At 58.4% G+C, this 55,363-nt stretch overlaps 3 protein-coding genes and 1 non-coding gene across 7 annotated transcripts; 2 read left to right on the forward strand and 2 right to left on the reverse strand.

Annotated features, from left to right (window-relative positions):
* The first annotated feature begins 1,669 nt into the window (after positions 1 to 1,669).
* RAB40C (RAB40C, member RAS oncogene family) lies at positions 1,670 to 45,216 on the forward strand. Of its 2 annotated transcripts, none has more exons than XM_007980258.3 (6): positions 1,670 to 2,038; positions 31,403 to 31,463; positions 32,838 to 32,898; positions 41,292 to 41,369; positions 41,744 to 41,966; positions 43,293 to 45,216. In XM_007980258.3, the coding sequence occupies exons 1-6, from the start codon at positions 1,897 to 1,899 to the stop codon at positions 43,571 to 43,573; spliced, it is 846 nt and encodes a 281-aa protein (XP_007978449.1). In that variant the 5' UTR covers positions 1,670 to 1,896; the 3' UTR covers positions 43,574 to 45,216. The 2 variants fall into 2 exon arrangements, with proteins under 2 accessions (XP_007978449.1, XP_072871068.1); XM_073014967.1 differs by lacking the exon at positions 1,670 to 2,038 and adding an exon at positions 26,002 to 28,923.
* Positions 45,217 to 47,132: 1,916 nt separating this feature from the next.
* WFIKKN1 (WAP, follistatin/kazal, immunoglobulin, kunitz and netrin domain containing 1) lies at positions 47,133 to 50,028 on the forward strand. The gene is made up of 2 exons (XM_007980370.3): positions 47,133 to 47,313; positions 48,492 to 50,028. The coding sequence occupies exons 1-2, from the start codon at positions 47,143 to 47,145 to the stop codon at positions 49,965 to 49,967; spliced, it is 1,647 nt and encodes a 548-aa protein (XP_007978561.1). The 5' UTR covers positions 47,133 to 47,142; the 3' UTR covers positions 49,968 to 50,028.
* Positions 50,029 to 50,339: 311 nt separating this feature from the next.
* Positions 50,340 to 52,168, reverse strand: METTL26 (methyltransferase like 26). Of its 3 annotated transcripts, none has more exons than XR_005237662.2 (6): positions 51,877 to 52,168; positions 51,396 to 51,558; positions 51,191 to 51,250; positions 50,799 to 50,973; positions 50,628 to 50,706; positions 50,340 to 50,553 (listed from the first exon to the last, which is right to left on the reverse strand). XR_005237662.2 is itself a non-coding variant. In XM_007980322.3 (6 exons), the coding sequence occupies exons 1-6, from the start codon at positions 52,071 to 52,073 to the stop codon at positions 50,506 to 50,508; spliced, it is 615 nt and encodes a 204-aa protein (XP_007978513.2). In that variant the 5' UTR covers positions 52,074 to 52,168; the 3' UTR covers positions 50,340 to 50,505. The 3 variants fall into 3 exon arrangements, 2 of the variants coding, with proteins under 2 accessions (XP_007978513.2, XP_007978550.2); XM_007980322.3 differs by having other exon boundaries at positions 50,799 to 50,866; XM_007980359.3 differs by lacking the exons at positions 50,799 to 50,973; positions 51,396 to 51,558 and having other exon boundaries at positions 51,877 to 52,156.
* Positions 52,169 to 52,510: 342 nt separating this feature from the next.
* TRNAG-CCC (transfer RNA glycine (anticodon CCC)) lies at positions 52,511 to 52,581 on the reverse strand. The gene has a single exon. It is a non-coding gene; the product is annotated as a tRNA-Gly (tRNA).
* Between the last annotated feature and the right edge of the window lie 2,782 nt (positions 52,582 to 55,363).

Consider the following 55,363-nt stretch of genomic DNA (forward strand, 5'->3'; position numbering starts at 1 on the left):
GCGGGCGCCTGTAGTCCCAGCTACTCGGGAGGCTGAGGCAGGAGAATGGCGTGAACCCGGGAGGCGGACCTTGCAGTGAGCTGAGATCCAGCCACTGCACTCCAGCCTGGGCGACAGAGCGAGACTCCGTCTCAAAAAAAAAAAAAAAAAAAAAAAAAAAGGAAAAAACTGGTGTGTCCATGTGGTCGCCGCTTAGTCAAGGCCGTGTCTCCAGCTCTAGGGGCGCGGGAGGTCACTGGAAGTGTGGGGCCGCCCGTCCTGGCGTCCCTCTGTGTGAACAGCACCTGCTCCCGGAGGCACAACCCGGGTCGGGGTCCTTCGGGAGAGTTCTTGCCGGGCTCTGCTCCTCGCCGGCCGGGCAGACGAGACGGGCTCCGCACCTGGTCTGGAGAGGGCTGCGCTGGGTCGACGCAGACGTTACTGCTTTTACTTACTACTGTAACAGCGTTACTGAGCGCTGAGCACGTATCACAAAGCTCATCCGTTGAGAGAGTCACTGACGTTTAGCAACTTCACCGAGAACGGCAGGACCATCCCCACGACTGTAGGACCTTTTCGTCATCCCAGAAAGAACCACGTGCCCACTCAACCCCTGACCCCACGCCGGGGCCCGCGAACGCGGCAGCTTCGCTCGCCCACGCACCTGCGGCTGCCGGGCCCTGCTGGGACCAGCGCTCGGCGGCGCCCCCGGGAAGAGTGCGGTCCGGGCCCTGGGTCCCCGTCCAGGAGGCGCCGCTGCAGCGGTGAGTACGTCAGGCCGGGTCTTGAGCTCGCGCCGGCCGCGCTCCCCGCATCCCGAGCTGCGGCGGCTGCGTCCCCGGGCGGAAGGCTCAAGCTCGGTGACGCCGTGGGGTCCCAGAACCTCAGCGCCTTCGCAGACTCAGTGGTGACCCAAGGGTCCGCCCCGCCGCCGCCGGACGGAAGTTCCGCCCCGCCGAGCGTCGATTGGCCGCACCGCCTTGGGGAGGACGCGCCCAAGACCACCCCACCGCCTCCGCCGAGGTTTCTGCGGTAGCAGGCGGCGCAGCCTGCGAGGGGCTTTCATTTCCCAGACTCAGCCGCCTCGCCTCGGCCCGAGCGCGCCTGCATCCTGCCGCCCGTCGGCGCGTTGAAGGGGCGGCTACAACCTGGACTTCCGAGCCTCTGATTGGCGAACGTGCAGGAAAGGGGCGGGGTTAGCAGAGCCGTGATGGACGTGCAAGCGGCCCAATGACGCCGGCCGGGGCGGGCGAGGACAACAGCGTTGGGGACCGGGGGCGGGGCGGCCGGTGGCTCTGGGATTTCTCTGGGAGGCAGCCACAGGGAAGGGAATGATCCTGGTGAACTTGTGATCGAATCAATGGCTCCGGGAAAGCAGGAAGCGAGTGGCCAATGGCGACGGCGATGAGGCAGGCGTCCGCTGTCTCCGCAACGCCGTGTGGGAAAGGGAGGGGCGGTCATGACAGACGGGCGGACAGGCCAATGGCTGAGGGAAAGAGAGCGGCGGGCGACCTATGGTGACGACGGGAAGGCAGGGCGGGGCGTCGAAGAGGCGGTGCGACAGGGGGCCTGGCGGCGCCGTGTAGGACGCGGTAGGGGCGGGGAAACCGTGACAGACGGGCGGATGGGCCAATGGGTTTGGGAGGGCGGGCGAAGGGTGGCCAATGGCGGCGGCGCGGCCGGGGGCGAGGCAGCGCGGCGGCGCTGGCGTTGCGGGAAGCGGCGGGGTGGCGGCGAGGCTGAGGTGCGCCCGGGCGACGGGCGGGGCGGGGCCGGCGCGGGGCTTCGGGCGCGGCCGCTCGGCCGCCCTGGGGCGGACGCAACGGGCGCAGGTGCGGGGCGCGGGCTCTGTCACGCCGCGGCATCACCCGGCGGTGCCCCGGCAGGCGGCCGGCGCGGGGGGCGGGCGGCGCGGCCATGGGCTCGCAGGGCAGCCCGGTGAAGAGCTACGACTACCTGCTCAAGTTCCTGCTGGTGGGCGACAGCGACGTGGGCAAGGGCGAGATCCTGGAGAGCCTGCAGGACGGCGCGGCCGAGTCCCCGTACGCCTACAGTAACGGTAAGGCCCAACCCGCGGCGCGCGCTGCTACGCGGGGCCCGAGCCCGGCGAGCTGGGCGCGGAGCTCGCCCTCGGCCCGACCCTTCCCAGCGCCGCCGAACGTGCCCAGGAACGCCTTTGCCTGGCTTCCAGACCCGGTGGCTCGGCGGCTGCGGGGTGCCCAGGCTCCAGTCCCGAGGTGACGCCGGGGAGCAGGAGGACGGACCAGAGGGGCGCGCCCAGCGGGGACGGTGCCGTGGAGCCGGGGTCTGGGGGTCGGTGTCACAGGTCCAGGATCTCAGGGGAAGGTGTCATGGATCCTGGAGAAGGTGTCATGGGCCTGGGATCATCTGGGGTCCGAAGGAAGGTGTCGTGGGCCTGAGGGAAGGTGTCATGGGTGCAGGATCTGGGGTCTGGGGAAAGGTGTCACGGGCCCAGTAGAAGGCGTCATGGGCCAAAGGGAAGGTGTCATGGGTCTAGGATCATCTGGGGTCCGAGGGAAGGTGTAATAGATCTGGGGGAAGGCATCATGGGTCTAAGGGAAGGTGTCATGGGTCTAGGATTATCTGGAGTCCGAGGGAAGGTGTCAGGGACCCAGGTCTGGTCGCAGGTGCTGCTGGACTGCTCTTGGGACCCTGTCTGGAGTATGCACAGATGACAGGTCCTTATAGGCAGACTGTTCCCCTGAGGTATTTACTTACAGCTGAGGGAGTCAACACTTTGTGCTGGAAGAAAATACCTCTGTAATGAGTTACTGAGCATTTTTCTTTTTTTTTTTTTTTTTGAGATGGAGTCTCACTCTGTCGCCTGGCTGGAGTGCAATGGCACAATCTCGGCTCACTGCAATCTCCACCTCCTGGGTTCAAGCGATTCCCCTGCCTCAGCCTCCCGAGTAGCTGGGACCGCCACCACGCCCGGCTAATTTTTTGTGTGTATTTTGGTAGAGACAGGGTTTCAGCATGTTGGCCAGGATGGTCTTGATCTCCTGATCTCATGATCTGCCCGTCTCGGCCTCCCAAAGTGCCGGGATTACAGACGTGAGTCACCGTGCCCGGCCTGAACGTTTGTTTTTAACTTCTGGTTGCATGGCTAAAATACACAAGATAGAGCGTATCGCTGGGGCTTGCCTGCCTGAGCGTGCCTCTTAATTTAGGTATTCAACATAGCAAAGTGGTTAACAGGGTCAGTGAGACGGCGTGGTCCTCATCACCCCTCATGGGGGCCTGGACCGAATGGGATGTTTCCCCAGAAGACCTGGGTGGCCCCAGATGAACTGGGAGCAGTCAGCATCCAGCCTCCCCAGAGTCCATCTGCTCTTCAGGGAATGCCGTCTACACTGGCGAACTTACCTCTCCTGGTCCCTGACCTCTCCCCTTGCTTTGTTTCTTGGGCTCTTGTCTGTCCTGTCTGACTGCCCTGAGCGTCTGCTGTTTGCTGAGTTGCCTGCCCTTGGCTGCTGAGAGTGTGGGCACAGCATCCCCCACTTTCTAACTCAGGGGTTGGCAGAGTGTGGGGTTACCTGGACTGACGCTGAGCGCGCTTCCTTCTGGCACGGCTTCAGCAGTGGGCAGCAGCACCAGGGGCTCTGGAAGCTTGTGCTCTTGGCCTCAGCCTGGAGGAGGGGTTGAAAAGGGCCAGGGAGGAAGAGCTCTGGGTCCATTTTTAGGTGGGGAGAAGTGTAAGGCCCACCAGGGGCACTGGGGGCTCACACATGAGGCCCCTACACCAGCCGCAGCCTCCCTGGCCTGCGACAGTGACTGTCCCAGAGTTGGGAACTCCTGACTCAGGTGGTGGGCGGCCAAGCTGATGGTGCAGGTGGCGTTGCCTTCTAAAGCCTGGCTCCAGGGGTGCTGTGCACTCCCAGGAGGCTGGTGGCGTGCGTGTTTGTGCATGTTCAGACGAGCACGGGAAGGGCTGGGCTTCATCAGGGTCAGTGTTTTCCCGGGACATGAATGCTTGCTTTTGAGGGCCAGCTCAGCCACACTGGCCAACTCCTCTACTCCAACCGCACCACACAGCCAGGAGCTGGAGAGACAGGACCCTCTTTCCTCCCTGTCCCCTTTGTCGGGCTGCGGGGCATTGCCACACTTCCTCTGACATGCTTGCTAAAGTGGGGCCAGTATTGTGTAAGACGTGGAGACCTGCCTGCTTGCAGAGACTTTGGAGGCTCACAGTGGCTTGGACCAGAAGCAGAGGGAGAGTCCACTCTTAGAAAGACACCACGTGCTCTCAGGGCCCGGGGCATACTTCCAGGTCCCCGCGGGAGTCCTGTGGCCTCGAGCAGAAAAGGGAGCACCTCTGGGCTGTGGAACACGCTTTCCCGTGTCTAAGTCCTCAAGGTTAAGACGTGCACAGCACAAGGAGCAGGTCTTTGTGGTCAGGTGGCAGCTTGCCAACCCCAGGGGCCAGCCCTCTTCATCAGGGTGAAGTTGGTGGATCTGAGGGTTTCCCGAGCGGGCTGCGGGGGTCTCGGAAACTCAGGAGCAGCTGGTTCTCAGGACTCAGCATCTTGAGAATTTATTCTCCTTTGAAAGAGTTGTAGCAGGAGCTTTAGGTCTCTGGCCCTCGTGGGAAGCACGTACGTGTTAACCTTCGTTGTTTTCTCTCCTTTATTGTGAGGTGCCTTCTGTGTTTCCAGCTTCCATGTTTCTGCAGGGCTCCCCGCTGGGTGGTGGGTGCCTATGGCAGGGAGGCCCCTTCTGTGCAGGGCTTGCTGCTCCAGCATGGCCCAGAGCTCCTTCAGCTCACACCAGATCACTTACCTGCCTGTCTAGCGCGTTCCTCAGACAGGTGTGTGAGCGTACATTGCCCTCTCCAGCTTCACAAACAAATGAGTCATCAAAGTGACCTTTTTCTTAGTGCTGGCACCTGAGGCAGTGGCATGTGACTGCACGCCCAGCACCTGTGGAGCCCCTGTGAGCTCTTCCGTGTCCCCTAATGCGGGTGTGCGCTGGGTTTCTGGATCTGTAGGTCTGGAAAGGTTTTCGTTTCTTTGACACCCAGCAGTGATCTTAGGGAGTGCTTCATGCTCTCCTCAGGACAAAACAGAGCCCTTTGCATAGAGTGCCTCTGAGCGGTCCAGGAGTGTGGGTGGTGCACACGGTGGGGAGGAGGAAGCTTCGGTTTGGGAGCGACCCTGCAGTCAGGCTCCAGGGTGTGGGCCAGGGTGGTGGGCCCATTTGGCCCTGAGGAACCACCCTCATGGGGTGCACACCCTCCCCCAAGCCCAGGAAGCATCCTGCTGTGGCCGGGCCGCTGGTGCTCTGTGAAGGACATAGAAAGTCCTGGATTAAGGCAGTTCCTCCCTCTGTACCTTGTCCCCTACACACCTTCCTGGGAGCCAGTTTGCCTCCAGCCACGTTTGTCAGGGTTTGTGTGCCCAGATCCTGGAAGACTTCAGAAGGGGTTAATCCTCTTGACTTTATTTCTCTCTCTGCTCCTTTGGGAGTCAGTGTTGGTGGAAGCTGCTGAGTGACACTCCAGTCCTTTGAGCCTGGCAAGTTGTGAGGAGAAACGGAGGGAGGCAGTTGTGGACACAGCAAGGCTGACATCGCGGTTTGCTGTGGATGTTGGGGTCTGATGGCCACTGAGATGTCTGTGGGGCCGCACTCTGCCTGCTGTGCCCATGGGAGCGAGGGCACCCTGTGCGGGAGTCCCAGCTTCTTCAGCTTCACAACTCCCTGAGCTTTCTCCAAACAGTTACAAACGTTTCTTCTCATCTGACTTGAAGTTCACGGCTCCAAAGTGGCCAGTTCCAGGGGAAACTATCTTCAGAGGCTCCTCTGTGTTTCATTGTCCTGAGTGAAAACCAAGTGTGTGTTGTCGGCTGCTTATCCCCAGGGCTAGCTGAGGCTTTTGCGGGAGGTTCTAGCTGTGTGTCCTTAGGTGACTGGACAGCCGTGCATGGCTTCCCTGTGCTTGCTGTTGGTGTTGGGCACCCATGCAGCCTGGAGTCCCTTCTCTTCCCCTGCACTTGATTGGGTTTTGCTCGTTTTCTTTTTTTTTCTTTTTTGAAACGGGGTCTTACTTGTCCTCCAGGCCAGAGTGCAATGGCACGATCTCGACTCACTGCAGCCTCTGCCTTCTGGGTTCAAGCGATTCTCCTGCCTCAGCCTCCCGAGTAGCTGGGATTACAGGTTCCCGCCACCACACCTGGCTAATTTTTGTATTTTTAGTAGAGTCGGGTTTCACCGTGTCAGCCAGGCTGGTCTCAAACTCCTGACCTCCAGTGATCCACCTGCCTCGAGGTTTCTGCTCGTTTTCTGGGGCAGTGTTTTGGGGTCTGCTTTCCTCTGGGAGGTGCCAGGTTCTCCAGCAGGGTGGTGTTCTCGGAGGAACAGGGTGATCACCATGGTAACAGCTAATGCTGCCAGCGTGTGACGAGTGCCCGCCAGCACTGGTGGGTGCTTCCCACTGCCCCCATGCAGCCCCCACCGCCACCTGTGAGAAGGCAGCGCCACCCCCATTGTGCAGGCGAGGGATTGCGGCTCAGGAGGTAGCAGCTGTTGACGGCGGGCTCAGGGTCTGGAGGAGCTGCCCTGCAGACCTCCTGTGAAGCAGTGGGCTTCATGGCTCTTCCCCCGTCCTCCTCCTCCCCTCCACCTGGGCCTGGGTAACTGCCACACACCTGCTTCTACGGCACCATGTACACTAAGTTCTTCCGAGACCCGAGCCTCAGAGGACCGCCCCAGCCCCAGGGTGACCCTGGGCGGCATCTGGGAACCCACATGTTCAGGAGGTAGGACTGTGTGGGTCATTATACCTTTTTTCTTTTTTTTTTTTTTTTTGAGACGGAGTCTAACTCTGTTGCCCAGGCTGGAGTGTACTGGCATGATCTCAGCTCATTGCAACCTCCGCCTCCCGGGTTCAAGTGATTCTCCTGCCTCAGCCTCCCAAGTAGCTGGGATTACAGGTGCCCGCCACCACACCTAGCTAATTTTTGTATTTATAGTAGAGACGAGGTTTCACTGTGTTGGCCAGGCTGGTCTCGAACTCCTGACCTTGTGATCCACCCACCTCAGCCTCCCAAAGTGCTGGGATTACAGGCATGAGCCACTGCGCCCGGCTCGTTATAACTTTTTTCAAGACAGCCAGGACCCTGCGACTTGCCAGCTCTGCCTGTACCGGGCCTCCCGCCGGGGGCACGCTGTCCCATACCCCAGAGTCCCGCAGGCCTGAGGGCAACCTAGTCCCTCCCAAGTGACTTCATGTCCCGAACTCCGACCGGCCGCCCGCTGGGCATTGGTTCACACCTGCCCTGGTCTCGCGTGGGACGCTGCCCCGGAGACGCCGCCTTCTGTTGACTGGCTGGGACCAGGTCCTCGCTCCCTCTCTCTTCCTGGCCTTGCTCATGCTCTGCCCTCAGTCTTTTCCCGGCTCTGGCTGTGGACTTCTCATGAAGGCCCAGTCCTGAGCCCTCGAGTTTTTCTCCCTCATTTCAGACATTTGTTCTGTCATTTATTGGGCATTTTACCAGGTGCTGGGCCAGGAGCTGAGGGTGCAAAGGAGAACAAAATAGAGAGTCTTTTCTTTTATACACTTTTGAAGAAATAAGAAAGGGACCTTTAGGATGTGGTGTGGCCGACTGGAGGAGGTTCAGCACGTGGAAGTGTATGGGAGGGATGTGGGCCTCGGCCGCATCGGGGATGGCTTCCTGGAGGAGGCGCACCTGAGCGAGTCCTGTGATGGGCAGCCCAGGCCAGCGGCCCTCAGATGCAGGAGCTGCTGGTGTCACCGAGCTGTTCAGACCCTTCCCAAGCTCCCCAAGTGGGAGTGCCACTTGTCATCCGGGTTTTGAGAGCATTCCTGGCAAAGACAGCCCGTGCGAGGGGCCTTGGGAGAGGCAAACAAGGTGGCCCCCAGGCAGGGTTGGGGGTCAAGCGTCCAGTGTTCTCATGACATCTGAAGCCACAGTCCTCTTTCCCTCAGGACTGCCTGTTCTTCCCTGTCTCTTTCCCACCCTCCTAGGCAGGCCCCTCTGTACCTGGGCCTAGGGCTGCCTCCCACCTTTGCTCTGTTCCTGGAGACCGTCACCAAAGCCCATCTGTTCTCCCTTCACTGGGCTGCTCTTCCCTCCCTCCCTCCCTCCCTCCCTCCCTCCCTCCCTCCCTCCTTCCCTCCCTCCTTCCTTCCCTCCCTCCCGACCTGGCTGCGCCTCCCTCCCTCCCTCCTTCCTTCCCTCCCTCCCTGGCTCCTGCCCTCCTCCCTCCCTCCTTCCTTCCCTCCCTCCCTGGCTCCTGCCCTCCTCCCTCCCTCCCGGCCAGCCGCACCAAGCAGAGCTGTGCCTGAGAGCTCCCACGGCCAGCTGGGAATGAGGGCAGCAGGCCACTGGGTTCTGGAGGTTTCTAGAGCCACTCCTGGACTCATCCGTGTGTGGTGAGGTTCCTTCTGTTTAACTCCGTGCTGTGGAGACAAGCCCACCTCCTCCTGAGAGGGAGCTGGACTATGACATTGATTGTGTGTCCCGTTTAAATTTTGCTAATTGTGCTGAATTTTGTTGGTTTGTTGTAAGACAGAGTTTTGCTTTTGTTGCCCAGCCTGGAGCGTAATGGCGTGATCTCAGCTCACTGCAACCTCCGCCTCCAGGTTCAAGTGATTCTCCTGCCTCGGCCTCCCCAAGTAGTTGGGATTACAGGCCCCCACCACCATGCCCAGCTAATGTTTGTATTTTTAGTAGAGGCAGGGTTTCACCATGTTGGTCAGGCTGGTCTCAAACTACTGATCTCGTGATCCATCCGGCTTGGCCTCCCAAAGTGCTGGGATTACAGGCGTGATGAGCCACCGCGCCCGGCCTCTAATTGTGCAGTTTTATAAGTTGGACTGTCATGGCCTTACTTAAATTTTCAGGAAACTGTTAAGTTAGTAGGTAGAATATTTAATGTTAAGTTTGTACAGCGGCCAGATGCCAGAACTTTTGGACGAGTGAGTTAATGTCCACCTCCAGTCGTTAGCACTTGCTCTCAGAGCTCACGTGTAGCAGGGCAAATGCTTGCACGGCAGTGCCAGCCAGGTCTCTCGCAGGGTGGCGTGGACACAGATGACTCCTGGGTTGAGCACACATGTTGTGGCTTGCACGATGAGCTAAACTGAAGTGTTTCAGGAAGGAAGCCACGTGGGGGAGCTGAGAGGTGGGCGGGAAGGACACAAGGGAGGAATCTGGATCCTTGCAGGTACATTCACCTCTTGTTCTATTTGAAGGTTGCAGCTGGGAAGGTGCAAAGTTGCTGGTCCCGGAAAAGCTGCCCTCTACCCTGGTCTGGAGCCCCTGTGAGCTGGCGTAGAGTAGGAAGGGGCTGCATCGCAGCTGGGTCCTTCCCTGGGCTGTGTGTAGTACAGATGACACCCCACCGAGGGCTGTTCTGGGGCCCAGGGGCCATGTCAGCCAGGGTGTCGTCTGCCGGGCACTTGGAGAAAGCAGGAAAAGGTGTTGGTGTCCAGCATCCTGGTGTAGGGAACGCTGCCGAACCAATAGGAGAAGGTGGGGACACTGCTTGTCTGGCTGGGTTGACTTCCTGGGTGGTCGGGAGAGGGATGTGCAGACTGTGGCACTGGCGGGTGTCAGGGACCAGACGTTATGGAGGTGGTGGGGAAGAGGAGCAGCTGCAAGAAGAAGGCCTGCCTACCAAGACCATGGTCTGTGGGCATCTTCAGGGCAGGAGCTGGGTGGAAAAGGGGCCTCTTCGGTCCTCTTGAAAGCGATGGTAAACAGATGTCAACAGGCTGCACTCGCACTTTGAGCCTAACGTAGGGAGGAGGCTTCTGAGCCAACCTGGGGATGACGGCGCACTCTGATACCGGCAGTTTGCGGCTCTCTCTTGCTGAGATCAAGATTTTGAGTACAGCAGAGATTTCTGGACATTTGTCCTTCAGAAATTAGAGGGACGAGGGCATTGGTGCTGTGGAGGGGTGGGGACCCATGGGTGTAGGACAGAAGACCAGGGAACGACCAGATACCCTGAGTGCCTCTGCCCACCAACCTGCTGCACGTGGAGGTAGCAGGGGAGGTGATCCAGGCGAGGCGGGATGGGAGGGGCTCAGGAGCAGCCAGGCCCTAGTGCTGGTGACGAGGGGGGTAGTGGGCAGGGGCATGTGGAAGGGTCTTCTGACCACGGTGTGCGGAGGGCTTGGTGCTGGGGGGCCCGGAGCTGTGGAAAGGGTGCAGGAAAGAGTTGATCCCGTATTCCCAGATGGCAGAGTGGAAGCAGAGGCTCTCGGCGCCCGAACAGCCTTCGCCGTCTTTACAGTGAACAGAGTCTGCAAACCAAACTGGGAAGGATTCGAATCCTGGATGGGTGATGGGGGCCTGGCTGCGTAAACTGGCCCTGATGAAAGACATGCCCATCCCATGAGAGGGACAGCCATCTAGCGTCTTTTTTTTTTTTAAATTTGTGTTTTTTGAGACGGAGTCTTGCTCCATTGCCCAGAGTGGGGTTCAATGGCGCAATCTCAGCTCACTGCAACCTCTTGAGCCTCCTGGGTCCAAGTGATTCTCCTGCCTCAGCTTCCTGAGTAGCTGGGATTACAGGTGTGCACCACCACACCTGGCTAATTTTTTATATTTTTAGTAGAGATGGGGGTTTTGCTGTGTTGGCCAGGCTGGTCTTGAACTCCTGACCTCAAGCAGTCCGCCCACCTCAGCTTCCCAAAGTTGGTGGAATTACAGGCATGAGCCACTGTGCCCAGCGCAGCTTAGCATCTTTGGAAAAGAGCAGAGGGCTGGGCGCGGTGGCTCACACCTGCAATCTCAGCACCTTGGGAGGCCAAGGTAGGCGGAGTGCTGGAGTCCAGGAGTTTGAGACCAGCCTGGGCAACATAGTGAGACCCCCACCTCTACAAAAAAAAAAAAAAAAAAAGGCCAGGCGTGGTGGCTCACGCCTGTAATCCCACCACTTTGGGGGGCCGAGGTAGGTGAATCACGAGGTCAAGAGATTGAAACCATCCTGGCCAACATGGTGAAACCCCGTCTCTACTAAAACTACAGAAATTGGCTGGGCGCCGTGGCTGACGCCTGTAATCCCAGCACTTTGGGAGGCTGAGGCGGGTGAATCACGAGGTCAGGAGATTGAGACCATCCTGGCTAACATGGTGAAACCCTGTTTCTATAAAAATACAAAAAATTAGCTGGGCGAGGTGGTGGGTGCCTGTAGTTCCAGCTACTTGGGAGGCTGAGGTAGGAGAATGGTGTGAACCCGGGAGGCGGAGCTTGCAGTGAGCCGAGATTGCGCCACAGAATCCAGCCTGGGTGACAGAGTGAAACTCTGCCTCAAAAAATATGTATATAAATACAAATATAAAAATTAGCTGGGCTTGCTGGCGCATGCCTGTAGCCCCAGCTACTTGGGAGATTGAGGCAGGGGAATTGCTTGAACCTGGGAGGCAGAGGTTGCAGAGAGCCGAGATCCGCCACTGCACTCTAGCTTAGTGACAGAGCAAGACCCTGTCTCAAAAAATAAGAAATAAAGAAAAGAGGATGGAAGAAGAGAAGAGCTGAGACCTGGAAATGGGCAGGTACTTTACAGTTTGTACAGCGGCCGGATGTAAGAACCTCATGTCAACCCTGAGTAAAGATGTAGGCCGGGCGGTCAAGCACAGCACTCTCCAGCAGCTCCGACAGCACGGGCCTGTGTGCTGCTTTCCCTGCCCTGGGCCGGCGGCCGCTGGTGGGCTTTCGCCTGACTTCCTGGACAGCAGTGTTGTCTGCCACCTGGGCACAGCACCACCTGGGCACAGCAGGGAGAGCCTGTGTGTCAGACCTCGCTGGGAGGGGCGGTAATAGGCTAGATGACATCAGAATTCAGGACTCTGAACACAAACACAGTGACACCGATCAGGGTTGCCGAGGTGCTGTGTTTCGGTCCAGAAAGTCACTGCTGCAGGGGAGCGGAGTGTGGCCAGAGCCCGGGCCCGACCCCTGCCGAAGCTTCCACGGACAGGGGACCCTGCTCCGCCTGTGCCGCCGGCTTTGCTCCGAGGCGTGTCTGTGTCCTCAGGCTCTGCCAAGGCAGTGGCAGGCTGATGTCTGCCCGTGTCAGCCGGCCACAGTCCTAGTGGTTGCCCGCGGAGGCTTGTGCCCACCTGATTCCTGCCTGAGAGGAGTCTCTGGGTCAGCCGATGCCAGCAGGACCCGTTTCACCTGGTCAGCAGGGAGGAGGTGACTTCCCTCGGGGCCATGCCGTGCCTCCTCTGTGTGCACTGCTGCCATGGCTGCTTCTGTCGATAGGTATATCCGTGAAAACGCACGCCCCTGGGTGTTCCCTAGTGTCACATATCCGTGAAAACGCACGCCCCTGGGTGTTCCCTAGTGTCACATATCCGTGAAAATGCACGCCCCTGGGTGTTCCCTAGTGTCACATATCCGTGAAAACGCACGCCCCTGCGTGTTCACTAGTGTCACATATCCGTGAAAACGCACTCCCCTGGGTGTTCCCTAGTGTCACATATCCGTGAAAACGCACGCCCCTGGGTGTTCCCTAGTGTCACATATCCGTGAAAACGCACGCCCCTGGGTGTTCCCTAGTGTCACATATCCGTGAAAACGCACGCCCCTGGGTGTTCCCTAGTGTCACATATCCGTGAAAATGCACGCCCCTTGGTGTTCCCTAGTGTCACATATCCGTGAAAATGCACGCCCCTGGGTGTTCCCTAGTGTCACATATCCGTGAAAATGCACGCCCCTGGGTGTTCACTAGTGTCACATATCCGTGAAAATGCACGCCCCTGGGTGTTCACTAGTGTCACATATCCGTGAAAACGCACGCCCCTGGGTGTTCCCTAGTGTCACATATCCGTGAAAACGCACGCCCCTGGGTGTTCCCTAGTGTCACATATCCGTGAAAATGCACTCCCCTGGGTGTTCCCTAGTGTCACATATCCGTGAAAATGCACGCCCCTTGGTGTTCGCTAGTGTCAGCGTGGATTCAGCAAGGTTCTCTTCCCTTGGAGCATCACACTCCTTTCCTGTCTGGTTTGGGACTCACATGGCCCCCTTGATGTTGGAGCCTCTTCAGGCAGCACCTGCATCCTGGGCTATGCCCTGAGTTCCTGGAGCTCCCTGCGTCCTGGCACAGCCTGGTACTTCCAGCAGATGTGGTTCCTGCCTGCCCTGGAAGTGGCTATCTCTCTAAAGAGCCTGGGTCCTCCTGGTGGGGGGAGAGAGAGAGTACGTCAGCTTCTTAAATTACTTTATTAAAAATTGACATATGCCAAATAGTAATAATAATAGTAATAACAGCAAGTGCAAAGCGTAAGTAATAAGAACTGACGTCACCTAACCTGCTGAGTTTAAAATATTGTTATGTTGGATTTTTTTAAAGAGCTTTGGTGCCAGCCATGCATGGTGACTCACGCCTGTGATCCCAGCCCTTTGAGAGGCTGAGGCAGTCTGATCATGAGATCAAGAGATTGAGACCGTCCTGACCAACACGGTGAAACCCCCTCTCTACTAAAAATGCAAAAATTAGCTTAGTGTGGTGGCGGGCACCTGTATTACCAGCTACTCAGCAGGCTGAAGCAGGAGAATCGCCTGAACCTGGGGAGGCGGAGGTTGCAGTGAGCCGAGTGCACTGCACTCCAGCCTGGGCGACAGAGTGAGACTCTATCTCAAAAAAAAAAAAAGAGCTTTGGTGCCTGAGTGCATCGCATAGACAGTTTTTTTTTTTTTTTTTTTTTTTTTGGACAGAGTCTCGCTGTATCGCCCAGGCTGGAGTGCACTGGCCGGATCTCAGCTCACTGCAAGCTCCGCCTCCGGGTTTTTATGCCATTCTCCTGCCTCAGCCTCCCGAGTAGCCGGGACTACAGGCGCCCGCCACCTCGCCCGGCTAGTTTTTTGTATTTTTTAGTAGAGACGGGGTTTCACCGTGTTAGCCAGGATGGTCTCGAATTCCTGACCTCGTGATCCACCCGTCTCGGCCTCCCAAAGTGCTGGGATTACAGGCATGAGCCACCGCGCCCGGCCTTCGCATAGACAGTTTAACCCATAAGTCATTATCAGCAAGTGGTGACTGCCCAGGTTTTTGCCTGTGGGGGAACAGAAAGGTTTTGATTCCAGTCTCAGTGTTGTGAAGAGTTGGCAGTTACGCTGTGACAGAGCCTGGTGTGTGGCAGCCACGTGAGGCTCTCCTGGGCTCCTCTGGAGGCAGGGTCCCTCCGGTCCCCCAGGAGCAGCCTGCCCCTCTGTCTGCCTCTGCACTTAACCCTTAGCCTCCCTGCTGAGCCACCTCCTGGTCATTAGCGTTGAAGCCCTTCCCACCTGGTTTAGTTTTCCTCACCGTGCCTACTGCTCGTGTCCGGGATAGAGATGGAAGATGTAGCTCCCGTGTGTGTGGAGCTGGTTTTTTTAAAAAACCATAATACCAAAAAGTATGATTTTTTGTTATTATCCACACCATCAAAGCTGTATCACTAAGTATCTGCTCATTCTGAAAGTGTCCGTCCTTTCTAAATTGAAATGAAAGAACAGGAGAAACCATCCAGCCTGTTCGAGGTGTTACATTGGCCCTAGGTGGGCTGAGCAGACGGCTGTTCTCCCTGGAGCATCAGTGTCCCCACGTCAGTTTCCAGAGCTGGGTCGCTGGGGTCCTGCTTAGCGTGAGTTTGCTCAGGTGTGTGCTGAGTGCCCCTGTGTGCTGGACTCCGGGCAGGGCAGGTCCCCACCACACCCACGTCAGGTGGGGCAGTTTGATCCTTATTGGGACTGTTCCCCCAGTCTCAGTTCACCAGGGCCACACGTATGGTGCTCAGACAGGAGATTCTAATGAAAAATAGAATTGTAATCCTAAAATTACACAAGAGGGAATGCTTATAAGTTTATCAAATATTAAAATATGACAACACAGGACTGGGTGTGGTGGTGCACACCTATAATCCCAGCTACTTGGGAGGTCAAGGCAGGAGGATCCCCTGAGGCCAAGAGTTCAGACTAGGCAACATAGTAAGACCCTATCACTACAAAAAAAGTTAGAAAAAAAAAAAAATGGGCCGGGCGCGGTGGCTCACGCCTGTAATCCCAGCACTTTGGGAGGCCGAGGCGGGCGGATCACAAGGTCAGGAGATCGAGACCATGGTGAAACCCCGTCTCTACTAAAAAATAGAAAAAAAAAATTAGCCGGGCGCAGTGGCGGGCGCCTGTAGTCCCAGCTACTGGGGAGGCTGAGGTAGGAGAATGGCGTGAACCCGGGAGGCGGAGCTTGCAGTGAGCCGAGATTGCGCCACTGCACTCCAGCCTGGGCGACAGAGCGAGACTCCGTCTCAAAAAAAAAATAATAAAATAAAATAAAATAAAATAAAATGGGCCAGGCACAGTGACTCACGCCTGTAATCCCAGCACTTTGGGAGACCAGGTGGGTAGATCACTTGAGGTCAGGAGTTTGAGACCAGCCTGGCCAACATGGTGAAACCCCGGGCGTGGTGGCGCATGTCTGTAATCCAGCTACTTGGGAGGCTGAGGTGGGAGAATTGCTTGAACCCGAGAAGGGGAGGTTGCAGTGAGCCGAGATTGTGCCACTGCACTCCAGCCTGGGCAGTAGAGAGAGACTCCGTCTTAAAAAAAATAAAACAAAACTGGCCAGGCCCGGTGGCTCATGCCTGTAATCCCAGCACTTTGGGAGGCTAAGGCAGGCAGATCACGAGGTCAAGAGATCGAGACCGTCCTGGCTAACGCGGTGAAACCCCGTCTCTACTAAAAACATAAAAATTAGCTGGCCGGGTGCGGTGGCTCAAGCCTGTAATCCCAGCACTTTGGGAGGCCGAGACGGGCGGATCACGAGGTCAGGAGATTGAGACCATCCTGGCTAACATGGTGAAACCCCGTCTCTACTAAAAAAAAAAAAAAATACAAAAAAACTAGCCGGGCGAGGTGGCGGGCGTCTGTAGTCCCAGCTACTCGGGAGGCTGAGACAGGAGAATGGCGTAAACCTGGGAGGCGGAGCTTGCAGTGAGCTGAGATTCGGCCACTGCACTCCAGCCTGGGCGACAGAGCTCTCAAAACAAAACAAAACACTACTGATTTGGAGGCACATTTGATGATTATTGAATGAAGTGGGTATGCCTGATATCTTAAGTATGTAAAATAACTGTGGAGTGAAATATGCAGTGTTAGCAGTGGTCATCTCTGTTTTTGTTTTGTTGTTTTTTGTTTTATTAGAGAGACGGTCTCACTCTGTCTCCCAGGCTGGAGTACAGTGATCATAGTTCACTGCAGTCTCAAATTCCAGGGTTCTAGTGATCCTCCCACCTCAGCCTCCCAAGTAGCTGAGACCACAGGCATACACCACAACACCTGGCTAATTTTTTTTTTTTTTTTTTTTTTTTTTGAGACGGAGTCTCACTCTGTCGCCCAGGCTGGAGTGCAGTGGCGCGATCTCAGCTCACTGCAAGCTCCGCCTCCTGGGTTCACGCCATTCTCCTGCCTCAGCCTCCCGAGTAGCTGGGACTACAAGCTCCCGCCACCTCGCCTGGCTAGTTTTTTGTATTTTTTAGTAGAGACGGGGTTTCACCGTGTTAGCCAGGATGGTCTCGATCTTCTGACCTCGTGATCCGCCCGTCTCGGCCTCCCAAAGTGCTGGGATTACAGGCTTGAGCCACCACGCCCGGCCTAATTTTTTAATAAATTATTTATTTATTTATTTTATTTTATTTTATTTTATTTTTTTGAGACGGAGTCTCGCTCTGTCGCCCAGGCTGGAGTGCAGTGGCCAGATCTCAGCTCACTGCAAGCTCGGCCTCCCGGGTTCACGCCATTCTCCTGCCTCAGCCTCCCAAGTAGCTGGGACTACAGGCGCCCGCCACCTCGCCCGGCTAGTTTTTTGTATTTTTTAGTAGAGACGGGGTTTCACCGTGTTAGCCAGGATGGTCTCGATCTTCTGACTTCGTGATCCGCCCGTCTCGGCCTCCCAAAGTGCTGGGATTACAGGCTTGAGCCACCGCGCCCGGCCTAATTTTTTAATAAATTATTTATTTATTTTATTTTATTTTATTTTATTTTATTTTATTTTATTTTTTTGAGACGGAGTCTCGCTCTGTCGCCCAGGCTGGAGTGCAGTGGCCAGATCTCAGCTCACTGCAAGCTCGGCCTCCCGGGTTCACGCCATTCTCCTGCCTCAGCCTCCCAAGTAGCTGGGACTACAGGCGCCCGCCACCTCGCCCGGCTAGTTTTTTGTATTTTTTAGTAGAGACGGGGTTTCACCGTGTTAGCCAGGATGGTCTCGATCTTCTGACTTCGTGATCCGCCCGTCTCGGCCTCCCAAAGTGCTGGGATTACAGGCTTGAGCCACCGCGCCCGGCCTAATTTTTTAATAAATTATTTATTTATTTTATTTTATTTTATTTTATTTTATTTTATTTTATTTTTTTGAGACGGAGTCTCGCTCTGTCGCCCAGGCTGGAGTGCAGTGGCCAGATCTCAGCTCACTGCAAGCTCGGCCTCCCGGGTTCACGCCATTCTCCTGCCTCAGCCTCCCAAGTAGCTGGGACTACAGGCGCCCGCCACCTCGCCCGGCTAGTTTTTTGTATTTTTTAGTAGAGACGGGGTTTCACCGTGTGAGCCAGGATGGTCTTGATCTCTTGATCTGATCTCCTGATCCGCCCGTCTTGGCCTCCCAAAGTGCTGGGATTACAGGCTTGAGCCACCGCGCCCAGCCATTTTTTTATTTTTGAAACAAAGTCTCACTCCTGTCCCCCAGGCTGGAGTACGATGGTGCGATCTTGGCTCACTGCAACCTCCGCCTCCCGGGTTCAAGCGATTCTCCTGCCTCAGTACCCCAAGTAGCAGGGGTTACAGGCACCTGCCACCACGCCTGGCTAGTTTTTTGGTATTTTTTTTTAGTAGAGATGGGGTTTCACCATGTTGGCCAGGCTGGTCTCGAACTCCTGACCTCAGGTGATCCACCCACCTCGGCCTCCCAAAGTACTGGGATCACAAGCATGAGCCACTGTGCCCGGCCAATAAATTATTTTTGTAGTGTTAAGTTCTTGCCGTGTTGGCTAGGCTGGTCTTGAACTCCTGGGCTCAAGTGATTCTCCCACCTTGGCCTCCCAAAGTGTCGAGATTCCAGGTATGAGCCACGGTGCACAGCCAGAAATGAGTCTTAAAGTGGACATGCAATTGGGGTTTAAGCCACACTAAGCTGGATTTGTAATAGTTGAAAATAATCTGAGAGCTACGGGATCTGCTCCTTAAAAGATGGGCGAGGAGGCCAGGCGCCGTGGCTCACACCTGTAATCCCAGCACTTTGGGAGGCCGAGGCAGGCGGATCACGAGGTCAGGAGATTGAAACCATCCTGGCTAACATGGTGAAACCCTGTCTCTACTAAAAAACAACAACAACAACAACAAATTAGCCGGGCGTGGTGGCAGGCACCTGTAGTCCCCACTACTCGGGAGGCTGAAGCAGGAGAATGGCATCAGCCTGGGAGGTGGAGCTTGCAGTGAGCCAAGATCGTGCCACTGCACTCCAGCCTGTGTGAAGGGTGAGACTCTGTCTCAAAAAAAAAAAAAAAAAGATGGGCGAGGAGAATATTTTTTAAGAGATGGGGTCTCGGCCGGGCATGGTGGCTCACGCCTGTAATCTCAGCACTGTAGGAGGCCGAGGCGGACGGATCACAAGTTCAGGAGATCGAGACCACAGTGAAACCCTGTCTCTACTAAAAATACAAAAAACTAGCCGGGCGTGGTGGCGGGCCCCTATAGTCCCAGCTACTCAGGAGGCTGAGGCAGGAGAATAGTGTGAACCCGGGAGGCGGAGCTTGCAGTGAGCCGAGATCGCGCCACCGCACTCCAGCCTGGGCGACAGAGCAAGATTCCGTCTCAAAAAAAAGAGAGATAGGGTCTCACTGTGTTGCCCAGACTGGTCTTGAACCCTGGGGCTGAAGCAGGTTCCTCCTGCCTTGGCCTCCTGAGTAGCTGGGACCAGAGCTGTGTTTTTCGTTTTTTGTTTTCTTAATGTTCTGTGTTTAGCCAGGTGTTCTGTACCAAGTGTGCCTGCTCTTTGTAGACACGAGAGCCCTTTTGGCTTGTTGTGGGTTTTAAGGCGTTAAGTAAAAGCTCTAGCTTCACAGGAAACTGGTCCACAAACTGCCCTAGAATTTCTTCTGACATTTGGCATGCTGGTGTAGACAGACACATTTGAAATTTGTTAAGATAACTTTTTCTTCCTTTACTGTCCTCCGGCAGGCAGGCGCCGGTTTGCCAGCAGTGGGGTTGGTGGACGTGGGTCATCCTTGTTTCAGAAGACATCCGAGGGTGTGGCATGCCGGGAGCTTGAATTCGGAGTGCCGGCCCGTGCATCAATGATGTCCAGCCCCAGGTCTTCCGGGACAGGCAGTCTTCACGTCCGGCTCTAATGTGTGTTCAGGCGGCCTTGTAGGGTAATCCAGTCCCCTCATCCTTCAGAGAGACCTACTAATCCGAATTCAAGGCAGATCAGTACCCTGTGGGTTTGTTTTAAAATCAATTTTATTGGGAGATGATGTCTGTGTAATAAATGTACCTTCTTTGCATGTACAGTTCTATGAGTTTTGGCACATGTGGGTACCTATGCAGCCAGTACCCTCATCAAAATCAAGAGCACTTGCACCCTCCTCCCAGAAAGCCCCCCAGCCCCCAGCGCTCGGCTTCAATCACCATGGGCTGCCTTTTCCTGTTCCGGCCATCGTGGACACGAAGCAGACCCTGGTTTCTTTTGCTCCACAGTTTTGAAACTCATTCATGATGTATGACGTAGATTCTTCTTTTTTGTTCCCAAGTCATATTCCTTTGCATGAATATACCCCAGTTTATGCATTTACCTTGTTGATACACATTTGGGTTATTTCCTGGTTTGGGGTATTATGAATAATGCTGCTGTGAACGAGTTCTTGTTTTTTCTTTTTTCTTTTTCTTTTTTTTTTTTTTTGAGACTCTCACTCTGTCACCGAAGCTGAAGTGCAGTGGTGCGATCTCGGCTCACTGCAAGCTCGGCCTCCCGGGTTCACACCATTCTCCTGCCTCAGCCTCCCAAGTAGCTGGGACTACAGGCGCCTGCCATCACACCCGGCTAATTTTTTGTTGTTGTTGTTGTTTTTTAGTAGAGATGGGGTTTCACCATGTTAGCCAGGATGGTCTCCATTTCCTGACCTCGTGATCTGCCCATGTCGGCCTCCCAAAGTGCTGGGAATACAGGCGTGAGCCACCGCTCCTGGCCTAAAACTTTTTTTTTTAATTTTTTTTTTTTTTTGGTAAAATACAGAAAACACGTCATTTTAGCCATTTGCGGGGATACACTTCAGTGGCACTGGCACTAAACTATAACTAGAATACGCATGAGTCCTTTTGAAGGCGTTTCTCTTAGGTAGATATCTAAGAGTGGAATTGCTGTCATATATGATGAGTGTACGTTTTAATTTATTAGATTGCCCAGCCTGGGCAACATAGTGAGAACCTGTTGCTATAAAGATATTTAAAAAATTAGCCTGGGGCTGGGTGTGGTGACTCGACTGTAATCTCAGCACTTTGGGAGGCCGAGGCAGGCGGATCACTTGAGGTCAGGAGTTCAAGACCAACCTGGCCAACGTGGTGAAACCCCGTCTCTACTAAAAATACAAAGTTAGCCTGGTGTGGTGGCAGTGCTTGTGGTCCCAGTTACTTGAGAGGCTGAGGCAAGATAATCACTTGAAGGCGGGAGGTGGAGGTTGGAGTGAGCTGAGACTGTGCTGCTGCACTCCAGCCTGGGCAACAGAGCGAGACTCTGTCTCAGAAAAATAAATTAGCCTGGTGTGGTGGTGCACACTTGTAATAGTCTTAGCTCCTGAGGAGGCTGAGGCAGGAGGATCGCAGGAGCCCAAGGTGGAGGCTGCAGTGAGCCATGATTGTCCCACTACACTCCAGCTTGAGCGACACAGTGAGACCCGATCTCAAAAAAGAAAACCGTTTTCTAAAGGAGCCCCATGGTTTCACATAGTCCCATCAGCAATGCATGAGAATTCCAGGTGCTCCACATCTTTGCCAACTTTTGATGTCAGCTTTCCATCTTTTAATTAATCGACTTTATTGAGGTGTAATTTGTGTACAAAAATCCCCTTTACCTTTCAAGTCTGCAGTTCAGTGAGTGCGGACAGGCATGCCGGCCTGAGAAAGCACCAGCCCTCGCAGCCTTGCCCTCTGCAGGCCTGTCACATCCTGCCCCCGGCCGGGCAGCTGCTGGTCTGTGTCACTGTAGACTCATCTGCCTTGTCTAGTTTTCACGTAAATGGAGCCACGCAGGGCGAACTCTCCTGTGTCTGGCTGCCTTCTTTCCACGTCTTCTGGGTGAGCTTCGGCCACGTGGTTGAGTGCGGTTGCTCCCCTCCTTCCCTGCGCTGAGTGGCCTCCCGTGTGCTCGAGGCTGCAGTGCGTTTGCTCCACTCTAGATGGGCTTTGGGATGGTTTCCATGTTGGGTGATTCTCGCAGTGCTCCTGTGAGACGTCTCAGACGAGTTTGGTGAACACAGGTGCCCGTTTCTGTTGGGATGTACTGAGGAGTGGAAGCTGGGCTGTAGGACCTCTATAGATGCTGCCAAGCCATTTTCCAAAGCAGTCACCCAGTTTCTGTCCCACAGGAGGGAGGGAGAGTCCTGTTTGTTATAAGTCCTGCCTTCCTTTTAGCCATGCTGACTGCTGCAAGCTTGTTTCTTTGTAACAACTGTAGAATGTTTCTATTCTCTCAGTAACTATTCCCCAGTGGGTGGATTTTTAGTTTGGATCCAGTTTATTTCTAATCAATACAGGGCCGCAATAGATGGCCTTCGGTGGTTTCTACCTTTCTACTCCTTTTCTGTGACTGCTGTCACTAGTCCTCCCAGTCCTCAGTCCAGTGCGGGTTTTCCTGGCCGGGGCTTTGCCTTCTGAAGGCCCTAGAGGAAGATGTTCCCTTGCTCATTGGGAGGTTGGCAGAATTCTGTTCTTGCTGGTGGTAGGACTGGCAGCAGCACCTTGCTGGGTGCAAGCCGACCCTTTCCCGGCTTCTCCAGGCTGCCTGCATTCTTCACAGAGGGCCCTTGCCCATTTGCAGGGCCAGCACTGGCGAGTGAAGTCCCTCTCATGCTTTGACTCTCCTTCTATCTCATCTGTAGCTCAGCCGGGAAAGGCGGTTAAGGACTTGTGTAGTTAATTGACCCCACCCAGATAATCCCAGATGATCTCCCACCTCGAGATTGCACACCTTAGTCCTGTCTGCAGAGCCCCATGCTGGCAACTCAGCAGCAAACAGCCCCTGCACTGTGCCCTGCAGGAACATGGCTGCTGGTGGCAGGCTGGCCCTGACAGACAGGCTGCCACGTGAGCCACTGCCACGTGAGCCAAGGAACCTCCACTCCCGAGCCGAGGGTGGTGCACAGGCTCAGCAGCCAGCCTTCCTTGGCTGCCTTACAGCAACTCTGCTGACAGTCCCTGGGCAGATCGGCCTCCATGGGCAGGGTCACAGGTGCCATGTCCACTCCCCAGACCACCAAGATGTTGGTGACTGTTGAAAACAAAGTCACCTGGGCACAGTGGCTCATGCCCATCATCCCAGCACTTTGGGAGGCTGAGGCAGGCAGATTACCTGAGGTCAGGAGTTTGAAACCAGGCTGGCCAACATGGTGAAACTCCATCTCTACTAAAAATACAAAAAAATTAGCTGGGCTTGGTGGTGGGCACCTGTAATCTCAGCTACTTGGGAGACTGAGGCAGGAGAATCTCTTGAACATGGGAGGTGAAGGTTGCAGTGAGCTGAGATTGCGCCACCGCACTCCAGCCTGGGCAACACGAGTGAAACTCCATCTCAAAAAAAAGAAAACAAAGTCGCATCTGGTAAAGCATACAAAAAAGAAAAAGAAAAAAATCGAAGTTGCACCTGGTAAAGCAGACGCCTCAGTGACGTTTTCAGTCCCCTTCCTCCCCCTCCACTGCCCATTTTCAGATGGATGCTGTGAGATCCCTCCAAAGGGTGCCCGAGTCTGCACCAGGCAATGTGCTGTGCCCGTCCCCACCTCCCTCCACACTTTCCTGGGTGGCCTCCACGCTGGTTCTCACGCTGCTAGGAAGAAATACCCGAGACTGGGTCATTTGTAAAGAAAAGAGATGTAATTGACTCACAGTTCCGCATGGCTGCAGAGGCCTCAGGAAACTTAGAGTCATGGCGGAAGGTACCTCTTCACAGGGCAGCACGAGAGAGAATGAGTGCAGAGTGAAGAGGGAAGCCCCTTCTAAGACACCATCAGGTGTGGGGAGAACGAACTCACCCTCATGAGAACAGCAGGGGGGAACCGCTCCCATGATTTAATTCTCTCTACCTGGCCCCGCCCTCAACCCGTGGGGATTAGTCAAGGTGAGATTTGGGTGGGGACACAGCCAAACCTTACTGCTCCTGCTCAGCTCCCACCTGGCCCTCTGTCCCCTGAGCTCAGCTCCCACCTGGCCCTCTGTCCCCTGAGCTCAGCTCCCACCTGGCCGTCTGTCCCCTGAGCTCAGCTCCCACCTGGTCCTCTGTCCCCTGAGCTCAGCTCCCACCTGGTCCTCTGTCCCCTGAGCTCAGCTCCCACCTGGCCGTCTGTCCCCTGAGCTCAGCTCCCACCTGGCCCTCTGTCACCTGAGCTCAGCTCCCACCTGGCCCTCTGTCCCCTGAGCTCAGCTCCCACCTGGCCGTCTGTCCCCTGAGCTCAGCTCCCACCTGGCCGTCTGTCCCCTGGGCTCAGCTCCCACCTGGCCCTCTGTCCCCTGAGCTCAGCTCCCACCTGGCCGTCTGTCACCTGGGCTCAGCTCCCACCTGGCCCTCTGTCCCCTGGGCTAAGCTCCCACCTGGCCCTCTGTCCCCTGGGCTCAGCTCCCACCTGGCCCTCTGTCCCCTGGGCTCAGCTCCCACCTGGCCCTCTGTCCGCTGGGCTCAGCTCCCACCTGGTCCTCTGTCCCCTGAGCTCAGCTCCCACCTGGTCCTCTGTCCCCTGGGCTCAGCTCCCACCTGGCCCTCTGTCCTTGCCTGATCCCAAAGAGCTGGGCGCCCGGACCGGCAATGCAGAGGCCAAGCCTGGGAGGCCCAGGATGCTGGCTTCAGGCTGCCAATCCGTGGCCCTCAGTCCCATCAGGCCCCTTCTAGACAAATGGTTGTGGCATTCCCTTTACCATCCTGAAAAGAATGAAACTCGGCTGGCCATGGTGGCTCACGCCTGTAATCTCAGCACTTTGGGAGGCTGAGGCAGGTAGATCACTTGAGGTCAGGGGTTCAAGACCAGCCTAGCCAACATGGTGAAACCCCATCTCTACTAAAAATACAAAAAAAAATTAGCTGGGCGCGGTGGCGGGCACCTGTAATCCCCACTACTTGGGAGGCAGAGGCACAAGAATGACTTGAACCCAGGCGGTAGAGGTTGCCATGATCCGAGATTGCACCACGATTGTGTGGCAGGTCATACCTGTCATCCCAGCCCTTTGGGAGGTCAAGATAGGCAGATTGCTTGAACCCAGGAGCTCAAGACCAGCCTGGGCAACATAGTGAAACCCCTGACTCTACAAAAGATACAAAATTAGCCAGGTGTGGTGGTGGACACCTGTAGTCCCAGCTACTCAGGAGGCTGAGGTGTGAGGAACACGTGAGCCCACGAGTTGGAGGCTGCAGTGAGCCTTGATCACACCACTGCACTCCAGCCTGGGTGACAGAACGAGACCCCTTCTCAAAAAATAAAAGCGTGGACTGATGAGGTCAGATAGGTTTGACTGTTTGGGAACAGGGGTGCTGCCATGGCTGAGTGAGGGGCCATGTGAGGGATGGGGAGGTCAGGTAGTGCCTGTGTGGTTCCTAGCAGGAAGCACAGGAGGTTTCTTCTCTGGGAAAATTGAGTCGTGGACACCAGATGCCAGTGGGCATGGTGGGGGATGGGGTGGTGGGGGGACAGGGTGGCGGGGAGCTGGTGGCCTGAGCAAGCCTCCTTACCTGGGAACCCAGTCCCACTGGTGCGCAGATGGGAGCCCGTGGCAGGATAATGGCAGCGTAACCGTCAGCCCAAAAGAAGCAGCCTCCAGACGTTGACTGGAGCCCCAACTTAGAAGCCAGAGTCACCAGCTTCCTGGTGGCTACTTAGGGTCTGTCCTTGAGGGTCCCCAGAATGTGAGGAAAGACTCAGACAGGCAGAAAAAGAGCTCAGGGAAGAACATCGTACCAATGGCGTCGTCAGAGGTGCGGCATCCGGGAATGAAGGGCCGGACGCTGCCAGCGGGGAATTGCTCAGAGCACCGGAAGGAGCTTTTAGAAATTATAAATAAGCAGCACATTTTTAAAAAGCCATAAAAGGGCAGAAAAGAAAGTTGAGGACATCTCCCAGAAAACAGAACCAAAAGAGATTAAAAAACAACCGGGCGCTCCCTGCAGTGGTTACCTTGGCTGGCGCCTCAGGATGGAGGGCAGGAGCCTCCGTGGGGAAACTGAGGCACGTCAGGATGTGTCTCCAGACTACAAGAGCCACAGAGTACGAAAAAGACCACCCAGAACAATGTGGGCAAAGAAAACGCCTTAAAAGCTTTTAGAAAACAGAATGGGTCCCACAGGAGGGTGGGGATGTGAACAGCACTGGCCTGGTGACTTGGGCGCCAGGCCGGGGCCAGATGTCGCTTCACACCACCCTGGCTGGGAGTCCGCTTGCTGGGACTTGGTCTCCTGTTACTGGTGGGGACGTGGCTCCCCGTGCATTAGACAGAACCAGCAGCCCAGGCGCCGGTGGCTTTGCTCTGGTGGCAGGACAGGTGTTCCTCCCTTCCTCAGTGTCCCCTGAGGTCAGAGCACCTGTCCTGGGGGAGCCGGCTCTCCCAGGTGGCTGTCCAGGACGGTGCTTTGTGTCTCATGGGGTTGTGTTCAGTCGGCCAAGAGGCAGCGCCTGGCCGGGGCTAGATGTGTGAGAGGTTTGTTGGGAACAGTAAACCTGAGGTGGTGAGCAAGGCCCGCGGCGCCCAGCGGATGAGGAGAGCAGGAGGGAGGGTGGCAGGAGGGAGGGTGGCAGGAGGTGCTGGTGCCGCAGGAGGCCTCAGTGGACCTGCAGGGAGCAGCTGACCCTCGCTGGCACTCTTGCCTTTTCACTGAACCGGGTGTTTGCTTAGCTTATTTTTGAAAAGACATTTCACCAGGAGGTAAAAGTGAGCAGCACACCAAGAGAACATGTCACAGCTATTACCGGGGACCCCTTATGGGTTGGTGTTGAGCTCTGCAGCCGAAGCCCACTGCCCCTGCGCTGTCCCCCAGCACGGGCTCCAGGCCTCTCCCAGGCCACTGCTCTGTGCCTCCAGGCGCTCCTCCTCCTTCCCCGCCCTGCCCCACGCCGTCACCCGCCTGCCCTGACCCTGCCTGGATAATTGAGACCTTCCAGGCCAAGGACCCCGTCCCCAGGATCCTGACACCTGTCTGTCCCTCCTCTGACAGTCCAGACCTTTTCCGGAGCCACATCCTGGAGCCAGGGCTGGGAGGGCTCCGTGTGGCCAGCGGCTGTGGCTTGCCGGGAACAAGACACTCAGCTGACTGTGCTAGAGAACAGGCCGCTGCTTGTGTCTAAATGGTATCCATGGGGACGTTGTTTCATAGTCTTCTTGAACTTTTTCTCCCCAGTGTTGCTGAGAATCCTGTTCTGACGCGCAGTGTGGGCGGCCAGGTGTGGAGCCTGCGGGGTGGGTGGGAGGTCAGCAGGTCAGGAGGTCCCACGGGTGCCCACAGCAGACACCCAGTGGGAGGAACATCCCGGAGCCGCCTCTGATCCAAGAGCACAGCGCTCTAGAGGCACCGGCTCTGTGGGTGGCTGACATGGTCCCCAGGCTTTGCCCAGCACCCCTGCCCCTTCTGTGGCAGCTAAGGCTCCTGGCAGCCCTGGGCCATGGCGCCATCTAGGGGTGGCCTAGGGGAGTCCCCGGGCCATCAGCACCCGTCCTGCGGGTGCCCGCCTGCTTGGCCAAATTGACACATGGAGGTAACTGTCAAGGAGGAGCAGCCATGGCCTTTGTGGCAATCGTGGTGTCCAACGTTGGCCTCTCAGGTCAGCCTCGCGGGGGCTGCAGCAGCCAGGACCGAGAGGACCAAAGCCCCTCCGTCCATGTGTCCTGCTTGACAGAACTGTGGGAGGAGGGAGGTGTGGGAAGGGTGTGGACGGCCTGAGTGCGGTTCCTCCCTGAAGAGTGTTGTTTCACTTGTGAGTGCGCACAGGACAGCTGCCCTCGCCTTTAGAATCAGGAGGAGCACACTCGCTGGGTGAAGGGCCCGGCTTCCCCACGCCGGCCGGCACTTGCTGCCAGCTGCCCTTTTCCGTGAGGCTGGGACGTGGTGTGATGGTGGCTTGGATGTGATTCTCTGCTGGACGATGATGTGGAATTGCCTTTTCACTGCTTCTTGGCCGTCGGTTTATCTTCTTTGGAGACGTATCTATTCAAGTCCTTTGCTCTTTTTTTAAGGTATAATTTCCACATTTTTTTTCCTCAGAGGATAGTTTTTCTTTAGTCCTTAAGGACTCAGCTTCTTATGTGGGCCTTAGTGGAAGTCGTGGGCAGCACCCAGGTCTACACCCAGGTGGTGTATGTGGTCTTGGGGCCTTGGTTGGGGTTGTGGGCAGCACCCAGGTCTACACCCAGGTGGTGTGCGTGGTCTTGGGGCCTTGGTTGGGGTTGTGGGCAGCACCCAGGTCTAGACTTGGGTGACATGCATGGCCCTGGACTTGAGCGGGATTCCTGACTGGCTTAGCATGAAGGGCACCACTGGGGCAGTGACGCAGCTTTGCACGCAGCTCAGGAAGCACACAGTTGGCACAGATGCTTCCAAAATGTCTCCAAGGGCTGTGGCCTCTACCACATTCTGATGGTGAACTGCCAAACTCCACCACATCCCAGTGGTGAACTAACTCTACTGCATCCCGATTGTGAACTGCCAGACTCTACCGAAACCCGATGGTGAACTGCCTAACTCCACCGCATCCCGATCATGAACTGCCTAACTCCACCGCATCCCGATCATGAACTGCCTAACTCCACCGCATCCCGATGGTGAACTAACTCCACCGCATCCCAATCATGAACTGCCTAACTCCACCACATCCCGATCATGAACTGCCTAACTCCACCGCGTCTCGATGGTGAACTGCCTAACTCTACTGCATCCCAATGGTGAACTAACTCTACCGCATCCCGATGGTGAACTGCCTAACTCTACCGCGTCCCGATGGTGAACTGCCTAACTCCACCGCATCCCGATGGTGAACTAACTCCACCGCATCCCAATCATGAACTGCCTAACTCCACCGCATCCCGATCGCGAACTGCCTAACTCCACCGCATCCCGATGGTGAACTAACTCTACTGCATCCCGATCATGAACTGCCTAACTCCACCGCATCCCGATGGTGAACTAACTCCACCGCATCCCAATCATGAACTGCCTAACTCCACCGCATCCCGATCGCGAACTGCCTAACTCCACCGCATCCCGATGGTGAACTAACTCTACTGCATCCCGATCATGAACTGCCTAACTCCACCGCATCCCGATCGTGAACTGCCTAACTCTACCGCGTCTCGATGGTGAACTGCCTAACTCTACTGCATCCCAATGGTGAACTAACTCTACCGCATCCCGATGGTGAACTGCCTAACTCTACCGCGTCTCGATGGTGAACTGCCTAACTCTACTGCATCCCAATGGTGAACTAACTCTACCGCATCCCGATGGTGAACTGCCTAACTCTACCGCGTCCCGATGGTGAACTGCCTAACTCTACCGCGTCCCAATGGTGAACTAACTCTACCGCATCCCGATGGTGAACTAACTCCACCGCATCCCGATGGTGAACTGCCTAACTCTACCGCATCCCGATGGTGAACTAACTCCACCGCATCCCGATGGTGAACTAACTCCACCGCATCCCGATGGTGAACTGCGTAACTCCACTGCATCCCGATGGTGAGCTGCCTAACTCTACCGCATCCTGATAGTGAATTGCCTAACTCCACCGCATCCCGATGGTGAACTAACTCTACCGCATCCTGATGGTGAACTGCCTAACTCTACCGCATCTCAATGGTGAACTAACTCTACCGCATCCCGATGGTGAACTAACTCTACCGCATCCCAATGGTGAACTGCCTAACTCTACCGCATCCCAATGGAGAACTACTTAATGACGTTGTCCCTGGGTACATATTGGGTACGGCTCCTGCAGTGATGGGCCGCTCACAGCTATGGCCCTTTTGGCACAACCATTGTTCCTTCTTGTCCTGGAAACAAGGACCTGAGAGAGACCGTCCGTCCATCCTAAAATCAGGACGTTTGGTTTTCTATTGTTGAGTTGGAGTCATTCGCAGAGTCTGGAGATCAGTCCCTAGGAGATGCGTGATCTGCAGACATTTCCCTCCATCTCTGGGTTGCGTTTTTCTCTCTGTCGATGGTGTCCTTCGATGCGTGAGAACAGCCTTTGATGGGCATTAGGGGGTGGTCAGGCAGAAGGATGGCATGGGTAGAAGCGCTGATGCCTGAAGAAGGGTGCCGTAGGCAAAGTGACCTGCGGGGTTGGCTTGCAGGGGTAGGCCCCACATGGAGAGACAGATGGGCACAGACACACACAGGCACTCTGTGCAGGCACACTCTGTGGGAGGGCGTCACTGATGTTTAAAAAGTGCCCGTTTCCAAGCCCCTTGGAGAAAGTGTCATAAAAAGACAAAATGTGAATGATGTTTCTAAGGTGGGGGAAGGGGCTGAGGCCTAAAGGTAGAAGCTTCTGGAAAGTTTCCAGAGGGCCCAGAGCCTGTTTAAGATGTCGTGCCTGCCTTAAGTGTCCAGAACTGTCTGTTCCTTTTGATTTGTCTTGGACTGACCTTTTCCCATAAAACTGTAAGGAAATAAAAAGTAATGATGTGATGTGGGCCAGGCGCAGTGGCTCATGCCTGTAATCCCAGTTCTTTGGGAGGCCAAGGCGGGTGGATCACCTAAAGTCAGGAATTTGTGACCAGCCTGGACAACATGGTGAAACCCTGTCTCTACTAAAATTACAAAAAGTAGCTGGCTGTTGTGAGAGGCACCTGTAGTCCCAGCTACTTGGGAGGCTGAGGTGGGAGAATCGCTTGAACCCAGGAGGTGGAGGTTGTAGTGAGCCGAGATCGCGCCACTGCACTCCAGCCTGGGCAACAGAGCAAAACTCCGTCTCAAAAAACAGAACAAAACAAAACAAAAAACAACAAAAAAAACGCTGGGCACGGTGGCTCATGCCTGTATCCCAGCACTTTGGGAAGCCGAGACGGGCAGATCATGAGGTCAGGAGATGGAGACCCTCCTGGCTAACATGGTGAAACCGTGTCCCTACTAAAAATATAAAAAAACTAGCTGGGCATGGTGGCGGCGCCTGGAGTCCCAGCTACTTGGGAGGCTGAGGCAGGAGAATGGTGTGAACCCGGGAGGCAGAGCTTGCAGTGAGCGGAGATGGGCCACTGCACTCCAGGCTGGGTGACCGAGCGAGACTCCGTCTCCAAAAACAAAACAAATGTGGCACGCAGGCTGGTGACTGGCTGAGGTCAGTCCGGAGCAGCAGCATTTTTCCTTTTATTTATTTATTTATTGAGCTCTGTTGCCCGGGCGAGAGTGCAATGGCGTGATCTCGGCTTACTGCAAGCTCTGCCTCCCAGCTTCAAGTGATTCTCCTGCTTCAGCCTCCCAGGTAGCTGGGATTAAAGGCACCCGCCACCGCACCCACCTAATTTTTCGTATTTTTAGTAGAGACAGAGTTTCACTATGTTGGCCAGGCTGCTCTCAAACTCCTGATCACATGATCCGCCCGCTTCGGCCTCCCAAAGTGCTGGGATTACAGGCGTGAGCCACCGCACCCGGCCAGAAGCAGCATTTTTAAACTTGCTTGGCCCTCCCTAACACCAAACTTGTCAGTTTCTGGGCTGCAGCAAGCCAAGACTGGGAAATACATTCACCTTCGAGAATTCAACCTCAAAATGCATACGAAGTAGGTCAGGGTGGAAATAAGGCACTGCCCTTTCTGCAGGCACGCTGGAGTCCACACCCTGCCTTTGCCCAGTGCCCTCTGAGGGAGAGGCCCTGTGCCTTGCACCCAGCGCAGCCCACAGAGGGAGGCCCCATTCCGGGCAAGCCGTGCCCACGAAGAGGCTGGCCTGCTGGGCTGTGGGGCCCGATGGCCTGACCCTGTTCTGACCACGTTCCTGCCCTGCCCTGCCCGTGGCCCGTGTGCAGAAGTGGGCAGGCCTGGTTTGCTGGGCCGGAGCCCCCAGATTGCCCCCTGCCCCACTGACTGAGTGTGGGGGACCTGCTTCTCCACTTCCTCCACATAGGGCTCGGCCCTGGGTGGCTGGTGGCTGAGGCTAGTCTGGCGGGTGCTCGCTCCAAGTGGTGCGTCCCCTCAGCGCCCTGTGCTTCCTCGCAGGGATTGACTACAAGACCACCACCATCCTGCTGGACGGCCGGCGCGTGAAGCTGGAGCTCTGGTGAGTCGGGGCTGTGGCACTTCAGTTCCTGGCTGGGGACACGAATGCCGCTGGGAGAACAGAACCTTCAGAAGAGCAGGAAAACGTCCTGTGCACATTTCACATGGGGGAGCCCCTCACAGCCCCTGTGTGAACACAGAATGGGTTTTGCTCTGAGAGGCAAACAGTCTGGGGCACTGTGTCCCGAGAGATCCCAGCTTCCCTTCTGCCCCGGAAGACCTGATTCCATGGTGGCTGTGGCCCTTCCCTCCCGCTTCTGCCGGCTTCACCTTAAAGAGCATTTCCCAGCCGGGCGGCGGCTCAGCCTGTCATCCCAGCACTGTGGGGGCCGAGGAGGGTGGATCACCTGAGGTCAGGAGTCCGGGACCAGCCTGGCCAACATGGTGAAACCCCATCTCTACCAAAAATACAAAAATTGGGCTGGGTGCGGAGGCTCACGCCTGTAATCTCAGCACTTTGGGAGGCCGAGGCGGGCGGATCACAAGGTCAGATCGAGACCATCCTGGCTAACACGGTGAAACCCCGTCTCCACTAAAAATACAAAAAATTAGTCGGACGTGGTGACGGGCACCTGTAGTCCCAGCTACTCAGGAGGCTAAGGCAGGAGAATGGCATGAACCCAGAAGGCGGAGCTTGCAGTGAGCCGAGATCACACCATTGCACTCCAGCCTGGGTGACAAAACAAGACTCTGTCTCAAAAAAACTAAAAAATAAAAATTGGCCGGGCGTACTGGCTTATGCCTATAATCCTAGCACTTTGGGAGGCCGAGGCGGGTGGATCACCTGAGGTCAGGAGTTGGAGACCAGCCTGGCCAACATGGAGAAACTCCGTCTCTACCAAAAATACAAAAATTAGCCAGGTGTGGTGGCAGGCACCTGTAGTCCCAGCCACTCAGGAGGCTGAGGCAGGAGAATCACTTGAACCCGGGAGGCAGAGCTTGCAGTGAGCTGAGATCGCACCACTGCACTCCAGCCTGGGTGACAGAACGAGACTCCGTCTCAAAACAAAAGCATTTCCCAGAATGTCAGCGTTGATGAGACGTCAGTGTCCACAGGGTTGGGGTTCCCCAGCCTGGCAGGACAGTCTCCTGGAGCTCCCAGGCTCCTGTGGAGGCTTGCTCACTCACCAGGTGGGCGGAGGCCCTTCTGCTGCCTGCTTGACTCAGCAGCATGGCGCCAGGCTGCTGTGACCTGTGCAGACGAAGTCTCTTAGCACAGCCCCATTGGCACCTGTCCTGGCCACCCCGCTGCCCTCAGGACATCCAGGTGGGTCCGCAGAGGAGGGCAGGAGGTGAGCCTCTCCTGGGGACCACAGTGCAGGCGCTGAGGCTGCGTGACCCCCGTCCCAGCCCCTCCCCTCCCTGTGTGTTTCAGGGACACGTCGGGCCAGGGCCGGTTCTGCACCATCTTCAGGTCCTACTCCAGAGGCGCCCAGGTAAGGCCAGCACCACTCTTCCTGTTGCTTTTCAAAAGATGTTTCTCCTGATTGTTTCTGAATGTGAGTTGTCCTGTCAAACCCCCAAGCACTTTCTTTCTAAGGATATTTTCACGTTTGTTTGTTTGTTTGTTTGTTTGTTTTGAGACGCAGCCTCACTCTGTCACCCAGGCTGGGGTGCAATGGCACAATCTCGGCTTACTGCAGCCTCCCCATCCCGGGTTCAAGCGATTCTCCTGCCTCAGCCTCCCCAGTAGCTGGGATTACAGGCGTGGTGGGTGTACTTGGGGCCATGTGTGTGTGCACAGGTGCAGTGGATGCACTCAGGGCCATGTGTGTGCAGGCATGTGCACGGGTGTGGCGGGGGCACCGGCTCGGCCACCCTCATTTCTGTCTCTGGGCCCCCCAGCACGCTTTTGTGCTTACTGGATCTGCTGGTGAATGTGAGGCTGGAAGGAGGGGAAGGATGTAAAGCGTGTGTGAATAGACCTGTCATGGCCACTGTTGTTGCTGCTTCAGTGAGAGGGATTCGAGCAGGTCTGTCCCATCTGTGATGCCCCTAAGACTTCTGGAAGAGCCAGGGGAGACCCTCCGGGGCCAGGTCCTTAGCCTGGAGCCGCCCATGTGGGCCCAGGGAGGCTGCCTGGGTCTGGGGTCTGGATCCTTTGGGGGCGAAGGTTCAGGTCTGCGCCATGCAGCTTCTGGCTCAGGTGGGTCCCCTCTGGGCAGGAAGCTGCCCCAGGTGAGACGGGGACGGACACTGGAGTTTTGTTCCCCGGCAAAGTCATTTCCTTCCGTTTCTACACTGAAGTGTAGTCCATGTCAGCTCTGCTGTCTTCTACCTGCTGATGGTGGGTGGGAAGGACCCCGGCGTGGGATGGGTAGCACCCTGTCCTGGGAGTTCCCTCAGAGATGTTGGCAACTCCCTCGTGGGAGCAGAAGGGCCAGCAGGCTCTGTGCCATCCCTGTGAGAAGTGGAGTGACATGGCTGTGATGCACGGAGCTGGCAGGTGGAAGACAGGCAGGCTCGAGGGTGTGTTCCACGGGCCCTGCTTGCTATTAAAAGAGGAGCTGGGGCCAGGCGCAGTGCCTCATGCCTGTAATCCCAGCACTTTAGGAGGCCAACGCAGGCGGATCAGGCAGATCACAAGGTCAGGAGTTCGAGACCAGCCTGACCAACATGGTGAAACCCCATCTCTACCAAAAATACAAAAGTTTGCCAGGTGTGGTGGTGCGCGCCTATAATCCCAGCTACTCAGGAGGCTGAGGCAGGAGATTTGCTTGAACCCAGGAGGTGGAGGTTGCAGTGAGCTGAGATTGTGCCATTGCACTCCAGCCTAGGCGATAAGAGTGAGACTCCATCTCAAAAAAAAAAGGAGGAGGTGTGTGGGTGATTTACATCTACAAAATCGCCTTCTTGTCTTCCTTTTACTTTTAAGTATTTCGTGATTTTTCTACAATAAACATATACTATTTTGGTATTAAAAAATATGGGGCACGGTTATCTTGGATGACAATAAAGGGTTGTTGGGGAAATGCTGGAAAAGGCAGCAAGGAGGCTGAACCTGACGGGCATCCCACCTCCCCCCGACAGGCTCCACCGTGGGCATCCAGCCCCCCCCACAGGCTCCATCCCGGGCATCCAGCCTCCCCCACAGGCTCCACCCCGGGCATCCAGCCCCCCCCACAGGCTCCATCCCGGGCATCCAGCCCCCCCCACAGGCTCCACCCCGGGCATCCAGCCCCCCCCACAGGCTCCACCCCGGGCATCCCAGTCCCCCTGACAGGCTCCACCCCGGGCATCCAGCCCCCCCCACAGGCTCCACCCCGGGCATCCCAGTCCCCCGTGACAGGCTCCACCCAGGGCATCCCAGTCCCCCCGACAGGCTCCACCCCGGGCATACAGCCCCCCCCACAGGCTCCACCCCGGGCATCCCAGTCCCCCCACAGGCTCCACCCCGGGCATCCCAGTCCCCCCGACAGGCTCCACCCCGAGCATCCAGCCCCCCCCACAGGCTCCACCCCGGGCATCCCAGTCCCCCCCACAGGCTCCATCCCGGGCATCCCAGTCCCCCCTGACAGGCTCCACCCAGGGCATCCCAGCGCCCCCCCCCCCCCACAGGCTCCATCCCGGGCATCCCAGCCCCCCCGACAGACTCCACCCCGGGCATCCCAGCCCCCCCGACAGGCTCCACCCCGGGCATCCCAGCCCCCCCGACAGGCTCCACTGCGGGCATCCCAGCTTCCTCTGATGGGGCTCCACTGCAGGCATTCCAGCTCCCACACTGGGAGGTCCGTGGGACATGAGGGCCAGCACAGTCATGATTTCTGTTCAACTGCATGAGAACTTAAAAAAAAAAAGCCGTTCACAAGCTCTGCATTTGCCAGGCTGAGGTTCTGGAAAGCAAGCTCTGTTATCATCTCTGTGTTCTTTCCAAAGCATTTGGCACAACCGGTTATGTGTTTGTTTTGCCTTGTTAATTCTGGAAGTTCTTAGCTGTCATTTTCCACATGAAAGGAGCAGGTTACAGACGCAGGTGCACATGTTGGTCCTGGGTTGAGGGTGCCAGGCACTTCCTTGCCCTGGGAGAAGCACCTGAGCCTCAAGGCGGGCCTCTGGCTGCCATGACTGAGCATTTGGGCCACCCCGGGACCCCAGCCCTGTCCTGTGTCTCTCCTGCCTGGTGAGCAGTGGTGAGGTGAGGGTGCATCCAGCTGAGGTGCAGCGGTGAGGTGAGGGCAGCGGTGAGGTGAGGGTGCATCCAGCTGAGGTGCAGAGCCCGCGTTTGCAGCAGGGTTTCTCCCGCCGCCCCGATGAGACACAGACTAGCAAGGACTGCCTGTCCCAGCTGGGATTTGCCACTCTGCCGCCCTCTGTTAAGAGTGGAGAGGCGGCCGGGCGCGGTGGCTCAAGCCTGTAATCCCAGCACTTTGGGAGGCCGAGACGGGCACATCACGAGGTCAGAAGACCAAGACCATCCTGGCTAACACGGCGAAACCCCATCTCTACTAAAAGAAATTTAAAAAAAAAAAAAAAAAAGAGTGGAGAGGCCTGGCAGGTCCCCACAGCCTGGGTCTTGCAGATGGTACCAGCAAAGGCCACTGGCCACTCCCTGCTGCCATCACCTGTCTCACAGCAGCAGCCCCATGGCTCTTCCCACGAGGCCCTTCACGTGCTGCCAGCGGCCAGGCTTCCTAGACTTTGTGGTTGCATTTGCGTGTTGTGTTGCTGTGATCTGAGGCGGCCCCTCTCAGAAGCAGGTGCCACCCATTGGTGGGACGAGCGAGTCACCCAGGTGCGGGTCCCTTGGTGTGTAGAGGGTGGGGCAGGCTCCTTGTAACTGCAGTGTGGTTGACGGGACGAGCTGTCCTGTTTGGCTGAGAATTTGGGGTCAGCGGGCTTAGCACCAGGAAGGGTGGGGCCAAGTGCCGTGTCTCCTTCAGGATAGAGGTGTGGGTTTGTTTCCCTGAGAAGGGGTTTATGTGGAGAGTGGTAGGGAAGGCACGCATGCTGCTGGCTTGTTGGCACACAGGCGGGCGGGTGGGCGTGAGTGGGCACGGCTTGGCAGTAGCTCCCACTTTACATGTCAGTTGCTCCTGGGCAGAGCCTGGGTGCAGGGATGCAGGCAGGAGGGCTCCACTCTGGCTGGCTGTACCTTGGGAGCTTCAACCACATGGATGGAAGGGGCATGTATTTGTCAGAATTCATCAAAATGTTCATACCTCGGATCTTTGTATTTTCTGCTTTGTAAATTACAGCTCAGTAAAAAATGATAGCAAAAAGGGCACCCACTCTTAGGCCCGGCAGTTCTGCTTCTGGGAATTTATCATGTAGGTCGAGTTGAACAAAAAAAGTGTAAATGTACTCAGATGTATGTTGCCAACGTTACCCAAGAGCCAGCGCAGTTAACGAGCGGGCGGGAGGGCGGGGTCTGAGCTCAGCGCGTGCTGGTGGGAGCAGCGCAAGTGCCTCGACCCCGCCCCGAGGCGTGAGCGGCACCCTGGACACTTCTGTAGACGCGGAGGAAACTGAGTGTCCGGGGTGGCTCCTGGTGGGGCGTAGAGTAGGGGAAGAGCGCGCACTGACTCATCCCCTAGAGCCTCGCTCGTTTTTTTCGTTTTGTTTTGTTTTGTTTTTTGAGACGGGGTCTCGCTCTGTCACCCAGGCTGGAGTGCAGTGGCGCGATCTCGGCTCGCTGTAAGCTCCGCCTCCCGGGTCCAAGCGATTCTCCTGCCTCCGCCTCCTGAGTAGCTGGGACTGGTGTGCACCACCGCGTCCAGCTAATTTTTGTATTTTTAGTAGAGACGGGGTTTCACCATGTTGGCCAGGATGGTCTGCTTCTCTTGACCTCGTGATCCGCCCGCCTTGGCCTCCCGAAGTGCTGGGATTGCAGGCGTGAGCGGCCGCGCCCAGCCAAAGTCGCTAGTTTTTAAAAAATCAGATCATGCCGGGCGCGGTGGCTCACGCCTGCAATCCCAGCACTTTGGGAGGCCAAGGTGGGCGGATCACGAGGTCAGGAGTTCGAGACCAGCCTGACCAACATGGTGAAACCCCGTCTTTACCAAAAATACAAAAATTAGCCAGGCGTGGTGGCGGGCGCCTATAATCCCAGCTACTCAGGAGGCTGAGGCAGAAGAATCGCTTGAACCTGGGAGGCGGAGGTTGCAGTGAGCCGAGATCACACCATTTCACTCCAGCCTGGGTGACAGGGCGAGACTCAACTCTCAAAAAAAAAAATCAGATCATGTGTTAGTTATCATTTTTAGAAAATAGAAGGTGGTGGAAGAGTCTGTTTGCCCCATGCTCTGCCCCTTTGAGACACGTGGCTGAGGGTGCTGAGGGTGCTAAGGGTGCCGTTTGTTAGGCGGCTTCTGTTCACCAAGAGTCTCCTTTTCCTTTCTCACTCCGTGGTCATTTGGGTCCCTGTGGCCTTACCGTGACCCGCGCTGGAGCATGCCTCCGGGTCCTCCTGTGCGATCACCCCTGCCCGTAACCCCTGCTCCTCAGATGTGGCCATCCCAGGAAGTGGGGGCCTGCTCAGGGCAGCGGCCGGGAGGTGTGGCCCGGGCCCCCAGCCTCACAGCACACTTAGAGCCTGAGCCAGCCCATCAGCCAGGAGATGGACCTTCTGCTCTCTTTCTAGAGTTTTCAGTGTCATGGGAACAGGGGTGTTTGCCACAGAAAACAGGTCAGCATAAAAAGTCACCCACTTTCCAGCCTTTTAGCATTTATGTCCATATAAACTTCTTCAGTGTAATGTGTTGTGTGTTTATACTTTTATTTTTTAAAAATCATGCTAGGCTGGGCCGGGCGCGGTGGCTCACGCCTGTAATCCCAGCACTTTGGGAGGCCGAGGCGGGCGGATCACAAGGTCAGGAGATCGAGACCATGGTGAAACCCCGTCTCTACTAAAAATACAAAAAATTAGCCGGGCGCAGTGGCGGGCGCCTGTAGTCCCAGCTACTCGGGAGGCTGAGGCAGGAGAATGGCGTGAACCCGGGAGGCGGAGCTTGCAGTGAGCCGAGATTGCGCCACTGCACTCCAGCCTGGGCGACAGAGCGAGACTCCGTCTCAAAAAAAAAAAAAAAAAAAAAAAAAAAATCATGCTAGGCTGGGCGCGGTGGCTCATGCCTGTAATCCCAGCACTTTGGGAGGCCAAGGTGGGCGGATCACGAGGTCAGGAGATGGAGACCATCCTGGCTAACACAGTGAAACCCTGTCTCTTCTAAAAAATACAAAAAAAGGCCGGGCGCGGTGGCTCAAGCCTGTAATCCCAGCACTTTGGGAGGCCGAGACGGGCGGATCATGAGGTCAGGAGATCGAGACCATCCTGGCTAACACGGTGAAACCCCGTCTCTACTAAAAAATACAAAAAACTAGCCGGGCGAGGTGGCGGGCGCCTGTAGTCCCAGCTACTCGGGAGGCTGAGGCGGGAGAATGACGTAAACCCGGGAGGCGGAGCTTGCAGTGAGCTGAGATCCGGCCACTGCACTCCAGCCTGCGCGAAAGAGCGAGACTCCGTCTCAAAAAAAAAAAAAAATACAAAAAAAATTAGCCCGGTGTGGTGGGGGGCACTTGTAGTCCTAGCTACTTGGGAGGCTGAGGCAGGAGAATGGCGTGAACCTGGGAAGGGGAGCTTGCAGTGAGCCGAGATAGCGCCACTGCACTCCAGCCTGGGCGACAGAGTGAGACTCTGTCTCAAAAAAAAAAAAAAAAAAAAAAAATCATGCTGGGCTGGGCACAGTGGCTCACACCTGTGACCCCAGCACTTTAGGAAGTTGAGGCAGGAGGATCACTTGAGGCCAGGGGTTCAAGACCAGCCTGGGCAACATAGCAAAACCCCATCTCTAAAAAATGTTTTTAAAAACTTAGCCAGGCATGGTAGCTCACACCTGTAGTCCCAGCCACTCGGGAGGCTGAGGCAGGAGGATTGACTGAGCTCAGAATATCAGGCTGCAGTGAGCCATGATCGTGCCACTGCATGAACCCCAGCCTGGGTGACAGAGTGAGACCCTGTCTCAAAAAAAAACAAGAGGCCGGGCGCGGTGGCTCAAGCCTGTAATCCCAGCACTTTGGGAGGCCGAGACGGGTGGATCACGAGGTCAGGAGATCGAGACCATCCTGGCTAAAACGGCAAAACCCCGTCTCTACTAAAAATACAAAAAACTAGCCGGGCGAGGTGGCGGGCGCCTGTAGTCCCAGCTACTCGGGAGGCTGAGGCAGGAGAATGGCGTAAACCCGGGAGGCGGAGCTTGCAGTGAGCTGAGATCCGGCCACTGCACTCCAGCCTGGGCGACAGAGCGAGACTCCGTCTCAAAAAAAAAAAAAAAAAAAAAAAAAAAAAAAAGAAAATGCCATCCACAGTGCTGGGACCTGTGTTCTCACCTCACTTGGGCTGTCTGTCTCTCCTTGGCCAGCATGGACGCTTCTACATGCACTGCTGCTGTTTTCAGCGTCTGCACGGTACATTTCACCGCTGCTTACTCGGCTGTCCTCTGAGGCTGGACATTTAATTTGTGTCTGGTTTGTTGTTGTTATCAGTGCTGCTGTGACACACGTCCTCAGTTACTTCCGAGTCATGGGCTTGCCACATAGGAGGTTGCCACGCAGGAGGTTGCCACGCTGGAGGTTGCCACACGGGAGGTTGCCACGCGGGAGGTTGCCACGCGGGAGGTTGCCACGCGGGAGGGTGGGCTGTGTTGCATGCTTTGGTGGCCCACTCCCCAGTCTCTCCCCCTCCCCCAGCAGCAAATGAGCCAGCCCCTGTCCCTGTGCCCCAAGCTCCAGGGTTAACCCCTGGGTGGGCATTTGTTTATTCTGAATCTTATCATTTATCACCCACCAGACTGACTTGGCCATCTCTGGCCTCGAAGGGTCTCCCTCAGCAAAAGGAGTCCTTCCTGAACTGCCGCTCCATCCTGAGCAAGGCCTTCGCCCTAGGAGCTTAGTAATTTCGGTCTTGTTCTAAACAGGACCTGGGGGCTACACTTGAGTCTTCCAGATATCAAAAGATGGTTCTAAGAGGCTCTAAAAACCCTAATTTTCAGATGGACAGTGCCCTCTTCTTGCAACCTCAGCCCCTTGTGTGATAGGCTCTTTGGTTAAGTGAAGGTTTTGTCAGCCTAGGAGTAGGGTGGATCCCAGCTCATTGGCTGGATCTGGTTGCAGAATTATAGGGTGGGAGTGGACGTTGGGGAGCGGCGGGTGTAGGGGAATGGGCCTGTGATGTTACCATTTCGCCCAACGGGGCACTGAGTGTGAGCAGTGTGCTCCCCGGTGCTGCTGGGGAGCCATGACTGTCACTGCCGAGATATTTGGGGCAGGTGGAAACAGCCCAGAGCTGAGCTTCAAGTAATTGGTCTCCAAGGGATGTAGCAGAAAGTCCCCGCGCAAAACCTGCTCTGCGTGGCTGGGGGAGCCCCGCAGAAACTGTCCTGGAGGGACTGGAATTCTGCTCTGCAAGTTTTACGTTGGAAAACTCAGAAATGCCCCCACTCAGCTCTGTCCCGCGTGCCCCCAGGAGGGTTCACCGATGGACTGGCCGAGAGGACACTTGCTTCCACAGCTGCATGTCCCCCGGCTGCCAGGACCCCTCATCTGCCTGCCCAGGAAGCTTCCACAGGCTCATGGCTCCAGGGGAGGGAGGGGAGGCAGCATTTATGACAGCATGGAAGGCACCTACCCTCCTGCTGCAGTCCTTGCCGGGTGAGGGCAGAGGTGGGGGACAGGGCTGCACCAGCTGTGTGGAGGGCAGCGCCCATCTGCCCATCCGCCAAGTACTAAGCATCCTTGGCCTTGCCCGGGAACCGAGACCCCTGCACCTGAGTGTCTCTGGGCCTGGGCTGGCCCTGCGTGTCGGTGACGCCTGGTGACCTCCAAGTCTCTATTGCAGGGGATCCTTCTGGTGTATGACATCACCAACCGCTGGTCCTTTGACGGCATCGACCGCTGGATCAAGGAGATCGATGAGGTAGGCCTGGGTCCGGGGAGCCCTCCCGGGGAAGGCAGACTGGATGGAGGTGCCTGGGCCCCAGGTAGGCTCTGGATTCCCACCTGCCACCCCTCCTGTGGCCCTGGCTCTGCACCCTGCACTGTCCCACGGCCTACACCTGGGCGTGCTGGTCACTGTGCACGCAACGGCCGGGCATGGAGCCCGGCAAGACCAGGAGCTACGGGGCCACCTAGAAGGGCTTACACTGTGGGGCCTGAGCCCTGGGCTCTGCCCACCTCAACCTCCCATGGCCCCCACCCCGTCATAGGCCAGACAGTGAGGGCAGGCCCTGCTGCGGCTGAGGGGTGGGTGGCGCCCTGCGTTTGTGCTTCTGCTGAGTTCTGTACCCCCAGCACGCACCCGGAGTGCCCCGGATCTTGGTTGGAAACCGGCTGCACCTGGCCTTCAAGCGGCAGGTCCCGACGGAGCAGGCCCGCGCGTATGCAGAGAAAAACTGCATGACCTTCTTTGAGGTCAGCCCCCTGTGCAACTTCAACGTCATCGAGTCCTTCACGGAGCTGTCCCGCATTGTGCTCATGCGGCATGGCATGGAGAAGATCTGGAGGCCCAACCGAGGTGTGTGGGCGGGCGCCGGCCAGCCCTGCGGTTCCCAAACCCGGGCTGCCCTGATCACGTGGAGGCTGAGGGAGGCCGGGGGCCAGTGAGGAAGGTTCAGGCAGGTCCCTTGGCCACGTGCAGTAGGGGCTCAGCCGGCAGCAGGCCAGTGACTTGGTAAGAGTAGCCTCGGGGGAGAGGCAGCAGCACCGGGGGGCACAGGAGCTGGTGACCTCCCTCAGGGTGCCGCCGTGGCAGCTGCACTCTGCCATTCCTGTGGGTCCCCGGCATTGCTGGTGTGGCAATGTGTTCCCACTCCGTCCCTGGTTCCGGGGCTGGCATCCTGCTGTCAGGGGGGCACAGGAGCCATGCCTGCAGCTTCGTGTTGTTTCATTTTCTCTTCCTGGGAGGCCACGTCCTTGATCAGAGGTCCCAGTGGAGCCCCCTCAGGAAGGTACTGTTGATTCTGTGGTGCTTCCCGGCAGGGTTCACTACTGGACAGAGAGAGGGTGGCTGACGGTGTCACTGTCCTTCTTAAGAGGAAGCACCGGCCGGGCGCGGTGGCTCATGCCTATAATCCCAGCACTTTGGGAGGCCGTGGCAGGTGGATCACCTGAGGTCAGGAGTTCGAGACCAGCCTGGCCAACACGGTGAAGCCCCGTCTCTACTAAAAATACAAAAATTAACTGGGCGCGGTGGTGGGCGCCTGTAATCCCAGACACTCAGGAGGCTGAGGCAGGAGAATTGCTTGAACCCGGGAGGAGGTTGTGGTGAGCGGAGATTGCGCCACTGCACTCCAGCCTGGGCGATGCAGCAAGACTGTCTAAAAACAAAACAAAACAAAAAACAAACCGTAAAGCAAGCACGGGGAGCCGTGAAGAGCCTGGTTGTACCCCAGGCCAGCATAACCCAGCCCCCACCCGTATGGAGCTCCTCTCCCCAGCTCTGCAGACTAGAGCTGGTGACAGTCAAGCTAGATTGAGTCAAAACCCAACCAGAGATACAGCAGAGGCTCCAGAGCAGGTCGGCTCGAAGGGCCAGATCATGCAGCCCTCACACTGGGAGCTGCAGCGTCCAGGCCAGGAGCTGGGCAGAGCAGCCTCGGGAAGCCCCGCAGCAGCACTGCCCAGCGTGCCTGGCTTTAGGGAGCAAGGCAGGGGATGGCGTGGCAGTGGATACATCTGTGCTGGGCAGAGAAGTTTGGGCATCCAGGTCCTCCAGGATCCCAGTCCAGGGGACACCACTAGGAGTGTGGAGACCCCGCTGGGCTTCTCTTGGGCACCTCAGGTCTCCCTGCGCGGGGCCTCCCCCACAGCCCCATGGTCTGACACCCCCTCTGCCCTGCAGTGTTCAGCCTGCAGGACCTCTGCTGCCGGGCCATCGTCTCCTGCACCCCCGTGCACCTCATCGACAAGCTTCCACTGCCTGTCACTATCAAGAGCCACCTCAAGTCCTTCTCGATGGCCAACGGCATGAACGCGGTCATGATGCACGGCCGCTCCTACTCCCTGGCCAGCGGGGCCGGGGGCGGCGGCAGCAAGGGCAACAGCCTTAAGAGGTCCAAGTCCATCCGTCCGCCCCAGAGCCCCCCCCAGAACTGCTCGCGGAGTAACTGCAAGATCTCCTAGCAGGGACGGGCAGAGCCGCCTGTGCAGATGCTGGGAGGGCTCGAGCTGGACACTCCTGGCTGGATGCCGGGCCAGTGCCACCTGCGTGGAGACTGGCCACACCAGCTGTCTCAGAAGCACTGGGCTTTCCTCACACCTGAGCCGGGTGCGAGGAGCAGCATACACGGAGCACGTGCGGCAGGCGGGAGGAGGGGGCGCGGCTGGGCTGCTGGTGCTTCTTGGTGTGAAACAAGCCGGGCCTCCCCAGCTGCCTGGGCTCGACCGGCGGGGAGCCTGGCTCGCCTTTCTTATTTATATAGAGAACACTTCACCTTTTTTGTACATTTTAAGGGGCCTTCAGGGAAGCCTGGGTGTGGCCCCATGGTGCGCTGGTGACTTCGTGGCCACGCCAGCTGTGGGGGCGCACTTGGGACGCCTCGGGAGGGAATTCGCAGCAGCGATGGTCAAAGCGTCCTGTGAGTCCGTGCGCTGCGAGTGGCAGGGCTGCCCAGAGGCCGGGGGAGCAGACGGGGCCGGTGCTTCCTCTGGAAGCTCTGGTGACCTCAGTGGTCACTGTGCTGGCAATGGATGGAGGGTGTGGTCCTGTGGTCAGAGCCCAAGCAGCACTCAGGAGAGAGGAGAAAGGTGCGCCTGGGAGCCCACACTTTTGTTGTTCCCCAAATCCCTCCCCATGTGGGACTGAGAACCTTCCTGCTGTGATGTGACACCTTCGGGGACATTGACCACTCAAAACTCAGATCATCATCTCTCCCACCCTGGAGAGTGCAGAGCTATCTGTAGACTTATGAATATTCGATGGGCAGTGGCATCCGGACCCAGGGCACCTGCGTGCAACCTCCTGTTCTCGGCAGCTTCTGTCGCTGGCCCTGGGGTCCCCACAGCTGCAGCTCTCCTGTGAGGTCGCACGGCGTCAGAACCATCCTGACCGTCTTAGGGACATGCCTGGAACCACCTCATCCACGTCCACGTCCACCTGGGGACCTCGGGAGGCTAGGCCCCTCCTCGAAGGCCCACCAGCCCGGCACTCGTGCTGAGCCCCAGGCATGCAGGGCCGGCCACCTCTCTCCTGAAGCCATTGGCCGCTCCTCCACCCAGTGCTTCTGCCCACGCCTGCCCCAGCAGCCCCTCTGCAGGGTAGCAGTTGCCTGGGCCTACCCACAGCACTGGTGCTCACCTCTACCTCCTGCCCTCCGGCCACACAGCACGGCATGGCCAGCACATAGAAGGAGCCCTCCCGGGACCCAGGACCCCCGTGGTGGACTCCACGGCGCACGCTTCCCAAGGTGGTCCCACGGAGGGTGCTACTGGGCACCAGTGGACTCGCCCCATGGCCCATTCCCGGGAGATGAGGGCCGTGGCCTGCATGAGCTGCCAGATGAGTAAGGGAACCCCGGCCAGGCGGCCCTGCCACAGTCCCCAAAGACACTGGCCTCCTGCTCCAGCCTCCCTGTCCTGGCCCCACCTGTCCTGTTGCTGCCAGCAGGGCTCCTGTTTGGGATTATGAACAAACCACACAGACTTTGAGGACCTACACGGTCCTACATTCACGGCATCAACACTACCCGCACTGCTGTTAGACACTCCACCATTCCTGGTTCTTTCCGAACCGTTCTTTGTACAGTAAATGGAATTCGGCTGTGGTCCCCACGTTTTGCTGTGTCTGGTGGGGTGGATCTGGTGGTGGTGGTGCCCCATGCCGGGGGCCAGTGCTGCTTTGTACCAGGCAAACTGATCTCTGGCCTTTGTTTTGCCTGCTGTCCCCTGCGCTGACCGGGCCGACCTGCAGCAGTTAGCTGGGTTCGCCTCAAGAAAAAGTGAGGGCTGCAGCTGGGCTGGAGCGGCTGGGCCTGGTCATGGCCATTCTCCGCTTCCCAGTGGACGGGATCCCAGCTGGGCTGTACTGAGCCCTCGCTCACGGCCCACGGCCCACGGCAGCAGATGGCCTGGGTGAACTGTCCCCACCAAAAGCAGGACCCCAGAGGGCCAGGCCCTACAGTCAGCCCCCTCCGCAGAGAGCAGCCTGCACGCTGGCCAATCTGGGGTGCCTGCCATGCCTGACCCAGGGGTGTGTGGACACCCCGGAGGTGTGCAAGCTGGAACGGGGCACTCCAGTTGGTACAGGGACCACAGCCTCAGGCTCAGGTGCCTCCCTCTGCTGTTTCGTGGGCTCATCCAGGGCTTAGGTCCCTCCATGGCAGCTCCAGCCCAGCTGCCCCACCCCCATCGCCTTGTAGAGCAGGGACTGTAGCGCCTGGAGGCATCTCTGGGTCTCATTCTGACCAGACCACGTTCCTGTTACCCTGCCTCCCGGGTCAGAGGTCAGACACAGGGTCAGGGGGACACTCCCTGAGGCCCCAGACTTCTGGAGCCACAGAGGGTTTGGAAGGGTAGGTTCCAGGCAGCCCTTTGTCCTGCACCAGCCAGGCCAGCCCCCTGCCCTCCCGGACGAGGAGGAGCCAGCCCGGGGATGTGTGCCCCGATGATGGGGGGGGCTGGGGCAGGGCAAGGCTCTGGTGCCCCAGGACACTTGCTCTCTCCAGCTGCAGACGCCCTTGCACTTGGCCTTCCCTCGCGCGGCGCCATCCACGCAGAGCCACGTCCAGGGCTGCGCAGTGCGTGGGCCGAGGCTCCAGCGTCAGCGTGTGGGGCTGTTCTTATGTTTGTGGGCGGCCACAGGCCTCTTCCTGCTGCACCTGCCCCGCCTTGGAGACGGGCCTGAGCCCCAAGCCGGCAGCCTGGTTTCAGGGATGGGGTCTCTGGGAATGCAGTCCTGCCGGGTTGGGCCCCACCCCACCAGGGGCAGGAGAGCAGAGAAGACTGGGCTGTGCGGGGCATCCTGCGGGCCCCTGTGCCTCTACAACAGCCGTGGAACGGGAAGGAACCTCAAAGGAGCAGAGTGAAGCCCTCGGCCCGACCTGGACACACGTGACCGTTGCCAGCCTGGACCTGACCTGGGGGACCCAGGCTGTGATCAGCCACGCTCCGCGGGGAGGGACTGTGCCTGCCACCCCACGGCATGGGAGCCTGGGGTCCAGAGGGCGTCAGGGACAAAAGCTGGGATCTGCTGGCCCTGCCCCCACCCTCCTGAGGGTCGTCAAGGAGACTGCTCTCAGCCCAGGGGTGGAGGAAGGGGTTCGGGTTACAGGGTCCCCTCCCCTCCCCCTCTCCAGCCAGAGCCAGCCCTCCTCCGCCCCCGGTGACCCTCATGGCCAGTGGCTCTGTGCTCCTGGGCCTCTGGCCCCTCCCCAACCTCCTCCCCTCTGCCCTGTGCTGACCAGGGCCGGGGAGCCCCCGCACAGTTCAGACAGAGGGGCCAGGCTGAAGCTGGAGAGGAACCAGCGTCACACAGACAGCCTCTGAGAACTTGGAGACCCCGTAACCCACCCAGCAGGGCCGTCAGGATAAGCATCTGCTGCAACCTTTGGCCTCGGGTGAAAGGGAGCCCCGGGGTTCTGGTGGGGGCACCAACCACAGGCCCAGAGGGTGGATGCCTGCAGGAAGCTGGGCTCGTCGGAGCCCGAAGAGGGGCTGGTGGCCACACCCCCCAGCCCCCTGCCTCAGCGGCCCCCATGCCCGCCTCACGGCCACTCCTGCCGCTCCTGCTCCTCCTCCGGCTGACCTCGGGGGCCGGCTTGCTGCCAGGGCCAGAGAGCCACCCGGGCGTGTGCCCCAACCAGCTCAGCCCCAACCTGTGGGTGGACGCCCAGAGCACCTGTGAGCGTGAGTGTAGTGGGGACCAGGTGAGTGTGGTCAGGCTGGGGTCCTGGGGCTTGGGGCAGCCAGCCTGGGCAAGACCCTACTGGAGGCACCACGTTCTGCCCGGGCTCCCCAGATTTCTGCTGGAGTCTGGGTCTGGGCCCCTTGAGGGGCCCAGAGACACTCCCATCGTTGCCCTCATTTAAGAATAAGAGCCCTCCCACTCTGGCTCTCATGCTTCCCATGTGCCTCTCCCCCACCCTGGACACCATCATCCACTGACGATCCCCCCCACCCCGTTACTGCCTCTCCTTCTATCCTCTTCTCCCACCCACTCCTCCCATCCTCTCCTCCCACCCACTCCTCCCACCCTCTCCTTCTATTCTCTCCTCCCACCCTGTCCTCCCACCCACTCCTCCCATCCTCTCCTTCCATCTCCTCCTCCCACCGTCTCCCACCCTCTCCTCCCACCCTCTCCTTCCATCTCCTCCTCCCACCGTCTCCCACCCTCTCCTCCCACCCTCTCCTTCCATCTCCTCCTCCCACCGTCTCCCACCCTCTCCTCCCACCCTCTCCTTCCATCTCCTCCTCCCACCCTCTCCCATCCTCTCCTCCCACCCTCTCCTCCCACCCTCTCCTACCCTCTCCTCCCATCCTCTCCTCCCACCCTCTCCTCCCACCCTCTCCTTCCATCTCCTCCTCCCACCCTCTCCCACCCTCTCCTCCCATCCTCTCCTCCCATCCTCTCCCATCCTCTCCTCCCATCCTCTCCTCCCACCCTCTCCTACCCTCTCCTCCCATCCTCTCCTCCCATCTTCTCCTCCCACCTTCTCCTTTTATCTGGGACCAGTGTAGAGGGTGATGGAGGTGCTGCAGCCAATGTTCAGCCTTTGTCCTGGCCTGCACCACCTGCTGGGTGGCCCTGAGCACTGTACGCCCTCCTTGGGCTTCAGTTTCCTCGTCTGTACAATGTACCAAGAATAATGGAACTTGCTTGGGGGTGTGAGGATTCTGGAAGGTGAAGCCAGGTGGCACCTCTGGCTCTGTGGCTCCCCACAGGGGATGGAAAGGACAGGGAGTCCCTGGGGAGGCGGCCCTGGTGGCGGCCACAGAGCAGGGGGCTCCCTGCTACCCCACCTGGGCCTCCCTGTGCAGGGGCCTGGCCAGAGCCCCCAGGGCAGGGGGGCATCAGGACTCCCACCTAAGTGTCCCCCATCCCCAGGACTGTGCCACTGCTGAGAAGTGCTGCACCAACGTGTGTGGACTGCAGAGCTGCGTGGCAGCACGCTTCCCCGACAGCCCAGCCGCACCCACAACAGCAGCCTCCTGCGAGGGCTTTGCATGCCCACAGCAGGGCTCTGACTGCGACATCTGGGATGGGCAGCCCGTGTGCCGCTGCCGTGACCGCTGTGAGAAGGAGCCCAGCTTCACCTGCGCCTCGGACGGCCTCACCTATTACAACCGCTGCTACATGGACGCCGAGGCCTGCCTCCGGGGCCTGCACCTCCACATCGTGCCCTGCAAACACGTGCTCAGCTGGCCACCCAGCAGCCCGGGTCCGCCGGAGACCACTGCCCGCCCCACACCTGGGGCCGCGCCCGTGCCTCCTGCCCTGTACAGCAGCCCCTCCCCACAGGCGGTGCAGGTCGGGGGTACGGCCAGCCTCCACTGCGATGTCAGCGGCCGCCCGCCGCCTGCCGTGACCTGGGAGAAGCAGAGTCACCAGCGGGAGAACCTGATCATGCGCCCTGATCAGATGTACGGCAACGTGGTGGTCACCAGCATCGGGCAGCTGGTGCTCTACAACGCGCGGCTGGAAGACGCTGGCCTGTACACCTGCACCGCGCGCAACGCGGCTGGCCTGCTGCGGGCTGACTTCCCTCTCTCCGTGGTCCAGCGAGAGCTGGCCAGGGACAGAGCCCCCAGCATCCCAGCCCCGGCCCAGTGCCTGCCGGATGTGCAGGCCTGCACGGGCCCCACCTCCCCACACCTTGTCCTCTGGCACTTTGACCCACAGCGGGGCGGCTGCATGACCTTCCCGGCCCGTGGCTGTGACGGGGCGGCCCGGGGCTTCGAGACCTACGAGGCATGCCAGCAGGCCTGTGCCCGTGGCCCCGGCGACGCCTGCGTGCTGCCTGCCGTGCAGGGCCCCTGCCAAGGCTGGGAGCCGCGCTGGGCCTACAGCCCGCTGCTGCAGCAGTGCCATCCCTTCATGTACGGTGGCTGCGAGGGCAACAGCAACAACTTCCACAGCCGTGAGAGCTGCGAGGATGCCTGCCCCGTGCCCCGCACGCCGCCCTGCCGCGCCTGCCGCCTCCGGAGCAAGCTGGCGCTAAGCCTGTGCCGCAGCGACTTCGCCATCGTGGGCCGGCTCACGGAGGTGCTGGAGGAGCCCGAGGCTGCTGGCGGCATCGCCCGCGTGGCGCTGGAGGATGTGCTCAAGGATGACAAGATGGGCCTCAAGTTCTTGGGCACCAAGTACCTAGAGGTGACGCTGAGTGGCATGGACTGGGCCTGCCCCTGCCCCAACATGACGGCGGGCGACGGGCCGCTGGTCATCATGGGCGAGGTGCGCGATGGTGTGGCCGTGCTGGACGCCAGCAGCTACGTCCGCGCCGCCAGCGAGAAGCGCGTCAAGAAAATCTTGGAGCTGCTGGAGAAGCAGGCCTGCGAGCTGCTCAACCGCTTCCAGGACTAACGCCCACGGGCGGCCTGCGCCGCCCCGTCCTGCTGAATAAACGCGCTCCCTGTGCCCCAGACCCCCTGGCTTGCTGCTGCTGGTCAGACCACCCTCACCCTTCCAGGCGCCCCATCCCCAGCCAGTTTCTGCTGGGGCCTTGCCACCCACTGAGGCTTGGGCTTTGGTACAAGGTCACCAGGGAGCGCCAGTCCACCCCTACATCCCCCACCAGCTCCATTCTGCCTCAGCAGCTGTCCTGGCCCCACTCCTGCTGCCCAAGCTCCAGCAGCAAGGACCAGGACGTCCCAAGCCCTTGACCCCACAGGAGACCCCGTCTCCCACCCACCCTCACAAGGTGCTCCTAGGAGGAGGTGGGGTGGACACCAGCAAGCCGGCAGCAGGAGATGCTTTATTCTGAGCAGGCTGAGCCTTTCAGCCACTGGCTGAGAGCGCAGACTGGGTGGGGCTGTTGTCCACAAGGCCCAGCCTAGGGAGGCAGGTTTGTGCCCCACAGAGCCTCCGGCAGAGATGCAGGTGTGCGGGGTGAAGGAGGGGCTCAGCTTTTCCGGAAGATCAGGCACTTGTTGTTGGCTGGCATGTCCACCTGGAGAAACACTTTACTGGAGGACGGCCCTCAACCCCTAGAGAGGCTGTCTGGGCCCCTGCTCCCCGACCTACCATCCTCTCCAGGAGCAGGCCACTGGCCTGTCCCAGGTCCTCCAGGAGGGCTGTGTCCCGAAGGCCCCATTCCGGGTTCCTGCAGAGCGGGGGGAGATGGAGTCGTGGCCTGGGGGGGTGCCACCCAAGCCACCTGCCACCTGAGCCAGACCCCCTGCCACTAGCTCTGACCTGCATCTGAGCATTAGGTCAAAGTCCACGTTGCTCTGGGGAGAGATCTTCCCGTTGATGGCATAGGGCTGCGGGGATGGGGACACAGCCCACTGGACCAAGGTCGGCTGTTTCCCAGAGAGCCCAGGACAGACTTGCAGGCTGGGGTCGGGAGAATGAAACGGGCACCCCCTCCCTGTCCCCAAGAGGGAGTCAGCCAAGGCCAGGCTGGTGGGCAAGGGGGTAGGGAGGCTGGCAGGTGACCCGGGGAGGGGTGCAGAGTGGAAGTGGAGGGGAGGCCGTGCTGGTGGCTGGGCGGGGGGCAGGGAGCCAAGGAGGGAGGACTCTGAGTAGGGCGGGAGAGAGCAGCTAGGACTTCGAGCAGGAGGCCCGCCCTGGAGAGGCCCACTCACCCCGTAGGTGATGAGCAGGGCTCTGGGTTTGAGCAGGTGTCCTGCTGCTCTGAAGAGCCCCTGGGGAGTAGGGAACAGGACGGCAGTGAGGCGCTGCCCCCAAAAGAACCCAAGGCCTGAGGCCGGAGACCCTCACCCCGACTGTGCTAGGGGCAAATCTGGCATGCTGGCTGCCCCCATGCAGGGTGAGGGGCGCCCCACGGACCTCCGTGCAGCACAGGGGACTGATGTGGGTCATGTTGATGCAGAGCAACAGGTCCAGCGACTGCGGCAGGATCCCGCCCCAGTGCTCCCAGCCCCACGTCACGTCCAGGTGCAGCGGGGCCTTCACGTTGGTCAGACCCTGGGCTTGCGTGGTGGCCGCGATGCTGCAGGAGGGGAAGGCTTGGGTCGACGCCGAGTCCTGCGCAACCGCCTTTCCGACGCCCCTACAGACTTTCTAAGGGGAGCCTGGGGGGCACGTTGCGAACCGAAGGCCAAAACAGCTGGGAAAGGGGATCCCGAGGCCCACCCACTTCCGCAGCCGCGGGGGCCACACATCTGGGGCCTGCCCCGGGGGCACCCCCAGCTCCCACCCCGCACCCTCAGAGCCCGAGCCGCATCTTTTTCCTCCGGGGCTGCGGGGCAGGAGCTCTTGAGGCTCCCGCCGGCCGCACTGATCGGAGTGGCCGCCCCGGGGGCCGCACCTGTCCAGGCAGCGCTGGTCCACGTCCGACGGCTGCCACTCGGCCAGAGGGAAGGCCCGCGCGAAGTGCGCCGCGTGCTGGCCGGAGCCCGAGGCCACCTCGAGTACGCGGACGCCGCGCTGGGTCGGGTCCAGGTACTGCCGTAGCACGTGCAGGATGGGCTCCTTGTTCCGCTCAGCGGCCGCCGCCACCAGCATCGCGGCCGCAACTCCTCCCAGTTGCAGAACCGGCGCTGGTCGCGTCGGGGGCGGTGGCCGGGCTCCCGCGGGGCATGTCGGGAGCTGTAGTCCAGATGCCGCGGGGCGCGTCGGGAGCTGATAAACTACAACTCCCAGGAGCACCCGCGCCTCTCGTTAAAGGACCCGCAGCCGCCAGAGGCACGGTGGGGAGCGGCTCGGCGGTGGGTGGCGGCCCCGGGCAGGGGACTGGACGGCAAGCTTGGCTTGCTGGTTTACAGGCGCCTCAGCTCAGGGACCCTGTCGCCCATTGCCGTCCAGGGTACCTGTCACTCTCCGAAATGTGTCAGCGCTGCGCCAGACTGGGCGCCTTCCCTTGGTTTCCAGTTTTCTTTCCTTTATAAATCTCTGGCGTTAGCTAGAGTTCGTTGTTCAAATGGGAAAAAAAGAATATAAGCTGCGCCGCCCGGGAATCGAACCCGGGTCGCAAGAATGGGAATCTTGCATGATACCACTACACCAGCGGCGCCGTCTTTTGTAAGTGCCGCCCGTACACCCAAGAGACTGTGACGCGGGAAGCCCTACACGCATGCGCCGCCCCTGGAGCCGGGCTCCGCGCAAAAGAGCTGGCGGTTGCCTAGGAAGACCCAGTTGGCGAGGCTGCGACAGTGGGAGTCTCGCGGTGCCCCCCAGCGCCCGAGGGGAAGGAGCGGGCGTGAGGTACGCGGGCTGAAGGACAGTCTCGATTCGGGCCTGAGCCATGGAAACCGTTGGCCTTAGTGAGTCGATGGGGGCGGGGCCCTGTCGGGGCGGGGCTGGGGAGAGGGCGGGACGGGGAGAGGGCGAGCCAGGGCTGGGGTCCCCGCTGGGAAGAGTTTTGGGCGGTGTTGCCGGAGGGGCGGGGCCACACCGGGGCGGGTCCGAGGGAGGAGGCGGGGCTAGGGAGGGGTGGGGTGGGACATCAGTGTGGAGGGGCGGGTTGGGGCGGGGCCAGAGCGGGGTGGGCGGCAAGGGCGGCAGGGGCGGCAGGGGCGGCAGAGGGCGGGGCGGGCGGTCCCAGCCTGCAGGAACTGGGGGCCCTGCGGGAGGGGCACCAATGATGTCCCAGGGTTTCTCTGTGACACTGGGGTAACAGCACCAGCTCGGGGCTCACGGATCGTGTGAAGGGTCTGTCGGTGACCCCCGAAATCAAGTCACAGGCCGCGATTTGTGTGCGCCCGAGGGTTGGGGTCCCAGCCTCAGAGCCGGGCCTGCTCCAGAAAGTGCCCAGCGCCTGACTCTGCAGTCAAGACTGTCTTAGCGCCTTTGCTGGGCCATTTTTCACCAATGGGAACCCCATATCCGACATCGTTCTGGCTAGGGCGAGGACGTTGGAAGGGGCAAACCAGGGAGGGCCAGTCACGTGGCTCAGGGCAGGAGAGTGGCTTACAGTCTGCCAGTCTGGGACGGGGAACGTGGGCCATGGGGCGCTCAGGGAGTCAGGGGTCAGGGACAGCCCTGCCAGGGGATGTTGGTGTCCGCTGTGGTGGTGACTGGGCAGACTCTGCAGCAGGCTCTTCAGCCCAAGCCCATGCTTTCCTCGCCTGACTGGCCGCCTCCATCTCTCCTTTTCTGGGCTGAGGACTTTCCCTGTGCCTCCTTCAACGTGCACCCTGCCCCCAACCCCCACCTCGAGGGGAGCCCCAGGAGGAGGGACCTGTGATGACCAGGGGTTCTCCTGGGGTCCAGGCACCTCTCCTCACCCAGGTTTCACCTGTGCTTCCCTAGACACAGGAAAGAGGAGCCCGAGATCAGTCTCTCTGGGCCTCCCTGCTTCTCCCCTTGAATGGAGCAGTGTTCAGGAGCTGCCCACAATGCCCAGCGCATGGCAGGTTTAGTGTTGCCTGACCTCAGGCTGGTGCTGGCCTGCACGCTCATGACCTGGGGATGCATGCTGGGTAGGCCACACCTGCCCTCGGCACCCACCGAGCTCAGAGCCTGGGAGGGCAGCAGCCAGACTGGATGTGTGGGTGGAGGCGTTTGCTGCAGCGGCCACATGTGAGCACACACTCTCTGGGAAGTCGTGGATGCGTGTCAGTGGCTGGCAGGGGTCTGGGATCCCCACGGGATGCCAAACATGGATCCCTGGAAGGATCCCCCAGTCCCTGCCACTCCTGGTGGTGTCCCCCCTTGGGTAGCCGAGGTCAAAGCTGTAGAAGCTGGGTTATCGGTCAGCCTCTCCTGAGACTGAAGTTGGCTCCCCAAAGCCCCTCTTGAAGAACCTACCTTTCACTGGGTGGAAGGGACTGTGACACAGGCCACCCTTCCCAGTGTGTGTTTATCTATGCAATAAAATACCAGTGCCACGAGCACCCCGGGTTCTGGATTCCACGCTGGGAGGGACATGGAGTCCCGATCCTGCCCACACAGCAGCACCTGCTGGCCTTGGCCTTGATGCTCACGCCCAGTCTCTGAACACATCTTCCTGGGAAGGATAGGACCCCTCGCTGCACCTCCCGCTCCAGGAGTCTGCCTGCCCCGTCCGTCTTGGGGTCTGGCTTACAGGAGGTGCTCGGGGATGCCTAAGGAGGGGCAAATCCTGTTGCGCCTTAGCTCCTCAGCCTCCTCTGCCACAGAGGGCCTGGAGGGCTCACAGCCCCACCCGCGCCTGTCCTCACACCCTCAGAGGCTATCCTGGGAATCCAGGCCCATGGCATTCAGGTCCAACAGCAGGGTCCAGCTCCTCTCCTGGGGTCCAGTGCCATGTGCCTCATTCTCTGGAGCCCGCCCTGGGGTCCTGAGCGTCCTTCCTAAGCCCTCCGCAGCCCCCTTCCGTCTCCATAGCCCCCACCACTTTCCTTGGTGTCTGAGTTTTGGTGGTTGCCGTAGAAAATTACCCCAGAGCTTGGTGACTTATTTCCTCATAGTTCTGGAGACCAGAAGCGCAAGACACAGGTGTCAGCTCCCTCCAAAGGCCCTGCCAGAAAGTCCTTCCTGCCTCTTCTAGCATCTGGTGGCCCCAGGTGATCCTGGGCTCAGGACCACATCACTCCAATCTTCTAGTCTTTATGCAGCCTTCTCCTCTCTGTGTCTGTGCCCAAATCTCCCTCTCCTTTGTCTTGCAAGGGCACCTGTGATTGGATTTAGGGCCCACCCTCATCCCAGATGATTTTTTTTTTTGAGACACAGTCTTGCTCTGCAGCCCAGGCTGGAGTGCGGTGGCACAATTTCGGCTCACTGCAACCTCTGCCTCCCAGGTTCAAGCAATTCTCCTGCCACAGCCTCCCAAGTAGCTGAGATTACAGGTGCCCGCCACCACGCCCAGCTAATTT

This window comes from Chlorocebus sabaeus, chromosome 5, assembly GCF_047675955.1.
Source record: "Chlorocebus sabaeus isolate Y175 chromosome 5, mChlSab1.0.hap1, whole genome shotgun sequence".
NCBI lineage: Eukaryota > Metazoa > Chordata > Mammalia > Primates > Cercopithecidae > Chlorocebus > Chlorocebus sabaeus.

Excerpts from the sequence above, each read along its gene's own strand:
- WFIKKN1 (XM_007980370.3), top strand. The coding sequence starts at position 47,143 with ATGCCCGCCTCACGGCCACTCCTGCCGCTCCTGCTCCTCCTCCGGCTG. Across the intron at positions 47,314-48,491 it reads GTGAGTGTAGTGGGGACCAG|GACTGTGCCACTGCTGAGAA; the intron begins GTGAGTGTGGTC and ends CCCCATCCCCAG.
- METTL26 (XM_007980322.3), bottom strand. The coding sequence starts at position 52,073 with ATGCTGGTGGCGGCGGCCGCTGAGCGGAACAAGGAGCCCATCCTGCAC. Across the intron at positions 50,867-51,190 it reads CCCTGCTCATCACCTACGGG|CCCTATGCCATCAACGGGAA; the intron begins GTGAGTGGGCCT and ends CCATCCCCGCAG. Across the intron at positions 50,554-50,627 it reads GCCTGCTCCTGGAGAGGATG|GTGGACATGCCAGCCAACAA; the intron begins GTAGGTCGGGGA and ends GTGTTTCTCCAG.
- RAB40C (XM_007980258.3), top strand. The coding sequence starts at position 1,897 with ATGGGCTCGCAGGGCAGCCCGGTGAAGAGCTACGACTACCTGCTCAAG. Across the intron at positions 2,039-31,402 it reads CCCGTACGCCTACAGTAACG|GGATTGACTACAAGACCACC; the intron begins GTAAGGCCCAAC and ends GCTTCCTCGCAG. Across the intron at positions 41,370-41,743 it reads GGATCAAGGAGATCGATGAG|CACGCACCCGGAGTGCCCCG; the intron begins GTAGGCCTGGGT and ends CTGTACCCCCAG.